The sequence below is a fragment of the Myiozetetes cayanensis genome, unplaced genomic scaffold (genome assembly GCF_022539395.1).
Source record: "Myiozetetes cayanensis isolate MyiCay16 unplaced genomic scaffold, myiCay2020 scf6-25, whole genome shotgun sequence".
In the NCBI taxonomy this organism is placed as follows: Eukaryota; Metazoa; Chordata; class Aves; order Passeriformes; family Tyrannidae; genus Myiozetetes; species Myiozetetes cayanensis.
Window position 1 is genome coordinate 43,966,682 of NW_026087853.1, and position 71,842 is coordinate 44,038,523.

General features: G+C 41.7%; 1 protein-coding gene across 4 annotated transcripts; it reads left to right on the top strand.

Annotated features, from left to right (window-relative positions):
* The first annotated feature begins 17,101 nt into the window (after window positions 1-17,101).
* On the top strand, window positions 17,102-46,611 carry KMT5B (lysine methyltransferase 5B). 4 transcript variants are annotated; one of them, XM_050335860.1, is made up of 10 exons: window positions 17,102-17,701; window positions 25,029-25,265; window positions 26,106-26,253; window positions 36,226-36,391; window positions 37,606-37,715; window positions 39,553-39,719; window positions 40,369-40,388; window positions 40,570-40,706; window positions 42,270-42,466; window positions 43,791-46,611. In XM_050335860.1, the coding sequence occupies exons 2-10, from the start codon at window positions 25,112-25,114 to the stop codon at window positions 45,254-45,256; spliced, it is 2,565 nt and encodes an 854-aa protein (XP_050191817.1). In that variant the 5' UTR covers window positions 17,102-17,701; window positions 25,029-25,111; the 3' UTR covers window positions 45,257-46,611. The 4 variants fall into 4 exon arrangements, with proteins under 4 accessions (XP_050191817.1, XP_050191818.1, XP_050191819.1 ...); XM_050335861.1 differs by having other exon boundaries at window positions 17,103-17,701; window positions 42,270-42,457; XM_050335862.1 differs by lacking the exons at window positions 17,102-17,701; window positions 25,029-25,265 and adding an exon at window positions 31,349-31,413 and having other exon boundaries at window positions 26,109-26,253.
* Window positions 46,612-71,842: the final 25,231 nt, after the last annotated feature.

Below are 71,842 nucleotides of genomic sequence, written 5' to 3' on the forward strand. Positions count from 1 at the left end.
GCAACCAACCACAATCTTTCTGTGATCATTATTGCAGAATAAACTGATTGGAAAGAGCAGGCAAGAAGTGTTTTTAAGGCAAAGGAGGTTTTGAATTTTATTCTTCTCTCTATTCTCTGCACAGTTTTGGCACTTACATTTAACAACTGTTCCAGTGCCTCTCGCTGAACAAGGAGCTAGGTGTTACAGTAAGTCTCTGTCAGTAATGCTGGCTAAACACTTGTTATCCTGAGCAAATGGAGAAATGCAGCTGAGTGTCATCACATGAGTTTTATTAGTTTCTCCTTTTCTCTTCTCTCCTAGTCTCCACTGTGGAAATAAAGATTGCTGAATCCACTGAGTCCTTCCCCGTTTAGAGTCAATATCCAATTGCTTCTGTACTATTATCTACTGCTTTATCAGTCCAGTCTTACATGACTCATAAAAAAGCTTTCATCACTTTCTTTGTGAAATAATTCATCAGTCTCCTAGACAACATGACAGCTGTACATAGGTCCTAAAATTAAGCAAGAGAAGCTGTATTCTAATTCCTCTGTAAAGACATCCTGTGAACAAACCTGGCTCCACAACTTTTCTCTTTGCATATTTTAACTACCACCAGATAGTTATCAAACCTCTGTAGTACAGCCAAGTTCATCTTTATCTAGTCCTTTTTTCCTCATTGTCTTGTTTGAGTGTAAACGCAATTCCTGGTTAGAACCAGAAGGTGAGTGCTGTCACGAGATAATTTTTAGTCTTGTTCCATGCTGGAGTGACTAAGCATATCATTTTAATCCAGATGCTCCCAGCTCTTTTTTGAAAGTTGCTAAGGTAGATTTGAGATATTTTTCTAAGCACTCTAAGTTGCTCTGTTTTCTCTCAGTTTCCTCTTTAGGTCTTCCTCGTTCAAAAAAGCCCTTCCTTTGGCAAATTATATTGGATCAGATATTAATTTTTTAAATGACTGGCACTTGTTCTTGTTAAATCAGAAATCCAACAAACCCAGGCAGAGAGATTCCTAGTTGTGCAATAAATGGTCCTTGTTTAAGCCAAGACTGTAGGTGTGAGCAAAGGCTTCTACAGAGCTGAAGGTGCAATGATGTCTAGTTTACCAATACCCACACATTTGCTCTAAGTCTTCTGTGGCACACACACTGAGGCCCAAATCCGAAGAGGTTGCTTAAGCAACAAAGTAGAAATTAGAAATTCTGTTACTCATGGATTTGTGATGAAATAACATACTCAAAGTGATGACCAGGATATGCATTCAGCATCTCTGAAATTCAGCCATGATCAGGAACTTGAGGCCAAACTCTATTTTTATAAAACAGAGTGAATCATGAAGAATAAAATTGCTTTGAAGGTCTCTCATACAGAGATCACTAGAAGGTTGCCATGCCTATGCATAAATCAGCAAAAGTAGATTCACCCTTGCAAGATTTGAACTGCTGCTCTGTCATATATGAAACTTGAAGTTAGTTGACAGTTACTTATGTGGGCAAACACTAGTGTGTTATAGTTTTATAACATGAGGACTCAAATCAACATAATAGAAAGAAAGTAGCAACTAGAAGGAAAAATCAGAGAATTTTGAGGGGATAACATCTTTCTCTCATATCTTATGTATTACTGAAAGAAATGCATCAGTACAGGCTCTGGGTCAACCTGCTGGAAAGCAGCTCTGCAGAGAAGGATCTGGGAGGTCTTGGTGGACAAAAAGCTGTCCGTGAGCCAGCAGGGTGTCCTTGTGGCCAAGAAGGCCAATGGTATCCTGGGGTGCATTAGGAAGAGCATTGCCAGCAGGTCGAGGGAGGTGATCCTGCCTGTCTGATCTGCCCTAGTGAGAACTCACCTGGAATAGTGTGTCCAGTTTTGGGTTCCTCAGTACAAGAGAGACATGAAGCAGGTCCAGCAGAAGGTATCAAATATGAGTAAGGGCCTGGAACATTTCTCTTATGAGGAAAGGCTGAGGTGTCTGGGCCTGTTCAACCTCAAGAAGAGATGACTGAGAGGAGACCTCATCAATGTTTATGAGAATCTGAAGGGAGGGTGTCAAGAGGATGGACCCAGGCTCTGCTCCGTGGTGCCAACCAATAAGACAAGAGGCAAAGGGCAGAAACTGATGCTCAGGAAGTTTCATCTAAATATGAGGAAGAACTGCTTTACTGTGTGAGTGACCGAGAACTGGAACAGATTGGCCAGAGGGGGTGTGGAACCTCCTTTACTGGAGATATTCAAGAACAGTCTGGATGCAATCCTGTGCCATGTGCTCTAGGATGACCCTGCTTGAGCAGAGAGACTGGACCAGATGACCCACTGTGGTCCCTTCCAACCCGACCCATTCTGTGATTCTGTGATTCTGTGAAGTGATCCCAAACAGACAAATATAAATATACAGTTGTGTCATTGAAATTAAGATTCAGTGCTATAACAGGAATCTGTAACAAAATACTTATTAGGTAGAACTAAGTAAAGTGCTTTGCTAAATAAGGAAGATGATTGCCTGACTGTTGACTTTGAACCATCTCCATTGCCTTTTTAAAAAAGAAAACTTAGTATCTTAGTGTTTCCCCCTCCTGAAATACTTTTCTTCTTTAAATGGGGCCATCACTGGGAATTGCTCAGCAATGCACAAGGAATGCACAAAGCAAGAAAAGGTGTAATGCAAGCATGCATTTTGCTCTCCCTTTAAAACATAGTACCTATTGAAGACAGAAAACACACATCTTATTTTAGCCCCAGATCATTAGTGTTTCACCCATTCAAAGATGGGAGAAATACTCATTCAGAGATTAAGGAATTAGTTAATCTACAAGAGGGGAGAACAAAATGCTGCTGCTGAAGGGGGGAAAAAAAAAGGGAGGGAATGTTAGATATGAAACATAATAACCCCCAGGCTATTATGTTACCCACCTGTGTTTTTGTTAACATTCAATATTTCTTCTTTTAAATTGCAACTTGTATGCCTTGTATTTTAAGGCATCAAATTATACTGCCATATTGAGGATTATTTAAGCAATCCCAGTAAGTAGGTCAGTCAGTAATTTACTCTTGGTTTATTAGACAGTGCTAAAAGAAAAGAGCAACACCGTTATTTGTTAAATGAGCAGCTGGACCCAAATTGTTGAGGGAGAAAAAGCCATTAGTCGAGAAAGTGTTTTGTTAAGATTTCTAGCATAATGAAAAATATGGTAAAATCTTCGTTTGCCACACGAATTTGTGTAGGGAGCAAACAAAATCAGAGCAGCCTCCTTTGCACAGCAGGTTGGATTAAGCACCAGGAGCAACAATGCAGAGAAGAACTCTGATGACCCAGGGGACAAGGTGGAGGATGCATTTGGTCTTGTGTAGCCTGATTAGACTAGGTTTTTCACAACTATGTTAACAGTCCAGAAGCTGCCACTTAAAGAAATAAGAGGAAAGGAATCTTTAGAATCATAAACAAAAATCATTCCATTATTAATCTGACAAACATAAAGGCAAAAATTATTAAATTGTCCTTAGGAAACTAGAATAGTCTTCTGGCACCAGACCTCAGATATTTACTTGGTAACTAATCTCCAATTTTTCAATGTTCCCACTGAAAATTCTCTCCAGTACTGTAATGCATCAAATGAATTTTAAAGAGAATGCATTGATTTTGACGTGTGGCTGTAGGTAAATATGTAAAGCTAGCATAAAGCTTTTAAAATACACTAACTGAATGGCATAGAAGGGGTGAAAAGGGCAAAGATCCAGTCTTAAAGCTGTCATATCAGGGCCCTAACGCTTATCCTTCTTTCTGAAAGCAATATCAGCAACTCCCCCATGTTAATACTCTTTGGTGAGGGATTTTCATGGACAGAGATGATGGTGATGTCCTGTCTGTGCATCATCATCCTCACAAGCACTCAGAATGGGCAACTGTGTACACTAATACTTAGCATTCATAACAGAGGTAAATGGTAATATTCTTTTGGCTCAGTTATTTTACAACAGTGTAACTGTGCCTGGGCTGTGGTAGTAAACCAAGTTTTGCTGATGTTGGCCTCAAAAGCTTCCTTGAATGTTGACTCTCCATTACAGTTTGTCTTTTCCTTTGCTTTGAAACTTTGCTCCTTAAAAACAAGTTTTATTCATGAACCTAGCTCTAGCTGGCCTTCCTCAGTGCAGGAGAGTGATTTCAAAAGTTCAGTTTCCCTTCCCCTCCCTCACAAAGAAATTTTTTTCATAACCTCTGAAGCAAAAACATAATTAAATTTCCAAATCACTGCTAGACAGCTTTATGGGAGGCTTAACTTTCCAGAGGAGCCTGCAATAAATCAGAAAGACTTTCTAACAGCTAATTTAAAATATCGTGATAATTTTTTGTATATAAAAAAATCACAGAGCAAGTTAAGATGGTCACATTTTTCTGGTATAGAAAAGTGATAATTTGGGGCATTAAGTGACTACTCAAGAATTGAGTAGTCAGAAGGTCAGTACTGGGACAGTCCATGGTCTCTATATAGTTTAATTCTCAGTTTTCTGAGTTCATAGCCTGTGGTGGATAACAGGATGTTCCTATTAAATATTGGTGAATATTAAGCGGTTACAGAACACATTTTTGAACATATTACAAAGATCAGCTTTCCACAGAAGGCAGTATGTCCAGGTCCCCAGAATTCAGAGCATTAGGAAACTATGGACAAATGCATAAACACAGGCTTCTGAGTTTTTAAGGATTCGGGAAAACAAGTATAGACTCAAAATATGAAATAGAAAAATCAATAAATTAGGGTACCAACCTGACAGGGGAAACATATTTCATCAGAAATTAATTTTCAAGGAAAGTCCTAGATCCTTCTCTGGCAACTGTCTTGTGAAGAGTCTACTAGCCCAAATACCTCAGATACTCTTGTAAGCAGCAGTCTCAGTCTCTCTTCTCCAGGTAACCAGGAATCAATCCACTTAGGACATCATGCATCACATTTCATCCGACAATCCAGGAGCCAGCAAAGACTGCACAGCACAAATAGTTGTTTCCTGAGGAAATCACTCTGCCCTTTGACTGTTGCAGTTCATGGCTAGTCCTAAGGCACAAGGAGTATGGAAAACACAGGGTTCGTTTGACACCCCTCAGGTGACACAAGCATGGATGGCTATTTTCTCCAAATTCCTAACCTAACTTCATTCCTGACAGCAATGGTGACCACGTCTGTGTCCAGGCCCTGCTGCCAGCAGGACAAGGCATAACTGACCAAACAAACCAAAACAAGGAATTCAACACCTTGCAGACAGCATGGTTTGCGTGGTCCCACTGTTACCTTGAAATGGCTCTAGTACTGAGGAGGGGCTGACAAAAACTTACAATTCTCAATTCCCTTTGAGATAACAGAGGAAGATGATGGAGTCAAAACAGGCAAGCAAAGCTTACTAGTGTCTTTTGGCAAAAAGTAAGGCCATCAAAGAACATGATGTCTGAGCATGTCAGTATTTCCACGGTCAAGAGAATCAGAGAGATGACCCAAAAGAATCAAGTGTTGATCACAGGCAGTCACAAAACTAATGCAGTCACCCAACTTTGTACAGGGTACACAAACTATCCATACTCCAGAGTCAGAGGGTGTCAGCCATCCTGAGGGATGAATCACCTTTCTTCACAATTCTCTCCTAAAATAGGAGGGTTATGAGTAGACTCATAAATAAGGTTGCAAACACCAGGAGAGCAAACAAGGATCCAGTAATCCCTTGTTTGAAAGCAAGCTCGACTCTGTGCTGCCCTCCCTCCCACAGAAAAGGGCACTGTCAGTCTGTCTTGTATACCTAATGTCTCACCACGAGACATTACAGAGACAGCCCTTTAACAGATTCCTTCCACAAAATTCCACTTAAGAAAACCTTTTACTTCAAAAGAAACTGAAAATTCCAATAAAAATCAGATCACCTTGCCTATAAGACATGACAAAAATTTTCCAAAGAAACAGATAGAGGAACAGCTAGACTAAGGCAGCAGGATTTTGCAAAATGCCTGCTCTATAGTATCTATGTGATATCATGAATCCCTAAATTACTGTCTTATAACCTGTGGAGTTGCCATTCCCTTACTGAGCAGAGAGGAATATGGGCTAGAGCATGCTCTAGCAGAACAACTCAGTAGTACAGCACTTTGGCACTAGACACAAAAAGCTGCTGGAAAATACACCAAAACTAGAACCACTCCTGCTAGTCCTGCAAATAGCACCTACTTGCACTTTAACCAGACACGTTTTTCTGCCTTGAGTAAACAAATGTATGAGGAAAAAATTAACAATTAAGAGAGGTTCGTTGGTTTGGGGTTTTTTCCTTTTTTATGTCTAGTTTAAATAACAAATAGATTGCTTCTAGACTTATGAGTTCTCAACCAGTAGGGGTCATTTGGCTTTAAGAGCTTAGAGGGACTGTAATTAGACCACTACTCATCAAATATGGTAGTAACCTAAAGTTTCATCCCCAACATAAAGCAGTTGGAATAAGAATGCAAAAGAAGTATCTGTGTTTCTGTGTGAATGCAGAAGGTGTCGCATGAAATCCACACACAGAGCTTGGGCTCAAAGATGCAACAGCATTACAAGGAGTATCTGTCGTGCAACCCGAGGATTACCAGATGGTCAGAGCAGCTCTGACAAGACAATCGTTGGGGGAGGGGGCATCAGTGTGAAGTGGCCTCTTTGGGGCAAGGATGCAAGAGACTGGCCAGCCCTGTCTTGGCAGAAGCCAAGAGCATACCTGCATCAGATATTAGGTGTTACTACGAAAAAGTTAAAACAAATTTATATTATTTAACCATAATGGAAAGAAGGCCAAGACTTTTCTGGGACGTGTAATAATAAACAACAAGTTCTGATTTCAGTCACGCAGTCCTTTAAAGGCATTGCTCTTGCATGCCAGCTCTATGGCTTTCTTGGAGAGGGGAACACACTATCGAAAGAAAAGCTGGACTAGAAAAAAAAAAAAAAAGCTTATTCTTCGGTGCTTCTCAGTTTCAGCACAGAAGCTGTTTCAAAGAGAAGAATAAACTCGCTGTATTTCTTGAGGCAGCTGAGGAAAACCTTCAGGGTTTGCTGTCAAGGTGCACTAATCTCTCTGCATTCAGCACAACACTGCACATGCAGCAACATCTTTGGCAGCTGGGCCTTACACACAGTGTCCTTTATGCGCAGGAACACAAGGCAGCCCTTAATGCCCAATCTCAAGACTGGAATTCTGTTGTGGGTACATAAGGCAGAATCTATCAGACTTAGACATTTAATAAGACATTGCTCTTACCCTCAAGGTCCTCAGTGAAACCAGGGCCTTCCCAGCGCCTTCAGCTTTCCCTAAATCACAAGCTGTATGCATCCTGCAGCTACCTAGATGGCTGTTCCCAGCCATGCCACCTACAGATTTGAATCTAGTAGCCTTTTCTTGGGACTAAGCATTTATCAGCTGCCTGGCAGCCAGCAAGTAGGTTTTTTTTCCAGGGTGATTGGAATGTGAAGAAGGCTGCATTGATAGACTGGGCTCTGACTCCTTGAGAGAGAACAGTCCCTCTCTGCTCGTGGCAGGTCAGGCAGATATGCCCTTTCATGTTGGTACACATCTGTTAGAGAAGCAACTTTCTGAACAATGGTAAGGTGTAAAGCGCACTTCATGTTCCTTATCATCTGAAAAAATACTGACTAGAAAAGCCAGGGCTCCTTAAAAGAAAAAGGGGCTTTCCATCAATATTCAGAAAGCTCAAGAAAAATTTCCCCTATCGTCAGATATTCATTTGTGTTCAGGTAATAGGAATGAGGAAAGACAGCAAAGCAGAAGAAGCAAAATTCCTTTGCTTTCTGTATGTAGACACGTGTACAAGCGTCTACTCTGATCACTTATTCACTCTGATCACCATATTCTCACTAACCCTGAACACGGAGACTCCTTGTTTATCCTGATGCACCACTGACCAAGTTTCTCTGTTCCTCTCCACCTCCCCTCAGAGGCATCTTAGAGTTCTTCAAAGAAGTAAATGGGTTTGGCATTTAAGAGGCTGGCCTTCAGCTACAGACTCAGAGCCCTGAATCATGTCAGCCAGACCTGCCCTCAGTCTTGGAGCACAGGCTGCTTCTTTGTTATGACTTCATTAATGCAGTATCTGCGCACTGGTGCCTCCTTTCTACTGTTAGTAAAACTATGCCCTCCTATAATGCTGATCCAGGTCTTCAAAACACACAGAAATTTCTAGAAAGCCAAAATTGCCAAACCAGTCTCCATCTTGCAAGACCTATCACTGCATTTCCATGACCATGGTTACTTCTGTCAGAAGACAGAGAAGGAATATCATAAAGTTACAGCAAATCAAATAATATATGTGGGTACAATCTGCATTTGTAATTGAGGAGCAATAGTCTCCAGACTACAGCTTTGACAATTTTCCTTCTATATGGTCTGAACGAGAATGACAATTTTTGGCTCTAATAGTTCTAAAGAACTTCTTTTCCAGATCATCCAAAAAGCTGGATGCAAGTTCATTATTCCCCTAAGGGGAAAGAAGGAGAATGTGAGAGGCTGAAATTCAGGACCTTTTACTTTATTGCAACGCACTTCTTAAACATTCTGAAGTCACATAGCAAACCCTTGGAGTAGACTTCATTAACTTACTGACAGGGTATGAAAAAGAAGACTAGAAAGACAATAAACTAACAGAGGGAGACAGGAGATTGGTGAAATGTTTCACATGCAAAACTAAAACAGCATTGATGCATATGTCATTCCAGTCCTTCCCTAACCTTTAATGGCACCATTTTCAGCAGAATTTTATGTTTTCATAATGTTTCCTCTGTAAACTGCTAGCAAAGTGCTACAACTAAGTGGAAAAGCAGGCAGACAGCTTTTGAGATTGACGAAGAGGAAGGTGTCTTCTGCAGAAAAACAAAGTCAGAAGAATAAGCAGGAATGCCTAGAACACATTACAGCCTTTTCTTTTATCTGATTGTATACTTCTGTCATTTAAAAGTATTAGCCCACTCACCAAGTTCAGAGCTTGCAATCCTGCCTCTTACAGCTACCATTTTCTGGTTTCACACAAATGCCAAAGTCATAAAGGTGGAGCCCATAAAGGAGTGGGGGGGAGGGGAAACACATAAAAAAACAAACCACAAAAACCAACAACCAGACCAAAACCTTTCAAGCCAAAAAAAACTTGTTGCCAAGGCAAAGCCCAGTCCAGATGTGTTGGTAATTTCACACTTGCCTGTATGAAAAAATGAGTACAGAAAAAATTTCCATCTCTTGCCTTCCATTCTGCCTCGATGAGTAACGGAGTCTTTCCACAGCTTAAGAAGAGAGACCTCCAAACCACCTCCATATACATCCATGGCAGTAATCAGATTTTTTTTTTCCAAACTTCAGTTCTACACAGAGCTGAAAAGAGAGTGAAAAGGCCTTTTCCAGTGACATATTTCATTATGTTTTACACTCACAAGGAAGCAGGTCAATTATGACAGTTCCTGAAGTGATTGTAACTGAGGCAGATTTACTGCATTGCTCTTTGGAGTCCAGCAAGACTTTCTATCGTATTTAAGGAAGACATCTTACCAAAGCTGTCATTCCATTGCACTGACATATGCATACTTATCATGGGCACACTGAGTGAAAGCCTCAAATGTAAGCACAGACAAATAATATATTTTTCTTTCATTCTGAGTAAACAAATTATCTACCACAGAGGCTTTAGCAGAACTCACCATAGCACAAAGTAGCCAACTGGGCATTATGGCCAAAATTTTGAAAAGCAGGTAGAGACAGAGTGCCCACTTAGTGATATTTAACAGCGATTTCTGATTACCAAAGAGCAGAGCAACAAGTTTTCTTAATCAGCCTAAGTTTGGCACCTTAAATGGGTAGTGATTCCGAAAAAACAAAGGGAAGGTCACAGAAAATTCCACCTCTACAGAATGAATTTACCTTGAACCTTTGTGAACCTCTCCTGATGCTGATCAAGTACTCCTTTAGGGCTAACATCCTGTAAAATGGTGTGACACTCCCATCTGCAGAACTGTAAGGGTGGTACAGCAAAACCAATACTTTGCACTGTAGAGTTGTAGCAACAGAAAAATACCAATATTCCTCATGTCTTTCAATCTCAAATAAAACTGAAGTGCTTTTGCCCACATAACTCATAGCTGGTACTGTATCCAAATGCCTTACAAAAATTGGCTGGCTTTGAAAGAGATTTTTTTCTGGCTTCCTTCCAGCCTGGTCCCAAAGCTACCTCCATAAGATACAAGCTTCCAATGTAACAGAGATGCAAGAAAAAAAGATGCTCAGTAGGTGCATATTCCATTTTCCACTGCTGCAGGTGTTGATATAACATCTAGTCCAAACTTACTTCAGCTCATGCTTTTTATTCTTCCCCAAAAGAAGAAGAAGCCAAAAGGGTAGAATTTTTTTAATTCCTCATCCTTCTCTCCCCTAAATTAACCTCTTGCATGCTTCCAAAATATGTAATCATACGGCAGAAGATATTTTTCCTGTTTCTGAGCAAGCAATGAACACAGTAAACTCCATTCTTCTTGATGAAAATGATGCAGAGATACACTCAGCTTATTTTTGTCACTTGACAGAAATGCTCTATTTTTTTTTCTGGTTTTTTTTTTTTTTTCCAGGAGAGAAAAAATTCTTATGCCAGCCCTGGGACATGAAGTCAAAATTACAAGTGCACAAATTATCCATGTCACTGCACCATTTCTGGGTAAGGCAGCCTCTCTGGAAACAATAGCTGGGGCTTGAGGTATCCACAGGGAAAACAGAACATCGTGCTTGATTTAATGCCCTTCTCATGGGATTTACTCTTGGCAAAGTGCCTGTGTGGTTCATGTCAGAAGGGATACATGATTTGCATGTGGATCCAATGTTCACAGTGAGGTAACTCTTTACTGCTTATGGAGCATAAAAGGACTGAGCATTCCATGATTTTAAAAAGCAAAAAAACCCCAAACCAACCAACCAAACAAACCAACCTAAAAACCACCTGAGAACCACCCTCCATCAGGAGAAAACCAAAGGCCTGACAGGTTCTGGTAGGAGAGGAAGAAAGATGAATATCCACATAACTCTCCAACAAATCCAAAAACAGAGATGAGAAGAAATTAGTATTAGGTTCTGTATTCAGATAATGGCAGAACAGTGTCAGTGCATGAAAATCTACAAAGGAGAATAGGAAACACATTTTTGGGTCCTTTTTTTGCCCTTTTTCTGCTCTTTGGATCATTTTAGAAACAGACACTACTTTTCCCAGGTGTGCAATAATTAATACTAGTAATATAGATGGACAAATAACACTTTGAACAGCATGTTTAGCTGGAATCAGATCAGTACCCATGAGAAATTTTCCATGATCCTGTACTTTAAAAGATAAACCAAACCAAAAAAACAGAAAAAAACCAAACCAAACAAAACAAAAAAGGAACAACAACACAAAAGCAAACACACCCCAAAAAAACCCCAATCAAACAAACAAACAAAAACCCAGCAAATAACTTAACTGGAGTTTGAAAAGGAAAGGGATGGATTCAGATACAATTGGAGAGGAAATGAAGAACTCTGTTTCAGAACTGACCTGGAACCTGCAAATCATGGGCAGCCTGTGGTCCAGTGGTCATCTGCTACATGTATAGTTCCTACAGCTAAAGGTAAGCCAGGAGAGTCAAGCCTTCTGATATATGCTGCTACAAAATCATAAGCAATTTTAAAAGCATCCAGAGGTGAGCATTTCATTCCAGAAACCGGGGTGGGGGGGGACAGGGGGAGTAGAGAGAAAAAAAAAAAAAAACCACAACATTTTTTAAACACCTTTTTGATATCTTTCTGTGGATTTGTATAATTTCTAACATACTGGGATCCTGATGTGATTTGGCTTTGTCTATGACACTGTAGGATCAATATCAGGCTTACCGAAATTAGTAAACTCATAATGAATTGAAAGGGCTTTGCCTCGAGGCAGTGAACAATTTCTGGAGCCTGTTTTTCTTCAAATTCTAACCTTTGTTTTCTATACAAATACCTCCTTCCTCCTACTTGTACCTCTTACGCAGAGACAGGCCAGACAGACAGACACTGGTGAGGGAAAGCAGGAGTAAAGCCATGTTTTTTGGTAGCAAAGCAGCATTCCTTGCCGAGGACAATAACTGCAGCACTGTCCCAAGGACTTGTAAAATCTAACTATCAACAAATAAAACTAATCTCAGAGAAGAGAGGAGAGGAGAGAAGAGAGAAAGAAGAGAGAAGGCTGGAAGGGTTTTCACTGGGATCTAAGCAGCATCCAAACACTGAGAGTTCTGTCAGGAAATTCTGCATCTTTAGCAAATATAATGTGCATATTCATTTGCAAATTAATTCTGCCTGTTCCTTCCTGCCATGCAACTCTTCATAATTTATTCTCATCTCCCTTTTTCTCTTCCTCTACAACTTGCATTACATTTTGAAAATGTACTCCGTGTTTGAGAAATAGGATTTAATAACATCCTGATCAGCTCCTAATTTTGGGGGAGGGGGAAAAAGGAACAGAAATTAATATTATTTCTTTTGCTTGCATATGCTCACACTTTAGAAGGGTGTGATAAACCTGGGATCCATATTCAGACACTTTTTTTTTTTTCACCATACAGGATTTCTATGGAGCAAAGGAAGGATTTTCTCTCTGAACAGGAATAGTCTCTTCCCTATACACAAAAAATTTTGGTTTCCAGGCACCTTTTCTAACCTTCTTATTTGCTGCCTTCTTCCTAAACAGAAACATCCAGTTATTATTAGAGACAATACTTATTCCTGTTTGTCTCTCTACCCTTCCCTATCTTTTTGTGCTGGACACAGCTCAGTGTGCACAGAAGCAATGACTACAACATTAAATGAGAGATCTGAAGATACTGACATGATTTATATTTGACACTGGGGGAAAACAAAACCTAAAACAGGACTTATGCAAACCTCTTCGGATATTGATTAGATTTGTTTCAAAAATAATGGAAAGGGTTGCTGTTGATAAGCATCAGTGGAGAAAATCTGAAAAATCTGCCTTTAGTGCTGGCAGCTGAGTTTTTATAGTCAGCATTTCTTCACTGTGCCCCTGTCTTAGAGTCACAGAAGAGATCCCTACAATAATCAAGAAATATAAACCTACATATTTTATAAATAAAAATCTGCAAACCATAAGTGAATACAAGGATGTAATTCAGTCTAGGATTTCTGCAGCTGTTAATAAATCACTCAAGTTGCACTCTGGCAGCTTATGACATCAGCAGATCCCCTCAAGTGAATTACAGCCATTAATTTACACAGAGCAGGCCATCTATCATCTATTATTGACCATCTGCTACTAAGAATATGTACATTTTTGATAAATTATTAAGATTTTGGTGGGAAACATCTTCAATTTTATTCCTACGTATATTCATCTGAGATGTTCAACTTTGGGTTTGTAACTGAAGCCAGCCTGTGACGCCAGCCAGAGGTGATTACACCTTGAGGGTCACGGTCCACGCCACAGCACCTCTAGAGAGGCATGGGGGATCGTGCTGAAGGCCCCGCTCCTGCACAGAGGGAAGGGAACAATCCTCCCAAAGGGGTCACAGGAAGGTATGTTCTCACCCAGCATACAAAGGAAACAATTCTGCATGTGACCATGCCAAGAGGAAAGTGTCGTTCACCATGTGGAACCTGTTACCTCTTCGCATATCATAATTTCTTCACAACAGAGAAAATAAGAGCTACAGAGCATCTCCTTGCTGTGCACAGAAGATAAAAGATCACCACAAATGCAAGACCAAGCTCATTACACCTGACTATTTAGTTCATCTCCTTCCTTGTATTTCTCTCTATTTCCTTGTACTTCACTCAGTGACATTGCTGGACTTGGAAAATTGGCAGAACTGGCAGTAAGGATTTAGTCACAGCATTTCCAGTTTAAAATTCCAACAGAAGTTCTATAGAAGTCACAGCACTAGTCACAGTGTGCTTTAAAACTCCTATGGCATGAGGGTGCCTTATAGCCTGGCAGGCCTGCTGAAGAGCCAGAACATATATGACAACCCTGCTTTGACACTGGCACAGAACACTCCCAGATGTCTGTTTCAGAACTGCTTACGCTGGGTCAGTGTAAAAGCACTACAGAATAAAAGTAAGCAAAAAAACCCCAAATGGCTGAGTAGAACTGTCAGGTAGGTGATGGACTTTTCAATTGGAGTTATATGTTTGTAGATCTCCAAATTACCCACAGTATTTACCTTAGATTTGCAAATAAAGTAAGAATGGACACACAGGCACAAAGCATCATTTGCTCAGCTAGAGCTGGATCTTTTTCAGCTTAAGCTGGATTTGGCTTCATATCAATGGAAAGGTTTTGTTGCAGGGGTGGTCTGGAACAGGGAGGCTTTGGGCTGGATTCTGGCTCTGCAGCCACAGGCAGGAGTCTGGACCGACACAAAGCCCCAGCAATTGCAATGCACCAGCAAGTTCTTCACGTAACTCAAGTCTAAAGTTCACCTTTTGCTCCTCAAAACCCCCATCACACAAATATTTTAATAACTACAATTTTTCAACTGGAACAACTGTAACAGCTGGATGACCAAAATGTTTGCGCTATTAAGACTGTACTGTCACAGCCTACGTGGGATGTTGAAAATGTAAAAAGCATTCCCAAAGTGCGAACACCTACAAAATCTGCAAAAAGCAATTTCTTATAACTGTAATAGTTTAGGAAGACTACTTTGGAAATGGAGACTACTGATTCTTGCCAATGCACACTGAAATAAACTTACCCATTGTCTGGTGCATGCTCAAAATCTTTTGGTCTAATAGCACCAGAAAAAACCCCTCCAGCAGAAGTCACAAAATTGCTATAGATAACTTGAGTAACGTATGACTGACTGGAATGTTTTACACCTTTAACAAATAATGCCATCATGACCACCCTAGGATAATGAAGTAGAAAACAATAAGGGTTTATTATCTGAGATTTTTCACGTTATAGTGAGGGTTTAGGACGATGCAGTAGCATTAATTTAGAAAGAGAAACCAATGTTGAAACTACCTTAGGGTCATTCGCTATAAAAAATATAATAAATTTTCAAAATTACATTTAGATGGAGATACTTGACATGTATTTCCTGGTTTCCAGAAAAAAAATTAATGGGCACACATTTAACACAGTAAATTTATTCTTGAAGCATCCTATTTGACCATGGTTTGACCACCCAACTTCCTTATTTTCAAAAACAGTCTTTTGCTTTATTGAATCAAAAACCTACAGTGGAAGAGTGCCATAACAGAGAAGAAATAACAAACCCAACTGCAATTAAACTGGAAACGGTGTTTAATTTTTTTATTTATTTAACTTTTTAACTCTTACCAGCATAGCAGAAGAAAATAAATCTTGAATGAATTCTGAAAAAAAAAAGCACCATCCTTTCAGATGTAGCCATGGCTTTGTTACCAGATCACCTGCTGGAATCTATGTAAGGGATGTAAATGTTTGGGAGTATTTTTTTTTGTGTGCTGCTTCAACTACATTAAGATTCACTAAACATTACTGGAGCTATGGAAAATTCTCCTGCAGGGACTGAACTCAGCATCTCCCAGTTTACCATATCTAACCTTCCAAGATGACTGTCAGCCATTCCCATAAATATACAGAGCAACCCGGTACACTATAAAACAATATACACAAGTTGTTACTGATATTATCACAGTGTCACTCCTTGTTATGCTTCTGATAGTCCATTCCAGCTTGAATTAATATCTTCCAGAGGTTTATAATTTATCTATAGAAGTCTGTGTTAATCTGGTTTAACAACTGAGCAGGCAAAATCTCAGCTTCAGAGGAATTTTCTTATTCTGAAATTACAGTAAAGTCAATTTACCTACCAATTTAGCTTGTTGAGACACATGACCTTTCCAGTATCATCTCACTTGTGTTATTACAGCAAAATTAAACAGTGTCACATGCAAAATTATATTTTATTGAAAATCTTTACCATCCTACTATGAACAAAACTGAGGATTTGGTACTCCTGGTGAGTAGCTGTTGACAGGAGAGGTGTTACATGGCAAATCCATTCGACTTCCACAGGCGTTTTTGGTTACCTTAGAATGAGTGCAAACAATATGAAAGCTGTAGGAAACGTATAAAAATACAGCTGGTATTTGAGAACAGTCCGTACCGTCATAAGCATATCGTACCACAAAATACAGAAGGGATAACACGAAACATTGAGCCCGTCGTAAAATTCCTGAACTTCCAGCCTTCCTGAAGCCCGAGCTTTTAAATCCCTCTGAATGCCGAAGTGCCCTGAAAAACCTTTTTCCCCGCAAACGCGTTAAGCTCAGCCCGTTCATGAACTGGGGCGGTATCGCGGCCGCCCCTCCCAGCCCCGCTATCGCGACAGGGCGCGACAGCCCCGCACCGCCTTTGTTCGCGGCGCGGCGGCGGCGCTGCCCCGCCCCGCCGCTGGGGGGAGCCCGCGGCACCGCCACGCCGCGAGGGGCGCGGGCAGCGCCGGTGCCCCCGGGACTGTCAGCGGGGAGGGAGGGAGGAAGGGAGGTGCCGTCCCAGCCCCTCCGGCCCGCGGGGGCCATTTTTAAATGCCTCTGTCAGGCAGCGGCGCCGGGCGAGCAGGTGCCGGAGGCGCTGAGGTTGCGGTGCCCGCTCCCCCCTCAGGCGGGGCAGGGCGCGCTGTCCCCTCACAGACCCCCGGGACGGACGGGTAAGGGGCTCCGGGAGGCAGCGCAGCCACAGACGGCGCGGCCCCATCCCGGCACTCGCCCCGCGGCGGGGAGTCCCCCGCGTTTAAAGGGCTGCTCCGCGGAGGGATCCCGCGGCCGGCACTTCTTCCCGTACACACGGCCCTGCGAGGCGACCCGGGCCTCGTTCTCCCTCCCTCCGTTCCTCAGCGGGATCCCTCCGCCGCTCCGGACCGCCATGGGACCCGCGGCCGCCGCCGTCCCCGCGCCGCGGCCGGACGCGCTGCCCCGGCTTCCCCCGCGCCGCTCGCCGTGAGGCGGCGGCGGCGGCGCTGGGAGGAGGCGGCGGCGGGAGCGGCGCGGCTGGGGGCGGGTGGTGTTTCCCTGAGAGAGGTGTATCCTTCCGCGGCGGCGGGAGTGCGGCGACGGCGGGTGTCCGCGGTGTCCCTCCGCCGCCGGGAGCGCAGGGGCACTCGGCGTCTCCCCGGACGGGGCGAGGAGGTCGCGGGATCCGCTGGGAAGAACAAGAAGAAACTTCGGGGCGCGGCGGCCGGCGCGACGCCCGCCTGGCTCGGCAGGGCGGTGGAACGAGGGCTCCCCGCGGGGAAGGAGGAGAAGGAGGAGGAAGCGGCGGCCGGTCCTCGCCGCCACCCCGCGGGGTCTCTGCGGGGGAGCCCGGGGGACTCTTTCTCGCGGGGCGCGGCGGAGGGATCTCCGGGAGGCTCTGCCCGCCGCCTCCCCCCGGCGTCGCTCGCCCCTCGGCGCCGCCATCTTGGATTTTAATCCGCCATTTTTTTCCTCCCCCCACTCGGAATTATTTTTTGTCACTATCGCCGCTTTTTTTTTTTTTCTTCCCCCCTTAGTTTTCCTCCCCGCTCCGCCTCTCTCTCACTCGATCTTGGCTTTCCCCCCCTTAGCTTCTTCCCTTTCCCTCCCCCCCCCCCGCTGCCTTCCCTTTGATGATTCATTTTTCCCCCCGTGGCAGCGGGGGCAGCGCCGGCGGTGAAGGAGTCAGCGCGGGGCGGTGAGTGCGGGTCTCTGGCAGGGGCTGTGTTTGTGCTCTGCGGGGCGGGGGAGGCGGCGGGGCTGTGAGGGGGCTGCGCCCCTCCGCGGAGGGGGGGGAGCGGTGAGGGGCCGCGCCCGGGGCCCGGCGGCGTGCGGGACCCGCGGGCAGGACGGGGGGTCCCCGGGGCGCTGACAGCCGCGGGCGGAGCGGGACCCGCGGCCGGAGGGGCGGCTGCGGGCGGGGCCGCCGCCCCCGGGCCGGGGGCGGTGGGGGCCGCGCCGGGCCGGGCCGGGGCGGGAGGCGAACGCCAGAGGGCAGCACAGAGGGCGGGGGCGGCGCCCCGGGCCGGGCCGGGTCCCTTCCGCCCGGGCAGCCCGGGGACCGTGCCAGGAGCTCCAGCCGGTGCCAGCAGTTTCAGGTCTGCTCGGAGTGACCCTCCCGAGCTTGCCTCAGTTTGGTGGAGAGGCCTGACGTCTTCTGTTGTCTTTTATTATTATTATAATTTATTGTTATTATTTTAATTTTTATCATTATTACTATTTGTGTGTGTGTGATTCTTCATCGGGGAATACGTGGTTTCAAGGAAAGGGGGTAAGGCAAGTCTTTGTCCAACATCCGTGTCTGAAACTTTAAAGTCAAGTTGCCTCCAAGGCGTTAGTCTCGGAAACATTAAAAGCGTGGGGTGAACTGGAGGGGAGAATACGGGGTGTTCTGTTGAGGTGTGTCACAGGCAGCGTGAGAACCTGAAGTGTAGAACTTTGTGGAGTTTTCTGGTGTGCTGGATTCAGGCAACACCTGTCTCAGGACAAGAGGACATAGTCTTAAGCTGCAGCAGGGGAGGTTTAGATTGGATATCAGAAGCATTTCTTCACAGAGAGGGTTATTAGATATTGGAACGCACTGCTCAGGGAGGTGGTGAAATCACCGTCCCTGGAGGTGTTTAAGGAAAGACTGGATGTGGCACTTAGTGCCATGGTCTAGTTGACAAGGTGGTGTTTGGTCATAGGTTGGACTCGATGATCTCAGAGCTCGTTTCCAGCCTAATTGATTCTGTGTTATGAGATGGCAATCTGATCAAAGTGTTTAATAGTGTAACTACAAATACACAATGTGAGGTTTTAATCACTGAGGTTAAAATGTATTGTAGGATAAGTTCACACGGAGCCATGCCTTGTGTCCGTAATCTGGTCTCTGTAGCTCTGGATGCATCTGCTTCAGTTTTCATTAAAACTGAACTTTTCTCTTGAATTCTCTGGGCTTTCTTCCGTGCAACTAACAATGTCAGAAGAAATCAAGGTTTATTTGAATAAAAAGTGAGATTTTATTGGGTTTTTTTTTAATCAGGCTATTTTGTTATTAGGACCAGAGAGACACAGACATCTCTACCTTACACCCATTGAAGCTCACAAACTGGAAAATCAGATTTATTTAAAGCAGTTGCTAAATGTATTACATATTAAATGAATGAGTAGGATGATGTATCCTTGTATACTCAGTAACAGGACTCATCAGGGCTCTTGAATACTTGTTTTGCTCTGTTAGCACTATCCTATTTCAGGACTACAATTCCCAGTATGCTCTTCACTTCACACAGCACTGCGCTTTAAAGCAACAGACACTTAAATTAGCGTAGTAAGTGTAAGGTGGGATATTTCTGTGCTCTACAGTGAATCAAGAGCTGTGATTTGAGAATGCAAAGCATTTGAGAGAAGTCCCTGCTTCAGTACTCCTGACCACTTTCCTGACCCTGTGTGTTCCCTCTGCCCCACAGCATCGTCTTCTGCCACAGTTCAAGACAGCACAGTTCAGACTTGTCTGGTGACTCCCCTGATTCGGTGACCGAATCATTGGAGTCACTGGGCTCTGTTTGTTTTGCTGGCACAGAGGGGAGATGGCATGGAAGTGGGCACAAGAGCTGAGGAAGCAGCAGGGCTGCTTTTGCTGTTAATGCTGGCTTGGAGTCTTCATTGAACTGTTTGATACAGCCGTGGTGGGACTGCCCTGAACTGAACCTGTGTGAGTCACACTGCTACACTCAGTTAAATTGGGTTGTGGAGAGCTGAGCTCCAGAGTTGGTGGAAACGTTTGTGTGAACTGACAGTCAGGAGGAAGGAGGTTCTCCCTCTCCTGGAAGCATCGAGCTTTTGGATTGTCTCTATGAACACCTGCTGGACTCTGGAGTTGTTGGAGTAGTTGGGGGAATCCCACAGGCTTCAGGGAGTTTTTCTCAGGCAATTACTCAGCTTCACCTGGAGAGGGCACCCAGTGGAGAACATGGAGGGGCAGAGGAGCAGGGGCAGGAGCTGCTGAAGCACTTCTGTGTGTGTATTTCTCTCTCTGCCACTCACTTGTGCTGGTACTGGATTGCTTCTGTGCCTGCATAGTGCTCGGATAAGTATCCAAATTGACACACAAAAATCACGTGGCTGCAAAAGAACTGGCGCAGGAGAAAGGGGGAATGCACAGACTGAGCTGTTGGTGGGAGACTGAAGCCTGGGTTTGGGTCAGTTTTGGGTCCACGTGTGCTCTCACAAACCTGCATCCTGGGGCTGCAGTTCTGCAACAGTGTGTCAAAACTGACTCGGGTCAGTTCAAAATCTTGCAGCCTCCCCAGTGCCAGTGTTAAACCACGTACAATACTGCACAGAGCCTGTTCTCAGAACTAACTAGCTGGAAAGAAACACTCAAAAAACAGATTTTTTTTTCTGGGGGTCCAGTTTACTGAGCATCTCAATTTACATCCCAAGGGCAGTAACCAAAATAAGATTTAAGGCTGTTTTGAATAGCTCCCTAAAGCTGTGCAAATTTTCATTCAGCTTTGATTTTGATCAACCTTTTTTACTCTGGTGATCCTGTAGGAAAATTGGTTGCATAGTTTTGCTCTGCTTCCCAAATTTGTTTGAGTTCTTAAAAAAAATACTGAGAAACCATATTTTAGGAGGAGGTCCTTTGCCTGCCTGTGTACTGGAGACTGTGGGAAAGGGGAGGATGGCCCTGCCTGTTAGTAAAACCTCCTGATCCTAGAGTCTTTGCTTGTGTCCTGGAGAAGGATGAACAAAATCCACTGCCTATGTTAGAAACTGTCCCTGTCCTTTAAGTAATAAATACTTACATGCAAAGAACTATGTTATGGAAGACTAAAATAATTGACACTTGAATGTCTTATAGTAACTGGTGTTATTGTTTCTGTGGTTTAGAGTTTTACTGATTTGGTTTTGTGCAACTTTTTTTTCCTCCCTCACAACAATACTTTTCTGAATTGATAGATTTCACAGATGAGAACCCAAAATCCAGGAGGCTCAGACAACTTGTGAGATACATTTTAACAGCCATAGAATTTCTTTACTCAAATTCATAGGGATTTACTACACTTCCCAGTATAAAAGGACTAAGGCTTTCCAAATGGAACATAAATCTGAATGGTAATGTTTAATCAGTCTGGCAAACACTTCTGGGTAACTCTGGCTTTGTGAGTATCTTGGGTGATGGCAGCATTAATGGTGTTTGTGCTTCAGTTGTCAATTGGTGCTTCCAAATGTTATTGAAATGCAAATAATGCCCAAATAGGGTGTTAATAGATTTAATAAATTTAAATACAGGTAAATAAAACTTGAGTTTTCATTGTTGAGAGTACTGTTAAAATGAAATGCCAGATACCTCAATGAGAGGTGTCAAATGCAATTGAGCTGTATTTTGACATTTGAGGATACATGCCTGTAAAACAACTGTAATAGCATTATAAAAGGGAGTGTAATTATAAAGAGTAGTGGTTAAAAGTGTAAAGAGTAAGGTTAAAACAGCAGTGTGGACATATACTTGGAATTAAAAAAAGGTCCCTTGGAAGCTCTAATTGTACTGGTAAACTTAACAGTGTAGATAAACTTGAAGTCATAAGTGGTCCATGTGTGGTGTTATATTTTTGATGGTAGAGCCCTGTAGCAAGCATTTTGAATCATGTGATGGTATATTTGAGTTTTTTCTTCAGTAGGAAAGATAGTGTTCATCTCTTGCTTTTCTCCCTCAGTTCCTAAAGGACTTCTCAACATGAGTTTGATGTAGAAAGTAGTGAGAGCAAATCACATCCAAAGATGTATTAAAGATCACGTGGTGGTGATGAGTGAGGCATCTCTTGCTCCCTTTCAGGTTTTCTGTTGGCACTAGCAGCTGTGACATTCATAGGGTGAGGAATCCTGTTTGTTGGTTCTGGCTTTTGATATCATGTCTTGAAATCAGTGTTTGTGTATTGAGAGAAGGAATCACAGAATCACAGAATCACAGAATGGATCGGGTTGGAAGGGACCACAGTGGGTCATCTGGTCCAGTCTCTCTGCTCAAGCAGGGTCATCCTAGAACACATGGCACAGGATTGCATCCAGATGGTTCTTGAATGTCTCCACTGAGGGGAACTCCACACTACTCCGGTCAATCTGTCCCAGTGCTCGGTCACCCACACAGTAAAGCAGTTCTTCCTCATATTCAGGTGGAATTTCCTGAGCATCAGTTTCTGCCCATTGCCTGTTGTCTTATTAAACAGAGGGGGAAGAAGCACTTGAAGTCTTCAAGTTGGTAATTTGGCTGCTATTAGAAAATAAAAAGGGAGCAATAGATGGAGACAAAGGTTTTCTTGCTCTTTAGGCTGCCAGGCTCAAACAAATAATGATTTTTCACCAGAATTTTGCTAGAGTTCACTAAATGTCTTGGTTTTGCTTGAGGTAGGACTTATGTTGTTGCATGTATCAATCTATTTTGGAGCATAAGGAAGTGTTTTTCCTAATGTTTATGTAGTTTAAATATTCTTCTATGGCCACGTTGCTTCTTACCTTTGCTATTGTACCTTCCTTGTCTTTACTGTTATTTGTTAAGCAGAGGTGTGTTAGCACAGATAGTACTCACCCACCCCAGCTGGACTTGCGAAAGATGGGTTTCCTTCTCTGTGCAGAAGTAACCTTTCCTTCAGCCAAAAGTGTAGCTACTGTATCTGTTAGTTGTCAGGAACAATACCCTATGGAACATTTTCCCCCAGATTGTTGGATACAATACAGTTCTCAACAATTAGACTTTATGGTAGACTTCATTCCCCTGTACTGCTCTTGAGCTGTAGCACAGCACAGGGTGGAGTTCAGTCCTGGTTTACAAAGAGACCAAGACTGAGCTTACTGCAAGTCTTTAATGTAGTTTCTGTTTTAATGCTCGTCATTACCACTATTACAAAAATGGGGAGGAGGTCTTAGTTACAGTCTATAGACCTATAAAATTATTAATAGATTGGAAAATAGGTGAAGGGAAACTTAAAAGTGAGTTTGTCATTAAGTGTTTGCATGCTGGTCAGTCAGTGGCAGGTCTTCACAGGGCTGGTCTTCTGAGAGAAGGTGGGATCCTCAGCAGGAAAGTTTTGTTTGTTTGGTTGATTGTTTTCCGGGTTTTGCTGGTGTTTTTTTTTAGATGTGTGTTATCAGGCAAGCTCTGTGAACTAAAAAAAACCCAACCTATCCAAGCATGGTTTTGGAGGTACTATGTAAAACTGTCTGTTTCTGCATATAGCTGAATACAATTAATAGAGTTTTCCCTAGAAAATTTTAAGTTTCTGGATTGTGTTAGGTTTTATCTGATAACTTCCTAAAGAATTTTGTCAATATCCAGAGTGACTTTTGCATTCTGGTAGTCCAGCTGCTCAGTTACAACTTTCTTAAAAAACTACGTTAAAGCTTGCTGGTCCAGTAACATAGACATTTAAACCTCTCTGTCTTCTCCCTCCCTCTCTCTCCCTCTCCTTTTTTTTTTTTTTTTTTTTTTCCCTAATCTTGAGGTTAAAGCAAATCCTTTCTGTCACTAGCTGCAAGAAAATTGTTTGTCCACCGAATTGTTTTTCCTTATATTGAGGCAGTAGTTGATCCAACTTTTCCTCAGTGTGATTCTGTTACACTTTGTTGATAGACTTTACTGTCTTCCTGTAACAATTTGTAAAAAGTTCTAAGACCTGTAGATTTCTGGGTCCTGTGTTCTAGTAAGATGTTTGAGCCAATGCAACTGATAATATACGATACATTTGTCTCTACTGTTTTCTCTAATTACCTCAATCTTCTGAATTTTTGTAAGTAACTTATTTACCAGTTATCTGGCCATAAATGCTTCTGTAGCTTTCAGTGGCTGGATCACGTAGATGTCTAAGAGAAATCTAGTAATTTACTACTCTCACCTGATTAAAAGCAGACTTTCTACAAAAGACAGTATTTCAAACATCTGTTAGTTTGTTGCGATGTCCTTCCACCAGATTGAAATGCCTGTTACAATGTGCCTGTTACAATATGCCCCTTACCTAATGTGAGCAGAGCACTGATGTTCTTTTTATAATTACAGTAAAATGAAAAGGCACTTTGTGAGGAATCAGTGAGGAGGGTGAATTAAAACCAAGTGAATTACTAATGCATAAATGCAATTGTAAAATAACTGTGTAAATCAGTGTCAGATTTTTTCCTGCAAGTTGTACAGAGTGAGGCACAACTGTGTACAAAAACGTTATTAGCTTTCTTATATTTAGTTATGCAAAAGACATTGAGACTGCACACAAAAGTTTTGATAGACATTTATGTACTGTAAAATTTCAGCTCTGTTTATGACCCCTACTTAGTACTGTCACCTTGAGCCAGGTGTGTTGTGACTGTATTTTTTGTTATATGGAACAGTAAAAATAAGAGCCGGGGTCCTTGAGGACATCATTGAGGGTTTTTTGAACTCTGATTTTTAAATAAAGATTTTACGTCTTTCCACTCCCCCATTCAAAAAATGTCTGTTATTTGATTGGGTTTTTTCCCCTTTGTTTTTCTAAACTGTGTTCATCTTTAGTTCTCGAAGGATGCTTGTAAATGTCATTCTTTGCTGTAGAGCTTTTAATAGGTTATGGGGTTTATTTGTTAGGGGGTATAATCCTAATTGGATATGTATTTGAAAGTACACTGGGTTTGGAGTCACATAAATCCCTGTGTATGTGTACTTGTACAGATACATGTCTGTGTCTCGTCCAGCTCTTAGAAATGAGTTGTCATTGGCAATTTATCACCTTTAGAATTCAGTCTTTGCTGCCAGTTGTCATTGTAAGTTGTAGGACAATACTTCACCTGTTCACAGTTCCGTGTACTAATGCTAATGAACTACTTTTTTTTCTTCCTAATGCCAGTGCAGATCACCATCTTTTTTCCTCCCCTTCCCCACTTTTTTGTTTGGTGTTGTTGGGGGGGGAGGTGTTTGTTTATTTATTTATTTACTTGAGGTATTATTTTTGTTAAAATCTGTGTCTTGGAAACAGTTTCCCAGTAAGCTCTAATTGTGTTTGTTTTACTTCCTGTAGGAATTGGAACTGAATTTATTCATCCACTTCTCCAAGTCTTTTGAAAAGTGACTAAATGCAACTGAGTCAGATTGTCTGTGGGTATGAAGTGGCTGGGAGAATCCAAGAACATGGTGGTGAATGGCAGGAGAAGTGGAAGCAAGTCGTCTAATGACCACGCGCAGACCAAATTGCAGCATGCGGGAAAGGAGAATCCAAAGACAGGCAAAAATGGGGTCGAGAGAAGATCAAGCAGATGTATGTACATGTTTATGCTGCTTAGTGCTGTATGTGATAAATTAATCAGTTTGCAAGTCAGACTTCTGTCTTATCTTAATTCATGAGGGAGGTCTGCAGTCAGTATGGAGCTAACATCAGAAGTATTAATTATGTTTGTGTTTTTTGGATGTGTTAACTCCCTTCAGATCAGTTTAAAAGTTAAGTAAGAATAACTGGGTGTAAATTAATTTTGAACTCGTATAATTATAAAATACATGATTGGCCCTAAGTCAAAACTAGTATGATTTGAAGCGGATAACATAATTTGAAGTATTAGCCCAACTTTCGGTAAATGTGCTTATAGAAGGAAAGGCCATTTTTTAATGAAGTTACATACATTGATAGTCATTGTGAAATGGTTTTAAGGAATATGGGGTTTTATTTTCGCTGTTGATCTGGGATGAAGGACTAAACACAAATTCAAAGTCCTGAGTCCTTTATTGAGATCTTGGGAAAATCAGGTTTGACATTTTGTGGCTTCACATGTTTACAGGTCAGAAGAGAAGTTCTAGAGGTAGGTGTAGCTGAACTGGGTAGTCTGGAAAGATGCTTGTAGTTGGGAAAAGGAAGAGAGAAGGAAACCAAAATTAATTAAACCCATGAAATAATATTCTAAAATACTTTATTCATTGGCTACTACCTAAATGAACAAAAGCAAGAGGGAAAAATTAACTGTACCTCTGCTTCTTCAGGTACTTTATCATCTTCCTTAATCATTTTATATTTTTTGCCTCCAGCCTATGACTGTCTGTCCCCCAGTGTTGCTGGGCTTTATAATGTCCCTTAGATGATACCTAATTTATGCTCTCTTGTTCGCAGGTAGCGGTGCTTCAGGATTTGAGGGTCAAAGTCGTTATGTGCCTTCCTCTGGAATGTCTGCCAAGGAACTCTGTGAAAATGATGACCTAGCGACTAGTTTGGTTCTTGATCCCTATTTAGGTTTTCAGACACACAAAATGAATACTAGGTAACTTGTCTTTATATTTCTAGAAAAGAAATCGTCTTCTTAGTTGGAATTTCTTGCATGTTTAAGAAAGTGAAAAAAATGCCAGTTTGTGAGCAGCTTCTGCCTTTAAAATGGTGTTGCACGTGAGACTGGAACTCAGCACTACAAATGTGCACTCTCACAGTGCTCCATCATAGGTCTTTCCATTAGCCTTGTGTATCTGTGCTGCAGGGCAGGTTGCTACTTGGCACCATTTCCTGGCTGAAACAGCTAATTAATCATAAGTTTTAAACAACTAGTCGTTTCAAATGTTTCAAGGAGAGAAGGCAGTGTTTGGTGACTTCTCTGTATATTTCATGTGCCTGGATTCCTTTTTATTTTCCCGTCCTTTTCTTACTCTTACAACATCACAAGAAAGATGTAGTTCCGGAGCAGTTCAGTGTTGGTGCCACTTGATCTGAAGTTCCTGCAGACCCATGCTAAAGGAATTGCTACTCAGACATGCCTGTATGTATAAGATAAATTTATGTGCCAGCTGGAAACTTGCTTACCAGAATTGCACACACTTTTGCGCTCTTACACGTCTGTCTGGATACTTCTGGTGTAAATTCACGTGGTGGTCTCAGGGTTTAGTTGTTCACACTCCTCCCTCTTTTACAGATGTACTACTGATGATAAGTATATTCTATAGTCTCTACTAAGCTCTTGTTTGCATACAAGATCTGCATTGATTGCTTAATGGAAAAGCTGTATATAAATTAAAGTTTCTAAGGACTGGAATTGGGCTTATTAGTGTGCAATAATAAAAGCTAGGGTTTCAAGGGAGCACATCTGGGGAACCAGACTGCTCAGCCCTTCAAACTGCTGCTGTGACTATTTTTAAAGAAGGACAGTTTACCTGTGCAGCACAGTCACATAACCACAGTGTCACTTAAGCAGATTTTGTGTGTGTGTATGCAACAAACTGATTGCTTCAAAAATGACTGCTAGATTAATTGGTGTTGTCGCATTACACAAATTCTTGCTGTTAGAACCTGACAGCATGAGTTGCACATGAAATTTCAGCTGTCTGGTCCTAATAAATGCAAAGATTTACTCCAAAGAGATTTTTCTTTTTTGCTAGAGAGTGCAACATCCACCTTTAAGAGGAATGTTTGAGTTCTTCCTGTTCCCCCTATTGGTTATGCTATTGGTTACAGTATCACATTGTGCCCAGTGTCCAGGTAGATATTTTTACAGTTCAATTTGAAGTGTCTTTATATTTTGATCGATTAATCAAGTTAAATATATATATTCAAAGGACTTTTTTGTTTTCTTGCATGAGTGATAGCCTGCACGTTACACACAGGTAGTTAATTCTTTTGCTTTTTGTGAAGGGAATGATGTATTCATTGTTTAATAGTTGGAGAAGCTACTGTCATAAATGGTGGTTTATGTTGATATGGTGTCAACACCTAAAATACTTCTTTAATTACTGTTTTGAACCAAAAGGCCACACAAAGGGCATCATCCTGTGTTTCTTCCTTTCTCAGACTTGGAGAACAGTTAAAAGCAGTCTTCAAGGAGAGTAGTTAATAATCTTGGAGCAATATAGGAAATATGTAAGGCTTACACTCTTGCCAGAAACGCATCTACTTGCCTCTTTCTTGTCCTATTGAGAGAGTTTCTATTGTTGTAATGAATTAAAATAGAGGCATCAGCATAGGTCTTGTTTATCTTTTTGGTGCAGTAATGACATCTGCTTGTTACTGTAGCTCTGATGCTTAGATTATCTTCCCTCCATCTAGTAAACTGTAGTCTTTCTAGAGCTCCTGAGATTTATTGTTGTTTTTATATCTTTGAGGGAAGGTGGGGGGAAAGCAAGTGTGGAAAAGCTAGACTGTTTCCAAAATGCCAGACGCCAGTACCCAAATGCTACCATGTAGTAGAAATAAAGATTTGCAGCTTATGTTTGGGCATCTTATGCTTCAGTGGGGTGGAGTCATATTAGTTACATGGTTTTTGTATTGAGGCCTGCTTAAAATAAAGCAGCCATTCATGGTGGCAAGCAAGTGTTTCATGTTCCCTTGTTCTGAGTCATGAAGGTGCCTGTGCCACCATTCTGCTGTGCTGTTGGAAACACAGAAGAGGTTTGTATTTTTGCAAGTAGCAGCCCAGCATAAGTTGATGACGACTTACTGAAGTTGTACTTCACCTTACCTCTGCCAGCCAAGTCTGCATTTTTGTCTGTATGAGTGTTTTCTCTACAAGCACTTTCTCTGCTTCACTCATTCTACTAGATGAAGAGTTTGTGAACTTAATTTGTCCAGAGTATATTGATTAGAGGGAAAAAACCTCATAGTAAAATATCTATATTGTTGTTGAAATGTCTTTAAACTTCATTTTCTTTATACTGAATTAGTGATCTGGTATGATGGTGACAAGAACTTGATTGTTATTTTGCTTGTTGTTTTGTGGGGTTTTTTGGGATTTTGGTGGGTTTTTTTCTGGAGGGCATAAAAATAAAGTCCTACAGTGTCTGAATGCCCTCCATCTTGGGAATTGGGCTGTTAGTTCTGGAAGCTGTCAAGTCAGGAATGTCTGAAAGAGCTGAAGACTAGTTCTCAAAAGATTACAATTGAATCCTCCAAAGTGCTTGTCCAATGTTTCTCTGAAATGTCTTCTTGTCACCAGGGAATTGATGGACAGCATAACATGTAGTTCTGGAAATGTCTTCAGTGGCTTTACCTAAAAGTAATTTTTTTCATTGTCTTAGATTTCTAAGAGGAAGCAGGTTTTTTTCAGAGCTTCCAATCCTTTTTACATGCTGAGTTGTCATTCTTTCATCCAACTGGTAGCTCTTATCTCCACAGAATAGCAGGCTAACAGTTAATAGAAGAAACCCCATATCTTAGGAAGTATGTGCTTGTCAACTATAGCTGTTCTAAGAGGTTTTGTTGATTCTTATAAAAATCCTGTTATATCAGTCCTTGTTTGGTTGGTTTTGTGTTGAAAAAAACCCTCATTTTGCAAGCTATACATCCTGAGTTGAAGGTTGTCAAACACTAGAGATTAAAAATGACATTTGTAAAAGGCAAAGTGAATTCTTACCTATCTTACCATCTCTTATCTTCAGATGCTTTTCCCTAGGCTGAACACTGAATCTTGAAATTGCATGACTTAATGGCTAATCTGCTCCTTATTGTCTCACATACAAAGTTTTAGTATTTAAACCTTAAGCCAGACTTCTGATCATAACTGCTGCTGTTTCCAATCAGTGTTGTTTCCTGGTTCCCTAAAGCACCAGCATCATGCTAGGGAATACTGAGAGCAGTTCCAGTATATTTCCAAGTTTGCAAGTGATTTAGGAAGTCAAATACATAATGGTCTGTTCTAGGAGAATCTAAGGGTGTTTTTTACCTCCATATTGCTGCTATTTGTGAAGTTACAAACCGGTGTGTAATGTGGGTGGTGTTGTCTGATAACATGGGATGAAAAGGACCAAGTTTTGGGAATTTCCATGTTTCCCACTGCAAACATGAAGTGCTCAGGGATGATGTACAGGAAGCTGCTGTCTCTCAGCACTGCATCAGGAGTAGTCTCTGACTTTGGTGTAAACAGTCATTCCTGAACCTGACAGGGTACGCCACACTTCATCCCTTAGAGTCATCACTGAGCAACAAAGACAAGACAAAGCAGTTCCATATCACTTGCATTTAAGGGTCTGTGCTGAATCTCTTCTGCATTCTTCAGCTCATTTCAATATAATAATTAAAGGGTTCAATATTCATCTTGAATGGGGTTTGGAGGTTGAAAAAGTTACATGACTTTGCTAAATAAGATGATGTGGCTGTATAGTTCAACTTCAGTGTTGTGGTGCTATGGAGATGCTGAGTTAGAGGTACAGAGCTCTTATGTAGTGACAACCTGTTTCACACTGAAGCTTTCACATTTTTCAGACCTCAGCGTCTGTGTACTTTGCAAAACTATTTTTTGTTGGACTTTTGTGTAAAATCTGCTTTCTCTGGGTTTTTTAGATTATTTTTACTGGTAAATTTATTGAATTTAAGTCTTTTACCTTGCTTCTGGTTGTCTTCCTTCGCTGTGTGTAATCACACAGTGATTATGTTGGAACCAACTGTTTTGTTGCAACCAATATTTGCCAAACACCCTAAACAACTAAATGACACCCTGCCCTTCAAACCAACACTCACCACCTTACTTTTACAGTTTTTTTAGTTGTATTTTCAGCTTAAATAAAAATTGTTACACCTCCAAAAGATGGAGTGGCTTGCATCCAGTAGACATGGTAACTGCTAAATTGAATTACCACGTGGAGTGTCATAATGGGAATGAGGGAGAGCGTTAGGGGTGAGGAGTTTGCATCCCCCATATTTCTTTGCTAACCATACTAAGGAGAATGCTATTATATAAAGAATTTTCTTTACTTCTGCCCTAGGCTGTACTGGACTTTTGACCAGACCTGGTGTATGTTTTGTGATCAAGAAATTTAAGTAATGTAGATCACTTTCTTCATTAAGAATGCTGTTCTAAAATTTGGACTTTAAAGAACATGAGGTCCCGTATGGGAACACTGGTGATTAAATGCAGAAAAAGTTGATCATAACTGATACAACCAGCTTTGAGAGAGGAAAAAAATACTCATACTACAGGGTTGGACAGGGAGGAAGCTAAAATCTATGTTAATTAAATTTAATTGTTTACATTTATTTTAAATAGATGACTTTCAAGTCTTGTTGTGCTGTCTTGAATGCTTAACAGGCTTGAAGTTTTAGCTTGTGTGCTCAATCTCTGCTACTGTGTGAATAGTAACTTGCTGTGTTTCTACAGCAACTTAAATAGAAATATCATCCAGACAAGGTGCCTGTTGTTTAGAGGCTAAGTGGATATGTTTTGATAAATTCACTCTTCTTGATGTTCCCTAGTCAGAAATCAAGAAACAAGTTTGAAAGTATAACTCTATTGTGCACTCCTATGCTTTGTGGAGTTCCATTCTGGATCTCCTTCAGGATCAGTGCATCCTTTTTGTTCAAACTCACTGCTCTCAGTGACTGAGACTGAGCAAGGTGCTGTGCTTCTGAACTTACCAGAAACTCTCCTTTAACTTCCTTTATAGGCAAGCATCTCACTGACCTTTGGCTTTATACCTTGGAGTTTCAAGAGTCTTTAAGTACTCCCGAGGTAAGAGAAACTTGAGAGAGAAAGAGCTTTGCTTTCCCAAGCCATTTTCCTATGTCTTCCTTATTGAGACCGCATCAGTTTGCCCTTAGTGGGATAAGATCATCTTCTATCTGATTTTGAAACTGCAGTAGCCACAGTTTTGTTGGATCTTGTTGACTAGGGAAAATAAGTATTTTCTAGGGAAGTGTGAAAAGTTTTTGTTCTGCAGCTTGTGAGGAAGAAGGGCTATTATTATTTCTTTAAAGATACTGTCATCGCTGGGTTTTTCATTCTTAGCTTACTTTTAACAACAGACTGTTTTGCAGAAGATTTCATGTTCTATAAGACCTGACCCCTAAAGTTGTTCATAGGGTGGCTCAAGGAGTCTGTGCCTATGAACAGATTCAAACATGAAAGTGTCTTGTTCAGCTTCCATGATGGGACTTCATAAAGGTACTGTTCACAGGAGCAAACCAGAAGTCTGCATAAACAATTCTGATTTTAACCTTTTAAAGCGGTTTAGAGACTGGATTGGCTGGTTTGTTCTGTTGGTTTCCTTGTGCTCTTTCTATCTATTTCTCTTCTTTGAATTAGCCTCCTGTTTTACTGATACTTAAAAGCCAGTTTCTTTGGCTCATTTTGTATGCGTACATTTTGCTGTGGGGCCTTTTCAGGCTCTCTTCATGGTGGAGCTCAAAAACAGCTGTGTAGGCTCTTCCATCAGGTTTATAGTTTTGGGGGTTTTATTGTTGTGTGTAAATGGGGAAGCCCTGTAACACCAAAATGGTAGAATGTAAGATTGCTTCTCAAAACCTATTGGCTTTTTGGTTGTGAAGGACTGATAAATAAACTATGATAATATAGTTACATAGTCTATATATAATATAGATAAAAAATTATACTCCTGGGAGAAGTGAGGTATCTGTCAGCAGACCCTCAAATTCTTAAGGAACACTGGACTTCTAGGCTTTCTTGTCTTCTTCAGTGTTTCAAATCAGAAGATACCTTTAAAAGGTATATATAGAGATACACCTGTGAAAGACTGAAGCTTTCATGAGGAGTCTGGACTGCAGTATTCTGAATTTGCTTGTAAACTTTATATGCTCTTAGTGCAGTTTACATATGCTGTTGAGCTCTGAACAACTCACTAACTCAAGCTCAGGGTGCAGAGTGTCATTCTGTTTCACCTGATTTGGGAACCCTTGAAGTGAAATGTTGTACATCATGTTGTTTTCCAGCATCTTCCCATGTAGTTGTGGATACTTCTTGCTTGTTTGGATTCCTGCTTATCTTTTCTCATTATCTCTGTTTTGTCACCAAGTAAGTACAACATTTTGATAGAGGTGTTGCAGAAGGTCCCTTGGTATTGATTTTTGAACCCTTGGGTGCAGAGAGTCATGTTGTTTAAAAAGCTCAGTTCCTGTTTGAAATGCCTGACATTCAGGGCAGCATTCATCTGACCTTATAATGTTTGGGGGTTTGTACAGTCTCTTCACCCCCTTCTTGTTTCCAGACACCTTTTTGGCCTTTTCAAGACTTGGGCACACACTAACTATTCTAATTCTTAGAAATGGTGTTACTTGAGTTTCTGCTAATAATCATTTAAAGGAGTACCACCAGCAGTGTGGAATGCCTGAGACAGGAAGCCATAAAAACACCTGCTGAATGTGATCCATGGAGGTATGTGGGTGACTTTTCAAGGCTTGAGGCCAGGTTCCAAGCTACCTAGGTGGCTGGTCATGTAGACTTTGACTCAATTCTCAGAGGAGAATGGTAGGATGTTAGAAACCTGAAATATAATATAAGCATCACTTTGGGGCTATACGATGTGCTTCTAGTTGCTAAAACATATAGGGTGTTGATTCTTCTTTAGTAGGTCTTGAGAGCCATTGTCAAGCTTGGCATCTGCACTGCTTTTTTTTTCCCCCACTGGGGTTTCAGGTGGGATAGCTTTCTTCCCACTGGTGGTTGAGTTGGGATGCTGTTTTCTTTAGCTAGCCTGTACCAAGATTCTTGCTGATAAACAAGTGTGATTATGTCTATCAGCACATACATCAGCCTGTCTCAGGTGCTAATGCAGTTTTGAATGTGGTGGCTTTTCCAGCTGTCTTTGCTCCTGGAGGTCACTTAGCTAAAAGAAAATGGTGCATTTCAACATGTAATATATAGTGTAAGGCAGAGGGCAGTCATTTATGTAGCCCAGCAACAACAGACACAGCTGAAGACCAGTTTTAGCTGTAAATCCTGTAGGTTTTTTCCCTCGTGTAATGTTTGCAGATAAAGGTGTAAGAAAATACTTAACCTCTTACGTTTGTGCATATTCTACTTATGCTTCTCCTGGTATGAGTAAGTTTCTTTGCTGGGAAAACTGTTTCTGATTAAAACTAAAAACGACAGCAGCTCCTATTCTGAAACTAGTCAGGTTCAGTTCAGACTATATGACTTTACATTCCTTTGATGTATGAGGAAGCTGTGTGAGTTATGATTATCAAATCTGGGAGAAGTCTTTCTGGTTTGGGGAGAACAGAAATACTCCTGTGTGTGACTGGCAAGTTGACGGAGACTTTGGTGTGCTGCAGAACAAAAATGATCGTCATGTCATCTGTAGAGAGTTTTCTTCCATGATATAGTCTCAGCAGCTTGTTAGGCAGTTAGCTTTTTGGGGAAATGGGATAAGTATATTCCTTAATGAAGAATTTGATTGGAAACTCCTTGTCCTGATGCATGCTACAGTTCTAAGTGGGCATCTGTTTCCTAACTGACTCCTTTTGGGTTGCGAGATGTTATATCCCAGGCAGAAGAAAATTTACTTGTTGTCTGCTCAGAACTCCTTACTGTGCTATGTTCTCTAAAAACTCACAGGTTTATGCTGATAAATTTTGCTGTGTTCAAAAGTGCCTCAAAGGTTGCTTAGACATTATATTACAAGGAAGTTTTTCTGATGGAGAATGCAGAGAAGATTTATAAAAGCAGTAGCATGGAACACTGATAACCTGCTGGAAGTGATACTGCTGTTAGGAGGTCTGTCTTTATTGTATCAGGAGCATAAATACAGCATTTTCTTTCTAATGAAGGAAATCAAATCCTCATTATTGTTAGTTATTTCTTATTAGATTCTCGGCATCTTAAAAGGTGAAATGAAATTGAGAGTTAACACTTCAGGTATTTTGTTTCCTTCACACAAGTTGCACAGGAGCAGCAACTCTTATTTGGTCATTTGAAGAGAAGTTAGTTGCAACATTCAGCATTCTAAGATAACAATAAGCCAATTTATGTGGTAATTTAAAAAACAGTATCAGTGAGGAAGTTGAGGAGATTTCCTTCCACCAACTTCAAGCATTTATTTCCCCTTGTTTACTTTTGTCGTCGAATACCAACTTCATTTGGTAAAGTAAGAGGAAATAAAATCAGCGTGGTAATGCACATCAAGCAGCAAGTAACAGGACTTGTTCTTACAGATTTGCTCAAAAGCTGTTAGCTTGTTTAGCTCTTCTGTCACATGTTGTGTAGGCAAAACATACAAATGGTAAAAAGATCTGCAGAAAACCGTTTCTCGTGACCCTAGAAAATTTTTATCTTTGTGAAGAGTCCTCTGGGGTGTGTCATGCACTTAAAAGTACACACACCCAACTTCTGCCCCAAAGCAGAGCATATATGGGTATGTGCTCAGTCAAAGGCAATTTATAGAGATTCAACATAATCTCTAATTAAGTGCTGCTTTCTCTTGGTGGTTTCGCAGCTCAAAATGGAGCTTCTGCTTCTGGCAGTCATGCAGGTTTTTTCTGTTACCTGGGTTCTTTTTACTCTTGGATACACGAAGGGCAGTTTGTTTTCAATCTCAAGCTTTGGGAAGAAGGTGGAATTCTCTGCTAATGTACAGGGGTTTATTTTCATTTTACCTGCCCATGATTTTTCAGCTACGTGTTTCCTGTAGCCAGTGTTTGGGGGAAAAATTCTTACAACTGCACTAACTTGTGGAACCTTAATCTTCTGCAGATGCAGTAGCTCTGTCGTGTCTTACCATTTATAGATACTTCTGTAGTCATTTAGAGGTGTGTTTTATATGAATGCATATGTTAACTTTGCATTCCACATAAAACCATGTAGTGAATTTGTCAATATAATAATACCTTGGTTTTGGCAGAAGTTGATTTGAAATCACTCTGCGAGATAGTTGTGCGTTTTTTCTGTTTTGAGATTTCTTACTCAGTCTTTTCAGTTGCACTGCCTAATTGTTTGCTCCCTATTTAAAAAAAAATCATGTGGCATGTGATGTTGTAGACGGCTTAAATTTAAAATCAGATGTACCCACATACACACAACCCAGTTACAAAAGCCAGTACTGCGCACAGACCCCTTAATACCAATGTTAACTAGGAAACCTAACAACATCCAGTTTATTTGCAGAATTTTTTTGCACAAGTGCTTTGAATGATAATAAATTTGTTAACTAAAGTTATACTATTGTTAAAAAAGTAACACTTGTATTACAATAGGTCTTTAGCTGCTTTGTTTCAAAGAAGAGGTGCTGAAAACAGGGAAATATTATTCTGCATTGGTTAACCTTATCAGAGATTTGTTTTGTAAATAAATTATGCTTGTTGGCAGAACAGAGGATTTTAAAGGTTCCAGGCAGTATGCTTGGCTTTGCCTTACCTCTGCCTCTACCTCGGGAAATGAGGACCTGTGATTTGAGTAACTAATGGTCACTCTCTTTTTGCTAGGAGTTAAATATTGATATGGCTAGCAAAAGAACTCTGTACTGCGAGTAACTGTGAGGAAGAATTGAGAATGATTGACAATGGACTGGAATAGCTTTATTCTTTGTTTCAGATTTCGACCTATTAAAGGAAGGCAAGAAGAACTAAAGGAGGTGATTGAACGTTTTAAGAAAGATGAGCACTTAGAAAAAGCCTTCAAGTCCTTGACGTCAGGTGACTGGGCCCGGCACTATTTTCTTAACAAGAACAAAATGCAGGAAAGGTTGTTCAAGGAACATGTAGGTGTATTTGTAATTAATGTGCTTTTTCAGATGGTTGAAAGGCTAAGAAAACATAAAAATTCCTTAGGAATGTAGCAGTAGTAAAGCAATCAATTGCTCTGTTACATGTTAATTGTTTGATTGTTTTTTAACAGAAACTTCCTTTGTTTCTTAAAGCCAACTAGACACACCCTCACTTTTATTTTTTTGTTAACTTACAGTGCCTTTTATTAATAGACATGTAAAATGGAACGTGGGGTTTTTCCCTTTATTGTTTGTTTTCTGGTTTGGTTGGGGCTTTTTCATTTTTGTTTTTTTGATTTGTTTTTTTTGTTGTGTTGTGTTGGGGTTTTTTTCCTTACAGCTATTTTAAATCAAATTGGGTGACAAAGGAAAAGGGAGGAACCTTGTTACCTCAAAATACCTCAGTTCTTTTGGGTATAGGGGCTTTATGTGGGAGTGTTATTCCTCTTCCTCCACTTGCCATACCCCAAAACCATTTTGTATGTAGCATAAAAGCTGTTAATTCTCAAAGTCATCTTTTTCTTTTTTTTCTTTTTTTCTTTTTTTTTTTTACCTAAGAAAAAAAAAAACTTCTTCAGGAATTTGGCCTACTTTAAAGTGCACCGAATCTAGTAGTGTAGAAAAAAATCAGCAGAAAAAAATTCTTCTTTGCCAAAGTGCTTTTCGAGTAATACAACCACATTTCACCTGAAAAAAAAATGATCCAACAGTCCCTGAACTCATTATCTAAATTTGTCATGGAAGTAATATCTTTTTTTCAGAACTTCAAATAATAAAATGGGTTCCTGTAGACTGTTAGATCTCAGTAGTTCTTAAAGATCTGAGATTACTTAAAATTGAAATTACTAAAATTACTTAAAACTCTGAGATTGAATGCAACTATTCAGTGACTTAAAGAAAAAAAAATTATCCACTTTCATTGGTTGGTGCAATTTTGTACCATTCAAGGCATCTTTTGTTTCCTCAAATTCTTTGGATAGTCACATTACCCATGTGAGGATTCCTGCAAGTCACTGTCAAGAAATAAAATCAACATAATGTGTATAGCTAAAATGGACAGAGATGCGTTTCAGCAGACAGTATCCCGTTGCAATATCCATTTTGTGTGTGTTTTTGTGCAGTTCACTGACTTTCATTATTCATATAAGAAGTTCCTCGCTGCTTTTGTTTTGCTTGTAACAGGAAAGTACTGGTTTTTATCATTGCAGGTATTTATTTATTTACGAATGTTTGCAACTGACAGTGGGTTTGAGATCCTGCCTTGTAATCGGTATTCTTCGGAGCAAAATGGAGCCAAAATTGTTGCAACGAAAGAATGGTAAGACATGCAGTTTACTGTTGCATTCTGTTTCTGTCAGTTATTTTGAAAGACTCTAAAAAGATATTAAAAAGTGTGATTTAGAACTAAAACTGCATCCCATGAAATACAGTTCTGTGTTGTTACTTGCAAATTGAATTTCGTGTGTTGTTTTGCTAAGTACTTAACACAGGATCCATTCCTCTGGAAGACATTCCTTTGTGTCTTTGGGTGTATCCATACAGTGTTCATTATACAAGGTTTTTTTTAATCTTTTTTTCAGTCAGATAATTGTTTTCCTCTAGCCATGAGTTGTTGGCCTCCTGTGAGAAACATGACATTATGGCAGATTTGTTACACAGCAAATTATTGTGGGGGAAATGAGTGTTTTGCCTTTGTGAAACAGGGGTATTATTTGCATATTTTGATTGTCCAAGATAAATCTCCCCTGGAAACACAAAGTTGGAACCCCGTTGTATTTCTGCATCTCATTTTGGAACATCTGAGTTTCATTATAAGTATATGCATGGCAACACCAGTAGATTCCAGGTTAATTCAGATTTTAAAATAAACTCACACACAAACTATGTTAGCTTTGCTTAGTGGCAGTGCACATTCACATCAGCGCATCTGAGGTGACAAAATGCTATTGTGTGTGGGCTGGATGGAGTGGCTGGACACTGGGCTGGCAGCAACACAACTTCCACGTGTTGTAGAGTAATCTTTAAGTAGGCTGAGGCTAGTTTCTAACTCTTCATGACCGTAGTTGAAAGTTTCACAATTAGGATACAACCCAAAAAATACTGGTTGGTAGTCTTTTTGTTTAAATTCACCCCTTGGCTGATTCTTGAAGCTTTGTATGTAGGGATGTTGGAAATGAATTAACTTTCTACGCTCAAATCTTGAGTGGCCTGAGAGCAAGGAAGACAAGAAGGTTGCTTCTTAACCCTCTTGATATCTGGAAAACTGATAGAGTTCTCAGCACTCTCTGTCAAAGGAGAATTTTGCACTTAAAAGACTTGGCTTCTAGTGTGTGTCCTTCAGGTATGTTTAGTATCTCCATATTCATCTGTGTCAGAATAATCTAGGCAAAATATGGAATGGCCACTCTGAGGAGCCGTGGAAACAGTGCCCATGCAGGGTAGCAGAAGTGGTGTGCTTCTTCCTGGGCTGAGCAGTCAGTGCCTCTGCTCTGCTCTGTCCATGACGGCACACGGGCTGCCTGCACACCGAGGCTTCCTGGTTTTGTGGATTTTGCTGGTGTGTGTCCTCCCCCTTCCTCAGTCAACTACCAGCTTCATGCTGAAGATCTGCTCATGAGAGAGGAAAACATCTTGCCTGAATTCTGGTCTTTGTTGGAGTCAATACCGGGCCTCATTTAAGAAGCCATGGAGTTCTAAGCATTTTCATTATGCTGGGTTTTCCTGGACCCAGGAAGAAGCATAGGAAACGCCAAGCAGGAGCAGCTGGAGGAAGTCAAAATATCTTAAGTGCTGATGGGGAGGGAGTGTACACAAATGAAAAGATCTTGCTTTTGCTTTTAACAACTGTAGAAGCTGAAGTAATCAACTCTTGCAATTTCTTGCCTGCAGTCTCAGGAAATTGTAGAAACAATGGTGATAATTGTTACTGACGTCAGATTTGATTAATTGATTCTATATAGTAGCATAAAAACATGTATTTTGAGCCTGGAAAAAAGTTATTCAGACTAATATCCTGTCTCACTGAATTAAAACGTGAGGCTTATAGGGATTGTGGAATGCTTGTCAAATAACAAGAAGTGTTTTGCAACTTTTTGTGAAATTATTTTGTAATTTTGACACCTGTATTCTTATTTCTGCTACTCTTTGCACTAAAGGAAACGAAATGATAAAATAGAATTACTTGTGGGCTGCATTGCTGAACTATCAGAAATGGAAGAAAACATGCTGCTGAGACATGGAGAAAATGACTTCAGCGTCATGTATTCCACACGAAAAAACTGTGCACAGCTGTGGCTTGGTCCTGCTGCATTTATCAATCACGGTGAGTAGTAAGTATGGGAAGCATGTTAAGGGGCATAAGCAATTCTGCTCAGAAGTGTTTATTGTATGTGAGCTGAATAACACAAGAACTTGGAGAAAAATGTCTGAATCTGACATAATCTATTACTTTAGGACAAAACCCTGTTGGGATTTTCCCAGCCAGAGCTGATCAGCTGTGAACTGGGAAACTCCCAGAAGGCTCTAGGAAGTGATGCCTTGTTACTTGAAACAGATTTTGGAACTGACAGCGAAATTAGTGGAGCGTATTGTGGGTTACCTTGAGTTCTTTTTGAACTTAGTCAATGGTAACATCTTTCCTAGGTAGACTTCTTATGCCTCTTTAACATTTTACACAGAAATTTAGCTGATTCAGGGAAAAGCAGATAGGACTTTAGATAAATCTGTTAACCCTAAAGAGGAGGGAAACTGAACATTTGTGGTAAAATAGTGAAGAGCTCAGAAACCAAACTATGTCAAAGCAGATATCTTTTGATGTATGACTTTGTGCAATACTAACTTAACTCCCAGTATTTAGTTGAGATTCTACAGTTATTAAAGTCAGAGTAAATCCTTACTTTAGATATCTACAACTATTCATGTTTCAGGTCTTATCCACAGTTAATTGACTTTATCTTTTGGACCTTTTTCAGATTGCAGACCTAACTGTAAGGTAAGCAAGAAATTAAAAGTTAATAAATAAAGCACCCTGCTTTTTTGTTTTGTTTCATTTTTCTTTGTCCCTGCAACTTTTCTTCCCCAACTGTTTTACTTTTTTTGTTACTCAGATACTATACAGCCTTAATGATTAACCTTATTTTATGCTTTTCCCTTTCTGTCATCTCCTTCCCCAGTTTGTATCAACGGGCAGAGATACGGCATGTGTGAAAGCGCTAAGAGATATTGAACCTGGAGAAGAAATCTCTTGTTACTATGGAGATGGATTTTTTGGAGAAAATAATGAATACTGCGAATGTTACACCTGTGAAAGGTATACATTTATGTAGATAGGTTTCATTATATATTTTGTGAAACTGGAAGTCCTTGATTATGAGTACTCAGATTTTTGGACACAAGATAATTGCTTCCTAGGTATTTGCTGTAATGATTTTTCTATGTTGTTACAGCATGGTCATGATTCCTGAGAACTCTGCGTTCTGTTTTAATTTGGTTCTCTTTTTCTGGAGATAGCCCAACATGAGAGAAAACAGATTAAATCATAAGTGTAGATTCTTACAAATATTTGTATTGAATAAAGCAGAATTGGAAGGAAAAACAGTTACAGCTTCTATGAGACCATTGTCAACTGGTCCCCAACTTTGGCTCCTTTTCACTTTTATATGTTGACCTGAGATTCTCTTCTGCTGGGAATGGGCAGGGTAATTTTTCACCCAATGTTATTAGAACTTGGGAGTTTGTGTATTTGTAAAGATCTACTGGTTTGGACAGTATTTGCCTATATCTGTGCATCGCACAATAGCAGCGAAGTTGTTATATTTGGTTTTCACCTGTGCTGTCACAATCCGCTTTCTTCACAAAATCGTTGAAATAATTTCATAGTTGATTTTTTCCACATTGAAACTTCTGCTCACTGTGGGCAGACAGGCTCAGCATCATTTGAGAGAGCTTCACACCGTTCCAAGAGGAATTGCACAGAACTCTTAACAGTTCTGTTATTGTTGGATCTAACTGTAGAAAGAAAAACCCTATAAAGGACAAAATATTGGTCATATTTAGCATACGACCAATGAGAATTTGTCATATTGACAATAGCGTAGTGCACCTACATATAAATAGTTCAGTAATCCTACTTTCATTTCTACTGGCTAGTTTGGTCACTAACAAATCTTGCAATTCGAGAGAAAACCTTCTGGTAAGGACCTCCAAGCTCATGTGATGTTGGTAGATCATTCCAAGTGAAGGGTACAGTCTCAGACTTCATCTTGAGAGCTGCTAGTAAAATGTACTTCAGTCCCGGGGCCTGTTTGGCATTGAATAAATGGGCACCATGATTGTTGATTTAGGAATTTGCATTCCAGTCACAGGGCTGTGTTACAGCAATCAAATATGAAGGTTAGTAAGGACTCATTTTTCCTTCTCCAAGACAGATGAGGCAGCTGTCACTTTGTACACCACCAAAAAAAAATCATATTTAAATTACTCAATTTTGACTGTGCTGTAAAGAGTGTTAATTTTTAATGTTAAAATGCTAGACTTCTCGAAAACTGTGGATATATTTGGTGCAGTGGGAAATTTGGTGCTGTACAATTTTTTTCAAGCTTCCAGAAGTCATCCCCAGGAAGATTTGCATATTTCTGCTTTTGTCCATGTACTCTTTCTAGGTGAGCCTGCTGTTCATGCTGGCCAGCTGAGACATGTAGGCACCAAAGATGACATGTCAGAAGACAAAACAACCTACAAACTGCTAACCAGTTCAGTGGCTCTTGATATCATTTATCCAGATATTCCTGGGATTCAAACTACTGTATATGAAACAAAGCTGTAAGTTTACATTGATATTTATTAATACTTTGTGTCCTCTTTTTCTTTTTAGACGTGGAACTGGTGCTTTTAAATCAAGAGTGGGATTGCCAGCACCTACTCCTGTGATTAATAGTAAATATGGACTGAGAGAAACAGATAAACGATTGAACAGGCTTAAAAAGTTGGGTGACAGCAGCAAGAATTCAGACAGCCAGTCTGTCAGCTCTAACACTGATGCAGATACCACTCAGGAAAAAGGTAATGCAAGTAAGTAAAGGGAAAAGCTTGGAGCCATTAAAGGTTTCATAAAAACATGGAAAACTTTCATGTGATGGAATTCCTCTCTTAGTGTTGAGACGTTCTCAGATACTGGTCTTTAAAACTGTAATTTATTCAGGAATCCAAAGGCAATTTGAATAGCAAATTCATGCTTTCAACAAGTGTTTCAAGAACAATAGGTGGTATGTTACTGTTTTGTTTTATTTATATCAAAATCAAATATTTGTAAACACTTAATGTCCTGTCAATAATGTCTATTTCAGAATAAGGTGAACTACCACAGGCAGTAGTATGGTTTAGGAAAGGAAACTTACATAGTTTGAATTATCTACACTCTGTAGGAAAACAGTTGTTAAATAAATACTCTTAGTAGAGATTACTAAAGAAATAGTCACTTCCTTTAAAGATTGTTTGTTTAAATTGGGCCGCTCTTCCCTCTCCACATTCAGCATTGATAGTTCAGGTACCTATTCTGAAGTGAAAGTGCACAGTTAGTAATTTCAGAAGAAATTGGAAGGAATTTTTGTCTGTAATGTTCCTGCAAAACTTCCCTTCATGGAGTAGTGAGTATAATTTATTTTCTTTACCCCCTTCCCCACCCTCACTACCCTCAGTATGGGTAAAATATAAATAATTTAAACTTTGACTTAACTAGTAAAGTTTGGAGTCACATAAAATATTACAGTGCCAGTTGTTTCCTGTTTGCTGCTGTGATAGTAAATAAAACAAAAACAAACCGCACACACACACATACACACACAAAAAGCTCAAAATGTTTCCCCAAAAGGTTTTATAGTCTCTGATTACCCGGAGTTAGAGTTGCACCTCTGTTGAGCAGAGGAAAGTTCTTACTTGCCACAGTAAGTGATACCTGAAACTGAAACCATTACATTAGTTAAGTTATTTGGGGTTTTTATCTCCCTCTTGAGGAAAAAAATCCCAGAGTTAATACTGAAGCATGCTGATCCTCAGATTTTGCTGGGATAATACTCAGGAAAAACTGTGCATAATAGCAAATAGATTTTTTTTTTTTAAATCAGTAGAAGAAGAAATTCAGTAAAAATCAAACTTGGTTTATCAAGGGTGGTGAGGGAAAGTTTATCTGCAATGTAGTTGTACTTTTGGCTTGTTTGGCAATTCCTTTCATGTCTTGAGTTGTAAGTTAGGCAGTCTCATTTCTTTCTTCATACTGTCTGTCCTATTTCATGGATTTTGTTGAAGTGTTTCAAATAAATGGCATAACTACAGTGTTTGGGAGCGGGAAATTCGGGATAAAGCAGTGTCATAACAAAAACACTTTTTTCTTTTGCAGCTAATAGAAAATCTTCAAATGGCGTAAAAAAGAACAGCAAAAACAGAACGTTAACCAGACAGTCTATATCAAGAATTCCAGCATCATCAAATTCTACCTCATCTAAACTAACTCATATAAATAATTCCAGGGTACCAAAGAGACTGAAAAAGCCTGCAAAGCCTTTACTTTCAAAGATAAAGTTGAGAAATCAGTGCAAAAGGCCAGAGCAAAAGAATGCTTCTAGAAAGCTTGAAATGGGAAATTTAGTTCTCAAAGAGCCTAAAGTAGTTTTGTATAAAAACTTGCCCATTAAAAAGGATAAAGAATTGGAGGGACCAGTCAAAGTTGCAGTCTCTAGCGGATGCTTAACGAGGCATGCAGCGAGAGAACACAAACTGAATTCTGTGAAAGGTGCTCATGAGCATGGTGATATTCCACCCTGCACATACATAACAAGGAGGTCGATGAGAACGAGGATGAGTTTGAAGGAGACCTCTGACACAAAGCTTGAACCAAATACGTTGGATAGCTATAAGAATAATTTGACTGGAACACAATCGGACCTTGTAGAGCAGCAGTCTCGTGCGGGAAACGAAAACGAGGTGGCTCATGGACCATCACATAAAGGGGAGGGGAGGTGCCAGAAAAATGATGCAGGCACATCAAAAAAGAAATCTCGACAAGGAAAGCTTGTGAAAACATCTTCAAAAACAGAGGAAACGGATACTATGCACAACACACCTGTGAAAGACAAAGTACCAGATTTGATTAGCTCTCATTCAGAACTTGAAGAGAGGAATAATGTGGTGGACACACCTGTTGGCTTTAAAGACTGCATCCCTGGATCTGGTGGCTGCTCTGTAACAACTGACAATTTTAAAGCAAAAGACAGCTTTAGAACTGCAAAAAGTAAAAAGAAAAGACGAATCACAAGGTATGATGCACAACTTATCCTTGAAAATAGCTCTGGGATCCCTAAACTGACTCTTCGTAGGCGCCATGATAGTAGTAGCAAGACAAATGATCAAGAAAGTGATGGAATGAATTCTTCAAAAATAAGCATCAAATTAAGTAAAGACCATGAAAAAGATAATAACTTATATGTAGCAAAGCTAAATAATGGGTTTAACTCAGGATCAGGCAATAGTTCAACAAAATTAAAAATACAGCTAAAACGAGAGGAAGAAAACAGAGGGACATACCCTGAGGACCTTCATGAAAATGGTATGTGCTGTAGTGAAACTCTGTCCCTTTTGGAGTCGAGAATGGAAGTAGATGATTATGGTCACTATGAAGAGGAAACAGCAGATGAATCTTCATCAGAAGAGGACGATGAAGAGGAAGATGACTATGATGATGAATTTGATGACTTTATTCCTCTTCCTCCAGCGAAGAGATTAAGGCTTATTGTTGGCAAGGATTCAATAGATATTGATATTTCTTCCAGGAGGAGAGAAGATCAGTCTTTAAGGCTCAATGCATAAGCTTATAGGTCTTAAACTGACCTGGATGTCATTTTTCAAAAAAGTATATAAAAAATAAAAAAAAATAATAATAATTAAAAAAAAAACCAACAAAAATTCCATTTGATTATTCCTCAACTAAAGAACTTTCTGAAAAACTTAGTGGCAGCACTTCTTTATTCACCTGTCAACGTAATATTGTAGAAAGTGTACAGCATCCTGACTCTTCTTAAGTCTGATTTGTGCAGATTTTTATTGTACTTTTTAATAGCCTTCTTATGTGCAATTCCGAGTTAGAGGTAATGCTCTGTTGTAAAATAAAGGCTCAAGCAAAGTTATGAAATTGCATCAGATCTTTCCCTGCAGGACAATGAGAATACAGTGTGGCTACAGAATTATTTTTGATCAGTAAGAGCGTTAGTTTGCTCTTACACTATTTGACTAAACAATTTACAAAATCATAGTAGCAGCATATTAAGGTTTTCTAGTATATGTTAATATCACCAGCAATGATCTACAGCTTTCCAATTTATTTGCTAGATGGTTTTTTTCCCCCCTTGGAGTTTGTCAGTTTTAACACTGTATGCTGTCCCAGACGTACTGTTTGTGGCCTTTGTTATAGTAGCAAACCGTTGGTTGGAAGTCAAATTGATTTCTTTGAAAAAGAGAAAAAAAATATGAAAAGGTGTTGACAATTTGCTGACTTTTTAGTACATTATATGTACAAGGGTAGCAGTATGCAGAATAAAAGTTTGGATATGGTGTATTTATTGCTTGTTACGTAAATTAAACACCTTGTATTTAACACTTTTCAATACTTTTAGATAAAATTGTTCTTTGCAAGAATGATTGGTGCTTATTTTTTCAAGAATTTGCTGTGAAATAATGTGATTACGACGGGCAACATTTATCCAATGAACTGCAGCTATCCTAAATTGGTTCTTCATATTTTTCTGTTGCACTTGTAAAATGCTACAAGGAATTTAAAGAAAATCTATTCACTTTAACTTATGATAGTTTTATCAAATTAAAAACAACTAAGTCACAGCTTTTGTTCTGTGGTAACCTATAAATTGTTTGTCTTTTAAGAACCAGTTGTAAAAGACTGAAAAAATATGTATATGTTGTAAATATTTGTGTGTTGTGAGAAATTTTGTCATATGAAATTGAGATAACTTGCCAGAAGGGTTTTTAAGTTTAGAAATACATCCATGCCAATAAAATAGGAAACTGTAAACCTAGTTTTAAACTCTGCATCAGTTGGAGTTCTTTGCTCATACTTAGTTCACGTAATACTTCAGAGTCTGCTTTATAACAATGAAGAGCATCAGGGCGATCTTTGGCTCTTTGGTTTTTAATAAAAGAATGTTAGGAAACCTCTGGGCACCATGGACTTGTTTGTACATATAAATCATTTCTTTGAAACAGGTCTAAAACGTCATAATTGACATAACCGTGTATCGCTTCGGTCTGTGGTGTTTGTGTTTCTACTCAGCCATGGATTAAGGTTTAGAGTTTCTCTATCTGGGGGTGTAGAAGCAGAAGTTTCATCCTAAAACAGTTGATGTTGGATCGATTGAATCCACTGTTGGCTGCACAGGATTATCCTGTCTGCCCTAAAGAGCAAGAGCTTGAGTTACGTGGTCACTGTGCTATCCAGTGATGAAATGGAAAACATTTGTGAAGAGAATTAACTGTAGAATTAAACCCAATACTTGTAACGGTGTGCTAAAGGTCACCGTGTCTCATGCACAGGTGTGTGTGTTTAGAACATGGGTGGGTCTGTCTGTCTGCAATGAATGGCCTCTCCAGTCAGACCTGGGCCTTCGGTTCAGGGAAGGCAACACGAAAGCTTTGGTGAGTACACTGACAGCTGTGGTGGACTGTCTTGTGGGATCTTAATTGTCCTGTATCATATGAAATGGGTTATTAAATGTTGGGTTAAAGGAAAGATAGCTTTGTTATTGAGGGCTTGCTCTGTAGTGGGAAGTGTACCAGGGAACAGTTTATGACAAATGACAGTAGTATAGCTCTTTCCTCAAGAATTCTCAGGCATTTTCACTGGGTGCTGTGCCCTGCAAGCATGTGGCTGTATCAGTGAGAGCTGTGAGGAGCTGAACAGAGCATCTGCACACTTTTCCTTCACTGCCTTATAGGTTATTGCTGCAGCATGCTCTGGATGGAATACCAGTTCCCCTGCTCAATCCACAGCCAGTTTTCCTTGCACCCTTCTGTCTCCTGCTGCTCCTGCTTGCAGATTCATCTGGCAGCCTTACTGGTTGTATTGGGGAGGTAATAGGTTTGAAAAAACGTAATTCACTTGGGGATGTGAGGGAGAGGGAGATGATGCAGGAAGTAAACATTGCTCACCATTATTGGTATTTACTGACCGGTGTGCTTGAGAGCAAGTTTAGGGATTGCTAAACCAGCATCAGGCAATGAGAGCAGATCATAAAACAGGCGGGGAAGCAATTGCAAATGAATCCTCCCCTTAGATGTAGAAGCTGTTTTCCTGGCCACTGAACTCTTAGTTCAGCCAACCCCATCAGGAGACCTGCTTTTCTTTTTCTCTGGTGTGAAAATAAGCATAAGTAGCTCTTGGGGCATCAGATCTCTGGATTGGTCTTGTTCATTGAACAACCTTCTTGTCTTGGAGAACCTGAACAAAAGCTCCTAGACATTTCCAGGGTAGATGGGTCCACAGCTGTGTCCTGCTACGCAGATGTTTGTGTTACAGATAACTTGAAGATGATGAAATGTGTTCCTCTAAGTTGGTCAGGTAGGCAGGGCTTCCACAACCCCAGTCTCTTCTGTCCTTCCCCTGGCACAGTAAGCAGGCATTTTTCTTTCATTATCTATGGGTGAATTGGCAGATCTTGATGTTTCCCTAACCTTGTGGGAAGGGTAGGGGAAGGTGAATGTTTGTGTCACCTGAACGAGAATCTGAAAACCTGTCTGTATTTCTTGCTGTCCACATTGCAAAGCACTGCAGAGTTAATAGTGACTTGACTGGCAGGGAGCCTGTCTAGCCTTGGTGTCTCTCATTTCCCAAGACATGGGTAAGAAAAGATGCCTCAGCGGAGTAAGTTTGGGACGACCACAGCACACCTTTTAGCAGCTTGAAGAACTGGAGGAAGTGTATTGTAGATGTGCTTTGCCAGCTCATTGTGTGTTATGTGTGGCAGGTTATTGGGCTATAAAGGAAACGTCACAACCACCATGAAAACGGCAGGTTGGCTGCAGATTTGGGAGTGTCCTGGCACGTGCAGGGCATACTGAACCAGTACGTAGTTGAGGGCAGATTTAGCACGAGCATGGGTAGCAGGTGTTGGTGTATGCTGACTTGCAGCTGTGATGTGGTGAGTTATTAGGGTTGGGGCAAAGGCGTTGATTCTTTGTAAGACAAAACCAGATACTGTTTGATCATAAAACAGTGTTACAGAATTGCAAGTGCTCATCAAATGCAGTGAGCACAAGAGAGAGGGAGCACTCCTGAACACTGGTCATCTAGAAACTTGTGTAGACACTGTACAGTAAAATTGATGTAAAATGCATTACATGCAGTTCTATCCTTTGGATACCACTCACGTTGATCCCAGAGACAGAAAAGATGATTGCTCAATGCATTTCTATGTGCTTTGTATAGGACAGTCTAACCTTTCCCTGTGTCTCTTTGGAGTGATATAGAAAGGAGGGACAGTTTGATTGGATATAGATGAATAAGAATAAAGCCTTTGCTGTTTCACATGTACAGAGATGTTTCCCTGGGCATTGGGTAATTTCTGGAAAACAGCTTGTACCAAGAAGCAGCAATGTTTCTGCAAACAGCAGAAGCTTGTGGCTGCCAGATGCTATTGCAATATTGTATGAAATGTGTTAATCAAGGTATTCTCTGCCCCATCTGTAACTCCCACTGTAGTGTGCAAGCAGGGAGTTTCAGACCTGAAAAAATTGTGTCTGATGGAATTGCTGTGGATTCTCTGCAAGATTAATGTTAATGTCCTGTGACTGTCTCTTTTTTTCCCCCCCTGTATTTCAAATACCCAGTTTTGGTTTTATTGTTTTCTCCTCCCTTCCCTCTGGTCTGTTTGTCGGGCATTAGGTGGTGTTGCTGTACATACTCTGAATGCTCAGGTGTTGCCTTGCCTGAAGCTCAGTCATTCAGAGTTACCCTGTTGTTCACAGCGCACTGGCTTTATTCAGTTACTCACCAGCCCCTGTGTGTTACACATACCCAAGGTATGTATTCATGTCTGCTTTGGGCTGGGCTTTTTCTGGTTCCTTTTTGTCCACTTTGCCCAGTGCTGCTAGTGTATCTTCTTTAAAAAAAGCTCAGAAACAGAATTCCTTTACTCCCCATGACTGTATGGTAGGTTCCTCTTTCTAGAATGAAAGGTGGAAGGTTTGGGAGCTGTGCAGGATTTACTGAAAATAAAAAGCAAAATCACTGAAGTTTGCATTTATCTGCTAGTATCATGCCGTTTCCTAAATCCACTTCCAGTGATGAGTATTGTCTTGTTTGGGCTGGGTCTTAAGTAAACCTATGGCCTTGCATAATCTCTGTTGCCCGTTCCTAAACTCTTGATTTGAGGTTATGGTGGACTGTTGTTCTTCAGCATCACTTCATGGCAGCAACAGTAACTATATATTTGCTCTTTTTCGCCTGTTACAGCTCCTTTCCACCCACCGTAGGAATTTCTGTGGCAGTCATGCTTGGCTTTGCATACTTTATTTACAAATATTTTACAAATATTTTTATTATTGCAAGGTATACAGGTTGTTTCCTTCTCCCCACAAAGGAAATCTTATGACTTCTTCCCATTTGATTTGACTGTAATTTTATTTGGATTCATCCTTACATGAAACTTGATCAGAGCAGTTCCTGCCACAGAAACAAACTGAGGTGTTGGAGGACTCCTTGTTACAGGTACCTCAGTGATGAAACAGGTACAGGGCCAGATAAACAGTGTTGCCCAGGAATTGTTTTAGCTTAAGTAGCAAAGATTTCTGGTTGTGGTAGTGAGTTTCAGTCAAGTGGGGAGCTATCAATGGATCCAACAAACCATAGATTTTTCCACTGATGCTTTATGACAGTCATCAGAAGTCAGTTCTATTTCATAAATAGATTTGCAGTCTTTTTTGCTTCAATCCCCACTCTCTTTAAGAGTTAGACTCGATGATCCTTGTGGGTCCCTTCCAACTCAGAATATTCTCTGAGTCTGTGTAATCACTGTGTTTGGCTGCAACATTTTACAGCAGAATTGGTGGTAAACTGGTAAATCAAAAAATGTGCGGTCAGCAGGTCAAGGGAGGGAATTCTCCCCCTGTACTGCACTCTGATGAGACCCCACCTGGAATGCTCAGCACAGGAAAGACGTGGAGCTGAGAGAGAGAGAGATCTGTGGGGCTGGTCCAGAGGAGGACACAAAGATGATCAGAGGGCTGGAGCACCCCATGCCCCTTGAGGTTGGAGGCTGAGAGAGCTGGAATTGTTTGGCCTGGAGAAGAGAAGGCTCCAGGGAGACATTGGAGCACCTTCCAGCACTGAAAGGGAGGCCTATAGGAAGGCCTGTGAGGGACTTGTCATAAGGGCATGCAGTGATAAGACAAGGGGGAATGGCTTCAAACTGAGGGTAGGTTTAGATTAAATATTAGGAAGAAATGCTTTAGTGTAAGGGTGGTGAAATACTGGAACAGGTTGCCCAGAAAAGTCATGGGTGTGCCTCATCCCTGGAAGGGTTCAAGGCCAGGCTGGATGGGGCTCTGAGTAACCTGGTCTAGTGGAAGGTGCCCCACCCTATGGCAGGGGGATTGGAATTAGATGATCTTCAAGGTCCCTTTCAACCCAAACCACTCTGTGATTCTGGTAGAGTGACTGTGACTCTGTGGCTGTGACTAAGGCAGAGAATGACAGTCATAGAAATGCGATGGATAGGACATGATGGGACTTGTATTTGCATAAACCATGTGTAACATTAGGACAGGACTGCTGGGTAGTTCAGGGTTACCAGAATCTCTTGAATTGTACTGAATGGCAAGACAGAAGGGTAGTCTTTCCAGATCCAGAGATTAAGTCCTCTCCTTGTAGCTCAAGTGAAAAACGTCCTAGAGCCAAGATTAGCCAGGGCCCATCCAGTCACAGTAGGCAGCGGTCCAGGAGGAATTACCTTCCCATAATGCCAAACTGCTAATGCTTCAGCAGATAACACTTTCCAACTTAAAAAGCAAGAGCAAGCTTGGGGATCCAGCCATGGGTGTGCCCTCAAAGTATGCATTGTTAGAGAAACTCTCCTGTCTGACCCTGCTGATGCCAGGACCTGTTTCGTTCTGAGCCATAACAGCTTTGCTCTAATGGCAAGGTCTGTCAGGATGGACAGGACCTACAGGACTTTCAGAGACGTGAAGAGGGGGAAACACCAAGAGCAGTGTTTGGTAGGAAGGAAGAGAAAGTGATTGCTGTTGGCTAGTGAGAACACAAGTTAGATAAGGGATGAGCTGGTCACTCTCTCATGGCTGCTCATGTATAACACTTCTCTGTTAGGCTGAGCAGTTATTACGCTGTCAGTAAAAGTGCTATAATAAAGCATGCATATGTTTTAGTGCACATGCATAGTGTTATGACTAACCAGTAATTAGTTCATATGTACATAGCCCTTCTCACAGCACTGTCAAACAGAGCACAGGGATACCATTTCAAAGGCATCAAGCGTTCAGTTAAATGGTACACTGCCCTGATGGGAAATATTTGGGTCACACAGTCCTCCTGCTTCCTGCTCCCTCCTTCCCTCTGGGAGTTTAATGTTTTACCCCATCTTTGGCTCTTTCCTTAGAGGGCTTTTTCACTATCACACTTCCACCCATGCAGCTGACCTGCATGCCCAATGCAGCTGCCACCCCACTGTGGTGCTTCTACAGAGAGAGGGAAGAGGTGTCTGGAGATTGGAAAAAACCACTTCACAGCTCATGCTACGGCTGCAGAGCTCACAGCCAGCAAGAACCCAGAGCAGTGCTCCCAGCAGGAGCTGCACCAAAGCAGCCAAGAGTGGCCCTGCTGCTGGGAACCAACATCAGCCCCGCTTGGCCGCCTTGGTTCTGAGGTGGGTGACGTCAATGATGATGTTCCTCTGCCCTGTTACATCAGAGACTGTGCGCTGCAAATGCCAAAGGGGGCAAGAACCTGGGAGAGGGAAGTGGAAGACGAAGTTCAGCTCTGGTGGTGGTCTCTCTGTCCTAAGTACTCTCAAGTTTCCAGCGATGGTATTCCCTCCCCCTTAGGACGTGGTGTTACATTCTTTTGGGAAGCCACGATGTGTCCCCCTGTGCCCACACGCAGTCGAGGTGATTAATCCCTAATGGTCAAAATGATCTGTCTGACTGTGCCTTGTGAGTATGTCCCTAGAGGTAGCCTTTATCTACATCTGTGGTCTTGCTGGGGACAGAGGCACCACTTAGATGTGTAGCTTTGGAATTGTGCTTTGAGTAAGACCCTTATGGATTAAGAGCTATGCACTCTAATTGCACTTCTGTGGCACAGTCAGATTTCTTTTGAAAATAACCTGAATTCAGGATTTCCTAGGTTTATCGTTCTTGTTCTAAGAGAAAACAGTGTTGTCCTTGTGACGTTTTAATCTTTAGGAGTACCTAGCTGTAGTCTTGCCTTCAAAATTCATGTTACTGAATCCTGATTGTGAGCAGTTTCCATGAAAGGATACTCACACCCTGTTCCTTTCCAAGGTGCTTGCAAGGGAATTCCTACCTTGCTACTGAACCATTTTCCAGAAGCTGCCTTTTTTCCCCACTTAAATTTGTGAAGGAACCCTGAAATGAATAAAACTCAAAGCAATAGTGTCTCAAATCCTATAGGCAGCTTGTGAAAATGTTCCAAGTTGTAAAAAGACTAGACCTGAACTGGGCCACAGCAGTGCAAAATCTTTTAGGCTGACTTTTAAATACATTTGCACACAGTAACAACCTTTCGTTTTTGAACAAACTAACAAAACATTTCCATGAGGCTGACTATGCTAATCAGTGTACAGAAGCAGGCGTTTCCAGAAGTTCATTTTCAGCATACAATTTGACCAGATGGAACTTAACTCGTCTTTAGAAAAGAGCCTTGAATTTTAAAAGAAACAAATAAGAAATTCAAACCCTGCTTTTACCTTCCCCAAGCAAGCCAGCTGCCTTCTCTCACTTGCTCTTTCAGTTAGCAGTATTTTGCATTTGAAAATCAACCTGTAAAATCCTTGTTGCATTTTGCTAGTTCATCTTGCACACTTGCACTACTCACAGGTTTACCTGTTGCAAACCAGGCTCCAATGGGAACGCCAGTGACACTCAGCAAAACTTTAGAGTCTGAGGTGACACCATGTTTCTCCCTGAACTTGTCTGTGCCAAAGACAGAGCTGACACCTCCAGGGGTAGCTCTGTGTGCACGGTTACAGCTCAGGTCTGACTTGTGCTGCTGTTTGGGGTCACAGCATACCTGCAAAGAGCTGCTTGCCAGGGCCCACCTGGCCCTTCAAAAAGCAGCCTCTACCCTACAGCAGGATATTGGGAGTGATGCTGGCTGGTACCAGGGAGAGATCTCCAAAAGCCAAAACGCCTAATGCAGCTTTGCTCCAACGATGGCTTCTAGTCCGCGTCCTCTCCTTTGCTGTTCTGGACAAGCTGGGTTTTATCCATTGACTATTACCATTCCCAGCACAAGGTGGCACTCAGTTTCCAAGAGAGGGATTTCTTAGCCCTGCAGCCCCGCTTCCAGTTAAGAGAGCAGTGTGTATTAGTTACAAGCCATTCGGCCATTTATTGTTTTGTACTGTGAGGTATCCCAGGAGCGCATCAGAGTGTTACCTGGGGGAAGAAAACAACCAGCCATGCTCGGCAAGGGCAATCGGGAAATAACTCGATGCTGAATGCTGCTGTGCTCTTGCTGGTTTTAATCCTTTTGCGTTCCACTTGGAGTTTCCACCCTCAGCACTTTCCAGACTTATCCATGCCTGTCTCTCGGGTTTCTGTAGTTTCCATTGGTCAGAACGACTCCTGCCAAGGGCAGGCAGGCAGCGTGGGCTGCTGTGCCTCGCATCCTGCTGGGAGCCGCTGGCCACTGTGTTAAAGGCCCTTATGCAAGGGGCAGTACAAGTACAGGAGGAATGGGGCATGAGGGGGAAAGAGGGGAAAGAAGCAAGCAGTGTAACATCCTCCTCTCATCCCCTGGGTCTATAGGAATTCTTTCTTGGTTGAGATCCAGCATTAACACTTGCCTCGGGAATGCTGTATGCGTTCTTGAGGGGGAGGGGTGGTTGGCTGGTCTTACAGCTCCCAAAATCAAGTGAGAACAAGTTGGCTGCTGCCTGTCCTGCTGCTATGTAGCACTTTTAATGTAGTATTTGCTATGGGGTCACACCTCTATGCTATGTGCTATGAGCAGTAGGAAGATCCTGGCCATCTAGGAAACATCTCTTTCTGGAATACTGAACTCTTATGTTTGGTTTACTTGCTATTCTCCCCACACTGCAAGGTATTTATTATCTAAACAGGCATGGTAGATCAATTTCTATTAAATCATAATGAAAATTATGGGATGAATACAAATATCGAAAAATGTAGCTGAACACTACTTGCCCTTCATTCAATCCAGGCTATGTGGCCCTTCTTCTTTGTTGTGTAGCCTGTCTTGCTGCTCTCACAGAAACCATGAGGTTTAGTCTCTGGACTCTTACTTTTGTCCATGCCTTCTTTGGATCAAGAATTACCAAGAAGTGGTGGAGATACTGGGGCACAAAAACACAAACTGGCTTCCTTAAGGGAACCCAGCAGTGACAGACTCTGAAATAGCACTGATCTCCTAAGCACTAGTAAAGTGCAGAGAAAAGACTTGATGCATCACCTTCTCGGCAGGTTTAAGAATTCCCTGACACTGGCAGGGATGTCCAGTGTCCGGTGGGATGCCAGAGATGCAGGAAATCTTGGTTGTCTATCGCAAGCTGTTTGTGTGCCCTTGAACTAGGTCCCCAGAACCCGAATTTTACTTCTTTAGAAAAAGCAGAACAACACCTAAATGCTGATCTGCTCTGAAAGTCTGGCTTAGGTTGGGTGCTCCAGAAAGTCAGTGACTCACAGAAAGGAAGGTGGGGACATAGAAGGTTTTACCAAATCTAAAGCATATGTAGATGTTTTTAATCAGTGAGTGAGTAGTCATGGTTATCAGTGGGTTAAGGGCCCTGAGCACTGAGTTTTTCCACAGCTTACTGACAAATGCCTCTGCCAGAAGTAGCAAGCCAAGGGAGACAGAAGGGAACTTCCCCACACACATTGCAGTTTGCACACATGATCTGGGGTAGAGGTGGGCTGCTGACAAGCACAGGGCTGTGCACTCTGGAGTCTGAGGCACTGACTGCCATCCCGTGCTACAGCTCCAGCAGCAGAGGGGCAGTTTCTGTGGGAGAAGAGCAGTTTGTTGGAGTGCCTGGGAATCAGACTGCTTGGCTGCATTGCCCAGGAAAGGTTGTAATGGATATTATTACTTTAAGTCCTGAACTCTTCCACCTTATACTTATTACTTCTCCTGCTCTTGTGTATGCTTCTGACTTGCCTTACTAGACTTGCCTTACACATCACTGAAGCACTTGAAGTCTGACTCATGTTCTGTGTTCTGTCTGCAAACCAGAGATGGTACTGCCTGTGACCTAGTAAAGCCTGTGAGTCTGATAAAGCTCTAAGTTCCTCAGGACAAGGACCTCTCCTAGTCATGCAAACTTTCATGTACGTAGTATAAGTCTTGAATTAGGTAACTGTAACTCACAGTTAGAACAGTAAAATTATTGGAAGACCTCTTTCCTTTTTTTAGCTTGTAGAAGGGGTAGGACAACAGTGACTTTTCTATATTCCTTTCTATCTTTTGGAAAAGCTTCCCCTCCCTCCCCCCCCAACAACCCCAGCCTAGCATATCTGCACAGGTGAGACTTGCAGCCCTTTTATGTTGCCAAGCAGCTGCAGCTACAGTCAGTAAGAATCTGTTTAGACTAATTAGATGCTGACATTCATTATGGTTCTCTTGTTGGCACCTGTAAACTAAAAGATTATGTGCCTCTTACAGGACCTGACTTATGGTAGGGCTTCCCAGTGCTTGGCAGGCACGAGTGCTGCTGCACTTCACTGTAAAATGGTTGGCTGTGGAAAGCAGCTGTAAAGCCAAGAGGAATGGCTCTGTGTCTTGTGACCTTTGCTGATTGCGTGGTTGCCTGACGTGGTATCATATGATGACTCTCCTAGACTATTAAGAATCAAGCAAGGCTTTTTTTTTTGTCCTTGCATCACCAGGATGAAAACTTCCACAAAGCTGTCATAGCACTTGGTAGTGTGCAAGGTGGATGACTTTGGTCAAATTCCAGGGATTTGGAAAGTATTAGCTTGCTTGGGTTTTTTACAGCCCTGCCACTGCTTCCTACTTACAGGCAAACCTGTCCCCCTTTCTTCCTCCTTTAAAATGGAAATAATTATTTTCTCATTTTTAATTTTGTGCATTTAAATGATATCTTTTCTACAGCATAGATCATCAAATAGGCAAGGATTTAGAAGGAAGAACTTTTTCTGATATCCAATCTAAACCTCCCTGACACAACTTCAGGCCATTCCCTCGGGTCCTGTCACTGGTCCCCACAGTGACTTGCCCTTTCCCTTCCCCTCATGAGGAAATTGTAGACTGCAATGAGGTCTCCTCTTCTCCAGGCTGAACAAAGAAAGTGATATTTTTCACCATGAGAGTATTTCAAGACTATCCTTCCTTTTTCTTGCTCACAGACTCTTGAAATTTATTTCTGTGGCTAAAACTGTCAGTCCTTACCAGCACCGAAGACTGGAACTGATAATTTCTGTTCAATTCCCGGCAAAGAAGAATTTGTACTCCAGCATTCACTCTGAAAACCACTTGCAAGCACTGTTTCCCGGATCCCCGGCTGTTGCGCCACTGGGTAGCTCCGCTGGTTTGAGAGCGGAGGATGGTGTGGGTGGTGCTTGGCAGCAGCCCCACAGCGGAGAGAAGGCAGTGTTGCTGCCTGTGCGGGTGGGAGCGGTGCTGAGCTGCTCGCCGGGGCTGGGGGTTACAGCTGGTTTGGCCACCTGGGGCTCCTCTAGCCAGGGCACACCCACACACTGGGAAGGGGGTCTTGCAGCCCACTCTCCTGAACCTGGAAGCGTGGGAACTGTCTGCCCGTGAGCTCTGTGAGTGCACCGTTTGCTTGGAAAAAATGGTTTAGGTTGTGATTTTTCTTTTTGGCAGGCTTTCCCCAGGAGAGGGAGCAGTCCACACAAATGATGTCGAGGGGAATGAAACAGCCTGTTCCAGCTCCAGCTAAAACGTGTTTGCTGCGTTGCTGTGCATGCCTCCTCATCCTTTTCCTTCACCTTCTGACTCCTCTCGTAGCATTGCAACAGCTCTGGCGGTGCTGGCTCTTCGAGGCTGGCCTTCAGGGAAGGGACTTGCACCTCCTTGCATTTCAAGCTGGTTTTCTCACCGCAATGCACCCCAAGGCTGCTTCCAGCGCCCCGTCCCACGGCCCACGTCTCCATCCCCGGGCCCTGAGCCACCTCATTCCCAGCAGAGCCGCAGGGCAGTGCTCGGCGGCAGCTCCAGCAGTCACTATGGTGACAGTGGTCAGGCAAAACAGGACATCGGTTAACTCAGGAATTTGGGGCTGCTTCGCTGGAAATCTCCTTTCAATTCTAGCAATGCTAACTTCAGAGGCTTGCTGCTGCTTAGATATCCATTTGGAGGTTGACTGCTTCCCTAGCAGTCCATTATATTTCCAGTGACATATGCAGAAAAAACCAGAGGAGGTTGTGGAGTTCAAAACCACTGCTGCCAAAGTTCCTGTCTTCATGGTGTCTTTTGTTGTATTAGGAAAAGTTCCAAAGCACAGTAGCCTGGTTACTGCTTAAGGAAGGGATTGTGGTTTCTTGTTGACTTACTTTGCTATTTATTCCTTCCTTTCTTTCTCTCTTTCTTTGTTTTTTAAATAACCAAGAGGAGATATAACAGAGCTAACTTTGTGATAATTGTATCTGGATGCTGCATTATATCCCAGTACATCTGATACAAAACCATCTACTGACATGTGATTGTGATTCTTACTGCTGCTGTAAGCTGAACCACTCTGGGAAAATTTCCAAGGAATAGTGGGAGGAATTCTCAAGGACAAGATGAGAAGGACAGCACAAGGTATCTGTTCAGCAGTAGTCCTGGGAAACTTGTGTGGCAGGGAGGCTGTGCCAGGCACTGTTGTAGCAGTGACTGGCATGAATAATAGTGTTACTCTTAATTTAGTGTGCCAGTGGAAAGACTTAAGCGGTTTTGTGTATGGATGACCCTCAAATTAAGGGCAAAACTTGGGTGGTGAATTTTGCAGCAAAGACTTGAAGTTAAACAGCTGCTAGGGAATAAACTGTTTTCACTGGCTGAGATCTGCAGCTGTCTGCTTGGAGATGGTCATCTCTGGTAAAGACATGCCCTGAGACAGAAGCAGTCTTTTAATAGCACATGGCTGCAACAATTGCATCTCTGCAGTGTGCTATCTCTGAATGTCTGATACAAAGAAGACTACAGACACATGCTGTGATTTTTAATGCTACTGTCAGCTGAACCGGGAAATTTTCCAGGGAGCATCGGGCAGAGTTCTGAAAGACAGATTGAGGACAGAGCAAGGTATCAGTGCTAGCAGCATTCCTAGGAGACTACTGTGCTAGAGCCATATCCTGAAAGGGGGTAAACTTTTAAGTGTGTAGCTTCTTTTAAGTTAGTACAAACAGGCATGATGAAGTGCCTGCAAAAGCTTGTGTTACGAGCAGCCCCCTGTACTTCAGTTTAACAGTATCTGGGCTTAAGTCCCCTTTTGGGTACGTGAGCAAAGTGGGATTTGAGCTATAATCTGTGTGTGTCCCTTCCTTGGCTGAGGTGTATATTACACCTGAGCAGTGTTGCAATTCACGAGGCAGTAGCTGGAGTGTGACAGTTTACTTCTCCAGTGCTGCTCTGTCTGCTGTTGATGAGTGTTATCTAAGCCCATCAGATCATGTAGTTCATGTTGATTTTGGAGCCTAGTGGGTGACACTACACAGTGGTCAGGGTAAACAGTTCACACAGCAGCCAAAGTTCACTCTTGCAGGTCTGAGCTGTCATCCCTGCTTCCAGTTTGCATTGACAAAATGGTATAAAAAAGGAAGCATGTTAGTGGAAACGGGTGAGGCAATTTAACTCATATTGTTGATGTGTCCATTCAAAGGGCAACATCAGAGTCAGCTGAGCATGAGTAAATTGCCACTTATGAAGGCCTGACCTTAGACTCTGGACCTCCACAGTTGAAGGATCACTAAAAGGCCACAGCATTACATTTCCATTATAAAAAAGCATGACTTGAACCTCAATATAAATGCCATCTCCACCTCAGTTTTGTAATGTGCTCTGAGATAACAGCATGTATTACTTCAGAGGAATGCATTTTGCCATCTCACCAGAGACCTGTGGGCTGGTGCCATTGAAGGGACAGTGCTCTTAGAGAGTTCATAATCTCCACGACTTTCTGTTCAGAAGACATCTCTAAGCAAGGAATTCCTGCTTCCTGTTAAGGCTGGGTGTGCAGCAGATTTTGTCTGTTGACGCTGGCAAGTCTCCTTAGGCTTCATTTTAGTGTCTTTATAGGTCTTTGCTTCCATGTTTCATTACTTCAATTGTGTGTCTTAAGTTTTAAAATTGTTTTCAGATGGTCCTTCTACTTGCTGGCACTGCACTGCCTGGATATGAGCGTATCTGAAAGCACAACAGTGATGGTTAAACTGTGGCAGCCATGCATAGTAGGTCTCCCAGGATTTTTAGTTTGTTGCTTTTTGCTTGAGTCTGGGTGTCTGTTTAAATCGGGAGAAAAACTACCAAACAGAATTGGCTGTTGAAAGAAGCAAAATTCAGCTGAAATTTTGGATGTGGCCTTAGGTGGGTTCTGACAACTCATGGGCTCTCTCACTTCTGCTTGCATACAAATCTGTTAGAGGAGAAGTTCCTATTTAAAGGATTGTGATTTTGTCAGTTTGTGGAGGAGTCTGGTTAAAGGACAGATCGCAAAGTGGTGTTAGGAAGAAAGGGATGTTTTTCTGCATAGCTCTTCTCTACTGCCCATCCTCTCCATGGGACTGTGGACAAAAAATGTTTTCACTTCTACTGTGGGATAGAGAACGCAGCCCAAGTTCACAGAGCCCAAGGGTGGCATTTTTCAATAGTACCAGCTGCTTCATAAGCCAGTGGCCGATTTGTCCCTGACCTCCATGGTAGTGGCACTAGGCCAACATTGTATGCTCCAGCAAATCATTCCCTCAGGCTCTGTAAATCCTATGCTATTGTCCTGCTTCTGGGGCACTGAGAGGACACCCTCTGTCACTCACGCTCTGAGAGCAAACTATGCAGCAAGGGTGGTGATAGTGCTTTAAGCTGCTGGACTTGGGGTGCAGGGACGGAGCTGAATGCCTGATTGAGGGATGTCAATGGCCGGATCACTGCCAGGAGCGAGCATCACCTATCTGCTTTGGAATTTGCAGAAGTGCATGTGCCACTCTACCTGCTGAACACAGGGCTGTGGAAAACACGGCTCTCTTGAGCTATGAATCAGAAAGAGAGCAGTTGACACTATAGAATACCCTTATTCTCAGCTGGAAATACTGTTTGTTCTAGCTGAATACTGCTTCCCAACCCCTTCTGCTCTGTCTCTCCTCTGCTATTTTAGTCAGCATGCACAAGCCTTTTTGTTATAAACTGAGACACTATGTGAGAACACAGCATTTTCACGCAGAGCAGAAGGCACAGAGTCTCTTTGCAGTGACTTCTGCTTATAAGGGACAGCAGAAACATTGGTCCTGTAGCCAGGTTTGAAAGCTGTGGTTTCTCCTGTTTCTAAAAATTTCCTGCCTTTCAGCTGCTGTGCTCATCAACAGAGTTAGCAAGAGTGACAACAGGGAGGCTGAGTGGCACTTGCTTGAAAGATGGTAACAGGAGAAGGGGGAGGTAATAAAAATGGGACAAGAACAGAGGTAAGAGTGACCTTGACAGAAGAAAATAACAGACAGTGATGGCCCAGAAGATGGAAGTGCAATAGACAGTGGAAAGGGGAGACCTTGGAAAGATTAACGAGACTAAGCTGTACTGAGGAGGAGGGACCTTGCACTGAGATTTCCAGGAAGCTGTGCAGCCATTTTCTCATGCAGTGAAAGAGATAAGCATATGCACCATGTGTTAGAAAGCAGAAATACGAGAGTAAGGGATTTTTCTGTTTTCTCTCTCAATTTTGTGAAAACTGTTGTCCTTTTTCTAGAGTTGTTGACTTTTTTCCTAGAAGCTGCTTCTCCAGAAGGCATGTTCAGTTTTGCAGTTCCCTGGTGGATGGATTTTTACACATGCAGTGTAATGCCTTTGTTTGGAGAAGTGCCGTGTGCAAACAGAAATCTGAGGTTTTATGGCTGGTAGAGCAATAATGATTTAAAGGAAATTCCTCTCTCTATACAAGTTAAGACATGCCAAATTCACCTCTCCCCTGAAGCTTGTGTCACCATCCACACAAGCTAGTCTGAGCAAGGCACATTTCTCATCTGCTTTGAAGTCCCAGTCAGTGGCAGATCAGACCCACTAAGGGACTGAGTGAAAGCTGTCCTGCCAACTCTACCACACTCTTAGCAGGTTCAAAGAAGACTATAGGGTGGATGTCACTGCACTGTTAATAAAACCTTGAAGCTGCCTTAGTTTTGCTGATGCAACTCTGTTTTGGGTCCTAGAAGTGGTATGCAAGAGCTCAGGTGGCTGTTTCTTACGTTTTTCTTCAAGTTCACTGCAGTGCACATGGAAGACAGGCCCTATTTTCCCTTAGAAATCTAGGAAGGGCCCCTTTACTCAGCTTTGTTTCAGGAAGAAGTTGAGGATGGATTATCTTGCCTACAGGAGTACAAAAAGAGCATGAAGCACCTGGACTGGATGCTGCCCATCCTGCCCTAGCTCAAAGTTTCTCTGGATGTGTCCTTGGCAGATTAATTTCTTCATTTGCCGAGGATTTGTGTGTGACACTGAGTCCCCGAGGAATAGCTACCGCTCAACTGTAGTGTTCTCTGTGCAGGGAACACTACTAAAAGTAGTACACAGTCTTTGAGAAACCTGGCCAAAGCAGTTTGCCTGGCACGCTACAGTCCTAGATGTTCCAGCTGGAAGTAACAACCCACCTCTCACCGTTGCTGGGCTGCAGCTTCGGTACACAAGCTCCTTGGATCGAGACTGCAGCTTTGTCTGTGTAACTAACACCGCCACACTGCAAGATCCCTGATACAATCACTTTGTCAGAGACCCGTTCCTGCTGAGTCCCAAGCAGCAGCAGCAGCTTGTCTTAGGATGGGTTTCATGATACTGAAATGGAGGAATCCTACCCAACGAGACTTTTCTGTGCCATACACACTTGTGATGGATTGAGTGTCACACCGGAGAAATCTGCCCTTTGACCACCGAGGTGATCGGATTTTAGTAGATTACCAACACAGAGAAAATTTGCATTAAATGAATTTATTTCTTCCTTCCTCTCATATGTTGAATTAATATTTTATATTCAGAAAGTCATTTAGCAGTGCCTGCCACTGTGCAAGAGACATTGCTTTAATTCTTCTTTCAGAATGTTCTGCTTATCCTGCCCATGTACAAGATATGTACCTATAGCTTACTTAGGAAACCTCTATTTGCACAGGGTGACTGTAAAGTACTTTGGAATAGCTGGTTCTGTTGTCCCTGGTACTGTGCTCCTAGCACAAATCTCGTGAATGGGGTGGGCCGTGGGTATAGAACATGGAAGTTCTTGGCTTGGTTGATGGCATCGTGTTTCAAGTGACACAAGTGAACTTGGAGACAAGAAAGGAGATTTTATTGACTGGTATCTTTCCAGAAGTTTACACTGCCAAGTTGGCAACAAGCCCTGCTTTCATTTCTGGTCACATTGACACATCTACCCTTCATATCAATTTAAGTGCCAGCTACAGTGATTTACATTCTTCCCTCCCAGGAGTGAAGTTTCTTAACTGATTATAAATGAGCCAAAGATGTTTCTTGACAGTCATTTTATCTGTCCAGAAGTGATAAGAATTAATCCAATGGACAAGGGTAGTTCACACTTAGAATAGTTTGGGAATCTTGCAATGAAGTGTTTTTAGGATTTCTTAAAGAGGGCTCCATACTGTATCTCATCCTTTCCCAGAACAGCCCTAGACACTGAAGAATAAGTCTTTGGTATGGATGATTCATGTGTCAGGGACTTGGGCTGGTGATTAGTGTGGTAGGGACAAATTAATTTTACCAAGCACTGATTTGCAAAGGTGAGAAGTTTAAAAAGCACAAGAGAAACCCTTGCCTGAAAATTTTACTTATGAAGTCTGCATGGTGTTTTTGTTGGAGAGGTGGAGGAAGGTGAGGACAGCATATGGAAGATTACTAAAAAAAGAGATTATCTTTAAAACTATGATAGCTCCACTTGCCTCAAACAGGCAGATCAGCAGCTTCTTTTCCAGGCTGTTGGAAGCTGTTGAATTGACGGGCTGCGGACATTTGACCCCACTGCTATGGAGGGAACCATCCTCTGAAAGCAGCCTGCCTTGTAGGGTTGTAGCCAGACCCACAGCATGTTTGGAAAGACACTGGTATGTTGCTGATTTGTGGAATTTTCATTTCCCGTGATGATTTTGCCTCACAAAGGGAACTAGGGTTAAGACTGGAGCTGGAGAGATTCCAATTTGTGTGGGGCTTGGAGGGCAGAAGAGAGAGATCACCGTCAGTGTAGCAGAGGGGCAGTGGGCAGGGGGACTGTTTCTTTGAGAAGTGCAGACATTTCCTAGAGCAGGATCTCTGAAGTACCTGCTGACTGAAACATTCCAGGCATTCCTGTGCTGTGCTGCTAAGCTCACACAGCAGCAGCTCATGCTGCTCAGGCTGCAGCAGCCTGGCCTTGGCAAGTGTGTCTTGGTCAGGGACTCTCAGACACACTGCTCTCATTAGCAAATTTACTACATGGAGCAGCACTGCAAGCTGTGAATTTGCAGCTGCAAGAGAAAATGGATATGATTTTAGTGTGGTGGTGTTGTGAACAGACCTGCCAGAAGCAGGGTTTGCAGTGGGCTCCCCACCACAAAGGTTTCCTGGGTGTTTTGTGCACAGTCCAGAAACTCTAGTTCTATGCAGCCCCTCCTATAGCTGCTGTGTCGAGATGTGTTTGCACCTACTGTAAGGGGCAGAAATTCACACCCTATCAGTGTCAACAAGCTTGTAAATCATCTACTTAATAGTCACAGGTAAGATAACATATTAAAAACTAAAGGCACTAAGAAATCCTTCCCACCTCACTCACCCTCCCCACCGAGTACTGAATCTTGTCCAAAGCTGCACAAACAGGATTCTGAGATAAAGACCTTGGGTAAGAATTACTAAAACAAACAGAGCATGGAGTAGTTTGTTTAGGGATTGGCCTTCTCAAGGCCAAAGGGTGGGTGTGGAAGAACACACCTTACTGAGAGGAAAGCTAAGAACAGTAAAAAAAATACGTCTTGGAACTAACTTCTCAGAAGTCTGTCATATTTTAATTAAATTGATGTAGCATAGGAAGAGAATCATACAAGTATCATGCAAAGTATATAGCCTGGGATTTCAGTGACTAGTAGCACAAAAACTTTATAAGAAGTAGAGGGATCTTATTCTGCTTAGCATGATGCACTGCAGCATAGTTATTGAGAGTTAATGCAGCTCTAGCAAGGAAACTACATGCTCCAAACTGCACTTCTGTCTTTACAAGCACCGTACAAGAGAATTTACCATTCGGCTGCAAACAACCTAATTCTGAACACAAAGAAAAGTGCAGAAATTTCCCAGTTTAATTCTTCCCTGCCACGTGCTGCAAACCTTTCTATAGCAGTACAGTTCCTGGGGGCATATTAGTTCAGACACCATGCAGTGCCTGTCTATTGATGACTGTCTCCATGGCGGAGTTTCTTTCCTATTTTTGTTGTTGCATGGATGAAACCCACGGTTAGAGCAATGTCTGCATTGATGGGGGCTACATTCTGATCTACAGGTAAAAACCTCCATATCTGTGATCTTGCTACCCTGTGATCAGGACCTGGGGGAGACATTTGTAGGTGGAACATGATGAACCATAGGGCTATAGTTTTAGGTCAGCAACACCTCAAAACTTGTTCTTTTTACAGGCTGGCCTTTTTTTTCCCTAGAAGAGTATGTGGTCAGTGCACAGGGGTAATGTCTACATCCCCTTGACTCAAGGCTTGTTTAACTTTCCTATGCTGTTTGTAGATAAGGCAAGTGTTATCATTTTAGCACAGTAAGAGAAAAGGATAGGAGGGAGCTATTAGATCCTCCCCTGTGTTACTCTCTGTCTGGTGGCAGGGTTGTCCTTCACACTGATCTCTCAAATGTGGTAATAATAACAGTAAAGCTTTATTTTTACTGGTTATCAGCCAAAAGCAACAGCTAGGCTAAACCAGAAACTATCATCCCTTCTGCCTTTGTAGCATGTGTGCTGATCTTCTACTTCTCTAGATCTTTCCTGAAGAGACAAGGGGACACAGAGACCTTCGTCCCATTCTGGTTTACCTAATCCTGGCCACCATCTGAGAACAGGTCCCCTGCCCTATTCCCAGCAGGCCAACACTCTCCCACTCTCCCAGTGCAAATCTATAACACCTCCCTTCTGTCCGAGCTCTCTTTTGCCATTAACACACGGTAGGTTTTTTCACAGCTCCCTGCTGCTGCTTCTAGCAGTTGCTACCTCTTCTTCCTCTGTATGTTCATGGCAGCTGTTTTTTCAAGGGGGCCCTATCACAAACAAGTTGCCATGTTCAAAACCATGGAAGACAAATGATATGACCAAAATGCCCCCATAAGGACCAGAACTGGGAAAATGCAAGGACTGGTTCTTATGCAGGCACTTTGCATCTTTCTGGAGCGGAGATGCTTTTTAAGGAAATAATAGAGACTGTCTAACCGAAGGTGTTGAGGACTACACTGTATTTAGGTGAATCTAATCTCATTTGTTCATGGTGTGCTTTGAAGGAAAGAGATTCTGCTGCAAAAGTTACAAACCCAAAGGAAGTCTGACCCTCCTACTGGGAAAAAAAGCATGCTCCTGGCATGCTGATTGATGGTGCACAGCTTAGCTTTCCCTTCATATGTGTGAACAGTGGGAAAATAATTGGGAGGTAAATCCTATTCAGGCATAACTCAGAATCACTTTGGATGGTGTTCATCTTCATTCTAGGTGACTGCAAAGTAGGTGTGTACAACCGAGCTGCCAAGTCTGGGTTCCTTTAATAGTCAAAGGAAAGAAATTGGCAGTTGTTTGAAGAATTTTCAGGGTTAAGAGAACCTTGCCCTTGGTGCTGTTGACAGAAGCTTGGTCTGGGCTGAGATGCAGATGTCTGTGGGGAAATCCCACCCAGGGTGTAATGAAATCTTGGAGGACATCCTGGGATCCAAGTCATTCTGCACTTTGAAAGGAAGATGTGGAACACAGGAAGACTGTGAATGAATAATCTATTAAGAACAAGAAAGTCCTGTCAAGGTTGTGACTCTATCAACTTAACACAAAGATGGATGGTTTTTGAATAGGGAAAAACAGGTGTAACAGACCCCTGTAGACTTCAGTATGGGGGACAAAATACTACAGATAGCAAGTCATCCATTTCAGGGCTAGCTTGATGGACTGTGTATCCTTAGAACACTGAAGGAAAGCTCCCGTGGGGCTTGTCAGTAGGTGCAAAGGACGGAAATAGGATTTTCTAGGAAGGCAGGTGGTGACTGAGTAGCACTTCTATTTTTGGTTTTTTGAGGTCACTCCATTTGTTTTGAAGTCATTCTAATTCAGGACTGGAAGGGGCCAGGAGTTGTTTTTTTTGGCTACAAATTTGGTTTGAACTTTAACAGAGCGGCATCTTTCTGTGGCGTGCAGCCATGCAGCCACAGGAAAGGATTTTGAAGGGCAGTAAGAGGCAGGATTGGCAGCGTCCCTCAGGCTGCACTGACAGGCTGGTCATGTACAAGTGCCAGAATGGCCTGACCCAGGTTGGGGCCATCACTGCCAGGCCTCTGCCTCCCATCTACTTGGGATAACAGGACTGCTGTGTCTGTGCCAGGGAACACCAACTGCCAGGCATGTGAGGGGACTCTGGTGTCCTTTAAAGACAAATGCATGAAGTCCTAAGCCAAACAAGCTAATGACAGGGAAGAGGTGGCCTGGTTCTGCTCTTCTGTTGAAATCCTATGTGTCTGTGATTTTGCCTCTCATGTCCTTGACAGTGGATCTCAAGGAGGAGGGAATGGTAAGTCTCAAGACACAAGGATAGCTGTTCACTTCAAACCTTCTGCATGGGGAACATCTTACTGAGATCTTGCGCACTCTGTCAGTGTGCTAAGCAAGTTATCAATCCTTGAATGAAAACTTTTTTATCAATAGCCTTGGCAGCCGTAGCCTTGACGTGCACATGTGAAAGAAGGAAACTTCTGACAAAGGTTTAAGTTCAGGTTCAAGATTTTTTTCATCTATTCCCAAAGGAAAAAAAATGGGCTCCACTAGCTCCTTGCTTAGCAAAAATTCTGGTTTCAAAGAGCCTTGCTAAACTATGTCTGGCAAAATCTGTGATGCAGGAGTAAGAAAACAAATTAGGGACTTGCATTTGGAAGAGCTTATTTTTGCTTGAATGCTCTATAAGACAGTCTCCCGAAACCTCAGAGGGACAGTAATCTTAGAGACATTGTGCTTGGAGTCAAAATTAAGTGTTTTTTTAAAGATTTTTTTCCTGTTCTTGTAGCCCTGTAATTACAATAATATTTGGGTTACATGGTTGGTGAGCTAGAATTATTTCTCATAGCAGAGCCAATTGCAGAGATAGAGATGTATTTTGATACTTTTCCGTCTCAAGCATGGCCAGAAAGCACACATCTTAACTCATATATACTGTTGTTTAGGAGCTGGGAGAAAATCCTCTAAATATAGCAGTGGCTGTGACACTGGTACAAAATTGCCCCCTTGCCCTGAACCCAGCACTAGAGAAGAGCTGGGAGGGAGTGCTGCAATAATCAATCACACCTTGATTGCTGTACTTTCTCTGCTCCAGTGTAGCACTGAGAACTGCAAAGTGGATGAGGAGATGTTTTTATCTGAACAGAGAAGGAGCACATTGGGTTCAGAGCAGCACTTCTTGGAGGTAGTTCCTAAATTAGTTGCTTCAGCGAATGTCTGATGTAGCCATGATTCTTCTGGGTACCAGCGAGCTTTGGTTCCCCAGGCTGATGTTGGCTGCTGCTGAATTTGCTGCTGGCATTTCTCCAAATGGCAGCACAAGGTTTCCCAGGTGGTTGGGATGCAGATCCCACAGTAAGACGTGGAGGAATGAGTGCTGTGGCCACTCTCATCCTCCTGCCCAGATGCAGCAATGTGTGCGTTATCTGACATCTGGCTGTGAGGCGTGATATGTTTTGGTGAGGTGCATAGCTGATATCCCTGGTACCCCATGGGAAGTCACACCAGAGAGGTCCCATATGCTGCTGCTGAAGATCCTGTGCTCTTTCCAGGTGGGTGCATTTGCCCACCATCCATGAGTCTGCACAGTCTGCAGAGAAGCTGAGGCAGACCTCTGTCTAGCCAGATCCTGTCCCAAAAAGAAGGCTCATTCTGAAGAGGACTGGCAAACTGAATTCCTGTGATAGATAAGGCAGCTTCTGTAGGGTAAAAAAATATGACTACAGACCAGCTGGAAACCACCAGACATTTCTTTCATCTGCAGCACTAGATTGCAATAGCAAAAAATATTTTTAACACTAACGAGTTTGTCAACCAGTGGACAAAAGAATTTCTTGCACAATTCAGAGGAATATGCTAATACATTTGTAAGGAAAGGGTTTAAAATTGCACGACACGCTGAGGAATGATACATGTGGGGATTTTGTCTCATGGCTATTGGCAATTAGAAGGAATGGAGAGAGAACTAAATTTGCTCTATTCTTCACTCCACGGAGCACAGGGAGGCTAAATCACAGCAGCTACTGCAGGCCAAAAGTATTCAGCATGAGTCCATGGCAAGGAGTATCTGCACAGAGTTCAAAGAACAACTTTCTGCATGACATTGTGGAAAACATGTCACAGTAAAGATGTCACCCAGAGAAGGTTTTGTTTGGCTAATTGAATATTAGGAAAAAGTTCTTCACTGAAAGGGTGGTCAAGCACTGGAACAAGCTCCCCAGGGAAGTGGTCATGGCACCAAGCCTGTCACTGCTCAAGAAGCATTTGAACAGTGCTCTCAGATGGTTTACCTGGATACTTATGGGTTCCTTCCAGCTCAGGATATTCTATGATTCTAATTACTCTGAATTCAATGACTAGTTAGGTATTGGTTATTCACTTCCAGATTGTTATGATTTGTATCATAAATATATATATTATTATAAATAATATATGTGGTGTGACTAAGCTTTGATTCCAGCAGAGTTGTTACAAATATTATTGAGAAAACTGTTTTATTCTGAAAGTAAAACAATGCATAGATTTATTTTCCGTGCCTTTACAAAATAAAAGCAATGAGCTATTCTAAGTGATAAAGGTATGCCAGGTTGAGGTCTTTTTATGTAAATGTACTTTAATTGCTCAAAACAGAAACTTTGTTTCTGTGGTGTAAGCCATTTTCTTAACAATTCATTTAGTCAGTATAGCAATGACAGAACCACTCTTAAAAGTGAGTATCTAAAAGATTTGCAGATTTATAGCAGCTGGCTTGTGTTATTCACAGTCCACTTACTGAGACTGGTTGGAATGGAGCGTGCTCGCTCTTTTCTCTGGATGTTGGCTTAGGACTTGCTAAGACAGAAGGGCCCAGGAGACTTTGGGGAAACTCATTCTTGGTTAAATCTCTAACTGAAATGTATCCAGAAGGATCCATCTGTACTTGTCCTACTCAGAAGAACAACTGGGATTCAAGGCTAGGTGAAGGAGATAGCTATATTGCAATGGAAGAGCAGATTGCTGGTGTAGATGCATCTCCCTATACATCTTGTTGGTGTAAAAACAAATGGAGGGTGGGGCCTCCTTTTCTGTTGAGCTTTCTCCAGCTGATGGGAGATTCCTTCCATTTTCCAAAGTGTGAAAGACAGTTTTTCATTTTGTTGCTGGATGTTTCCTTCACATTCTTTTTTTCCATTTGTTTGCTTGCTTGTTTGAGTAGCAGTTGTTATAGCACCTATAAACAGGAAAAAGATGGCATGTCTCCCCTCTCCTCCTGCTTTTAGTGCTCCCTAAAAATAAATCCTTGTGTCTCGCTCTCATCTTCCCAGATGTTACATCTCTCTGGAGTGTAAATAACTGAATAACTTAGTACTCAAACACGATGTGATACCTTTGATTTTAGTGCATCAAAAATAGGTTCTGATATAGAGAGTGTCAGTATCCAAAGTGAAGGCAAGCGCTCTGTTCTCATGAATTCAAAGTGAATTGAGCACTTTGATGTGAATTTCAAATGAACATGGAGGGAGCGGTCCTTTCTAAAGTAGTTCAGTCAGCACCTGTAACCTCTTAAACTGCAGCCCTATCTCTCATGTGAATCAATATTTGAACCAATATTTACTTAGGACTGAGGCATGATTTATATGGAAGTCTTGGTTTCGCAACAACTGCTGTGTTACTCAATCAGATTCCCAGATGACTGGTTAATACATAACAAACCAGATTTGTAAATTCAGTTGGCACATCCTATCACCAGAATGGAAAGGGGAAATAATTGTTGTATTTAATTCATAAATTTGTTAAATACTGTAACTGAGAACTACGTGCTCTGGTTAGAAGGGCAGTGAGTTTCATTCTGTTTTCAGAGGGTTTCTACTCTGAATTAATTTCTTGGTGACCAATTTTTAGTTATCGTAAGTAATTGTTTTATTCCTCTTTGTCAAAATGGAAAAAAATTAGGATTAAATTACTTACTTACAAAATGCCACATTAGAAAACTCTATAGTGTGTAGCACTATTGTGGTAACAATTAATAGTGAGCTTAATTCTGGGGTCAAAAACGAGCCCACAGCTGTGAAGTTTAGGTATATCACAAAACCACTCTGGCTCTATGTAAAGTTACCCTCACCTCCTGGGCATTATCAGTGATTGTTTCTGAAGGAAGGCCATTTGTCTGGATGATGAGTTTCACACAGAAATCCACTCCATTCATTTTATGCCAATATTGCAATAAAAAGATTAATGAAAGTCTAAAGACCTATACGATAAGCAGTTATTGGTAATCAAAGATACTATGTCAGAGGACTTACTCTGAAAATGTTATTTTATCTTTTGGAAGAGATTTTTTTTTATATAAAATAAATGAGCGCAGGAAATTCAAAGTAATGCATTTCCTCCTATAAATAGCAATGGTGGCTTAAATCTCTTCAGATAGGCCACGAAATCCTCAGTGTCTGTGTAAAACAGACAAGACCTATAGCTTTCTAGGTCTCAGGCTAGAACACTTGAAAAATCAATGTGCATGTGTGTATGTGTGTGTGTAAGAACACAG

Bases quoted from the DNA above. Each gene is read 5' to 3' on its own strand.
- KMT5B (XM_050335860.1), top strand. From the start codon at position 25,112: ATGAAGTGGCTGGGAGAATCCAAGAACATGGTGGTGAATGGCAGGAGA. The intron at 37,716-39,552 runs GTAAGACATGCA...TTTGCACTAAAG, and splicing joins ATTGTTGCAACGAAAGAATG to GAAACGAAATGATAAAATAG. The intron at 40,707-42,269 runs GTATACATTTAT...TTTTCTTTTTAG, and splicing joins GAATGTTACACCTGTGAAAG to ACGTGGAACTGGTGCTTTTA.